The 67,732-nt window shown below is 44.8% G+C and overlaps 11 protein-coding genes across 17 annotated transcripts; 5 read left to right on the forward strand and 6 right to left on the reverse strand.

Moving 5' to 3' along the window:
- Nucleotides 1-572: 572 nt before the first annotated feature.
- On the reverse strand, nt 573-6,390 carry LOC1274805 (RNA-binding protein spenito). Of its 3 annotated transcripts, none has more exons than XM_061652268.1 (4): nt 6,267-6,387; nt 5,391-5,733; nt 2,559-5,312; nt 573-2,485 (listed from the first exon to the last, which is right to left on the reverse strand). In XM_061652268.1, exon 3 carries the CDS (start codon nt 5,153-5,155, stop codon nt 2,783-2,785), a length of 2,373 nt encoding a protein of 790 aa, XP_061508252.1. In that variant the 5' UTR covers nt 5,156-5,312; nt 5,391-5,733; nt 6,267-6,387; the 3' UTR covers nt 573-2,485; nt 2,559-2,782. The 3 variants fall into 3 exon arrangements, with proteins under 3 accessions (XP_061508252.1, XP_061508251.1, XP_314009.5); XM_061652267.1 differs by having other exon boundaries at nt 5,391-5,755; XM_314009.5 differs by lacking the exon at nt 5,391-5,733 and having other exon boundaries at nt 6,267-6,390.
- A 54-nt stretch (nt 6,391-6,444) lies between these two features.
- LOC1274806 (elongation factor Tu) lies at nt 6,445-8,336 on the forward strand. Its single transcript, XM_314010.5, has 2 exons — nt 6,445-7,148; nt 7,220-8,336. Exons 1-2 carry the CDS (start codon nt 6,815-6,817, stop codon nt 8,275-8,277), a joined length of 1,392 nt encoding a protein of 463 aa, XP_314010.5. The 5' UTR covers nt 6,445-6,814; the 3' UTR covers nt 8,278-8,336.
- LOC1274807 (S-methyl-5'-thioadenosine phosphorylase) lies at nt 8,333-9,886 on the reverse strand. Its single transcript, XM_314011.5, has 2 exons — nt 9,664-9,886; nt 8,333-9,560 (listed from the first exon to the last, which is right to left on the reverse strand). Exons 1-2 carry the CDS (start codon nt 9,679-9,681, stop codon nt 8,742-8,744), a joined length of 837 nt encoding a protein of 278 aa, XP_314011.4. The 5' UTR covers nt 9,682-9,886; the 3' UTR covers nt 8,333-8,741.
- A 212-nt stretch (nt 9,887-10,098) lies between these two features.
- Nucleotides 10,099-12,003, forward strand: LOC1274808 (probable ATP-dependent RNA helicase Dbp45A). Its single transcript, XM_314012.5, has 3 exons — nt 10,099-10,331; nt 10,389-11,456; nt 11,521-12,003. Exons 1-3 carry the CDS (start codon nt 10,256-10,258, stop codon nt 11,970-11,972), a joined length of 1,596 nt encoding a protein of 531 aa, XP_314012.3. The 5' UTR covers nt 10,099-10,255; the 3' UTR covers nt 11,973-12,003.
- A 10-nt stretch (nt 12,004-12,013) lies between these two features.
- On the reverse strand, nt 12,014-13,138 carry LOC1274809 (small ribosomal subunit protein eS24). The gene is made up of 2 exons (XM_314013.4): nt 12,984-13,138; nt 12,014-12,625 (listed from the first exon to the last, which is right to left on the reverse strand). The coding sequence occupies exon 2, from the start codon at nt 12,611-12,613 to the stop codon at nt 12,221-12,223; it is 393 nt and encodes a 130-aa protein (XP_314013.1). The 5' UTR covers nt 12,614-12,625; nt 12,984-13,138; the 3' UTR covers nt 12,014-12,220.
- Nucleotides 13,139-13,412: 274 nt separating this feature from the next.
- On the forward strand, nt 13,413-15,527 carry LOC1274810 (transmembrane protein 18). Its single transcript, XM_061652641.1, has 5 exons — nt 13,413-13,607; nt 13,715-13,815; nt 13,915-14,032; nt 14,114-14,262; nt 14,329-15,527. Exons 2-5 carry the CDS (start codon nt 13,753-13,755, stop codon nt 14,443-14,445), a joined length of 447 nt encoding a protein of 148 aa, XP_061508625.1. The 5' UTR covers nt 13,413-13,607; nt 13,715-13,752; the 3' UTR covers nt 14,446-15,527.
- LOC5667222 (protein tamozhennic) lies at nt 15,503-24,550 on the reverse strand. 4 transcript variants are annotated; one of them, XM_061652637.1, is made up of 8 exons: nt 24,168-24,550; nt 23,082-23,752; nt 21,662-21,740; nt 21,429-21,549; nt 21,167-21,346; nt 20,993-21,080; nt 20,827-20,907; nt 15,503-19,866 (listed from the first exon to the last, which is right to left on the reverse strand). In XM_061652637.1, exons 2-8 carry the CDS (start codon nt 23,200-23,202, stop codon nt 17,348-17,350), a joined length of 3,189 nt encoding a protein of 1,062 aa, XP_061508621.1. In that variant the 5' UTR covers nt 23,203-23,752; nt 24,168-24,550; the 3' UTR covers nt 15,503-17,347. The 4 variants fall into 4 exon arrangements, with proteins under 4 accessions (XP_061508621.1, XP_061508622.1, XP_001688506.2 ...); XM_061652638.1 differs by having other exon boundaries at nt 23,946-24,550; XM_001688454.2 differs by having other exon boundaries at nt 23,082-24,550.
- Nucleotides 24,551-25,136: 586 nt separating this feature from the next.
- LOC1274812 (ATP synthase subunit alpha, mitochondrial) lies at nt 25,137-28,564 on the forward strand. The gene is made up of 4 exons (XM_314018.5): nt 25,137-25,438; nt 26,194-26,430; nt 26,542-26,882; nt 27,019-28,564. The coding sequence occupies exons 1-4, from the start codon at nt 25,373-25,375 to the stop codon at nt 28,028-28,030; spliced, it is 1,656 nt and encodes a 551-aa protein (XP_314018.3). The 5' UTR covers nt 25,137-25,372; the 3' UTR covers nt 28,031-28,564.
- An 832-nt stretch (nt 28,565-29,396) lies between these two features.
- LOC3289903 (uncharacterized) lies at nt 29,397-39,650 on the reverse strand. 2 transcript variants are annotated; one of them, XM_061652636.1, is made up of 12 exons: nt 39,466-39,650; nt 38,139-39,187; nt 37,966-38,056; nt 37,733-37,883; nt 37,477-37,653; nt 37,254-37,402; nt 36,029-37,183; nt 35,820-35,922; nt 35,513-35,689; nt 35,233-35,408; nt 33,647-35,152; nt 29,397-33,559 (listed from the first exon to the last, which is right to left on the reverse strand). In XM_061652636.1, exons 1-12 carry the CDS (start codon nt 39,514-39,516, stop codon nt 32,468-32,470), a joined length of 5,877 nt encoding a protein of 1,958 aa, XP_061508620.1. In that variant the 5' UTR covers nt 39,517-39,650; the 3' UTR covers nt 29,397-32,467. The 2 variants fall into 2 exon arrangements, with proteins under 2 accessions (XP_061508620.1, XP_558523.4); XM_558523.4 differs by having other exon boundaries at nt 35,799-35,922.
- Nucleotides 39,651-40,147: 497 nt separating this feature from the next.
- LOC1274814 (U6 snRNA-associated Sm-like protein LSm2) lies at nt 40,148-40,766 on the forward strand. Its single transcript, XM_314020.4, has 3 exons — nt 40,148-40,256; nt 40,321-40,388; nt 40,516-40,766. The coding sequence occupies exons 1-3, from the start codon at nt 40,254-40,256 to the stop codon at nt 40,730-40,732; spliced, it is 288 nt and encodes a 95-aa protein (XP_314020.2). The 5' UTR covers nt 40,148-40,253; the 3' UTR covers nt 40,733-40,766.
- Nucleotides 40,767-43,156: 2,390 nt separating this feature from the next.
- Nucleotides 43,157-53,626, reverse strand: LOC3289904 (LIM homeobox transcription factor 1-beta). Its single transcript, XM_061642773.1, has 4 exons — nt 52,686-53,626; nt 45,414-45,618; nt 44,075-44,886; nt 43,157-44,004 (listed from the first exon to the last, which is right to left on the reverse strand). The coding sequence occupies exons 1-4, from the start codon at nt 52,798-52,800 to the stop codon at nt 43,661-43,663; spliced, it is 1,476 nt and encodes a 491-aa protein (XP_061498757.1). The 5' UTR covers nt 52,801-53,626; the 3' UTR covers nt 43,157-43,660.
- Between the last annotated feature and the right edge of the window lie 14,106 nt (nt 53,627-67,732).

Here is a 67,732-nt window from a genome sequence, read left to right on the forward strand (position 1 = left end):
ATATAACTAAACTGTCTTAACTGATCATCACTTTTACTATCCTAACTGAACTGTTTAGTTATATTGAGAACTATTGAGAACTTCGACACTTTAAAACATATTCAAGGGATCGTGACCAACACGATTTAGATGATGTGAGTTATCAAATCCTACCGATTATAGAAACAATTATCATACAGTATGATAGACAATGTTTCAAAACAGTATGATAGAGGATGTTAAAGATATTTTTACACCTAATTTTATATAATTTTACAAAAAAAAAACATTCCTTCTCATATCCACAGACGTGTATTATAAACGTTAAATTAAGTTAAGATTTTGCTTCAATTTAAACAGAGTAAGATCCTTCACAAACTTCATTCATCAACTTAAAAACTAGTTCACAAATAATCGTTATGCAGCGTGTTTCACTCAATTCAAGTTTAAGGGGGAACTAAAACTTCACTTACTTCATTCACAAACGACACTGTTGTAACTGTTTCACCTAACTTCATCCAAAGCATCCGCGAAACGACATATTCCTGACGATGCGTCATGTTCTATGCACCATACACACCACCCAGCACACCTTTGTTAGAATGTATGTTTATTTATGTTTATTTATAAGAGTAGCTCCCACCGTGCTTCACATGCCAATACACAACACCGGAAGTCAATCGAAATTTTATCTGCTCTCTTGTATACACATTAACTTCCATGCAAACTATTACCATCATTTTGTTCACTGCACTTCATCGTTGCCTTTTCCTTATTCTGGCATTGCTTAGTGCGCTATCATAAATGTATTGTATGTATCGATTTCCTACTTTGTTATATACTGTACTGCGTATGCAACTGTCATCTGTGTCATCTTGCTCACATATAGATTAAACAGGGCTGAGAGATATATTTTATATTCGACACCTTTTCGATGTGAATTGATGTGATCGATTATCTATATATGATGCAATTATTTCAGAATGTGTTTTTTTTTTTCATAAGTAAGCTTATCTGGGCAAAATGAACTGGATTCATTCGTTTGTTTCATATTGTTTTAAGCTTTTTAAATTCAAAGCAATGAACGCAGCTGGTCGAGTCGAAACATGAAAATCAGGAGTGACCAGAAGAAGGCATGAATATAGAGATATTAAATAATTAATAATTTACAAATAATTACTGACACTGTGAGTACTGTGATCCTGATAGCAAATCATAATTGAAAGGCCGTAAGGCAAAATGTCTTAACAAGCGAAACAAAAGTAAGCCAATGCTGCTTCACTGAATAAATAACTGAACTACAATCATTTGCTTCAGTTATTTCATAATGAAAAAAAGCTATTTTCAGAAGGTGTTTTAGAGACAAACATTGTCAAACTGCGTGAAAATGAGAATGGTTTAAAAAACAAATTCGACTGTGTCTTAAATAAAGTGTGTCTAAAATAATTGCAAACTTACTTTGCAATCAGTTGTATTTCTCCACACATATTATATCCGTTTGCATCTTGAAATGTTGTCAATCAGCCGTTAGCCGTTATCAATTTTGTTTAAACTAGTCGATTAAAATCTAGATTATGGTGTAAACACATGCAACTAAACGTTCCAGACTTAACCATCGTATCTGGAAAACTTATTCGTCCTGACCGTAAGAATGAGTGTTTATCTTTCCTAATTTATGCAGCGCGCGTCTGGTTTGATAAGATCTAAGATATTCGTACCTCAACCTTGTTGTGAATGCTTTGTAGAGTAAGAGAACGAACCAACTATTGCATCTTAGCAATCTGATCTAATATACGCCGCGAGGAAAATATAATGGATTCATGTTTTCTGCTTTCTGCACTGTGCGCCACTTCTTAAAGTAAACACTCATCATACACACATGCACAATAATTTCACGCACTTACGAATGTCTTTCAATAGTACACACGATCGCACGCATAAATAGATGGGAAGATCACGCGCGCACTTTTCCTGAACTGGGGTCGCACACATACATCGTTTGCTGAACAGCGTCAAACATCGACCATGTTACTCTACACCACTGAGACGTCACCGGTTGATACAACAGAGCAGAACGGCCATAGAGTCATCGTAACATGGTAGTGGTAGTGTTTAAAACGGCCACTTGTTGACAAATGCGTGCAATTGAAAGTGTTAGACGTTTCGATGCAGTGCTCTGGCTTAGTGATGCAGGTTATAGACGCGCTTTGTGTTCCATTTTCCCCGTTGACAGGATGGTGAGATAGGATGAGATGAAGATGTGTGTACTTACGATGATGGAACAAATTGTTTCGTTATTTTTTGTATGCCATTTCTAGACAGGGTTACTATGCACATTGAAAGAGCAAGGAGCGCAAATGGTGCATTTACGTATGTGCTCCTTGTTTTGAACTAAAAGTAAGCAAAGTTAATTGGTTAAGATACGCTTTACGTGTCGCGTAGCCAAACGGATGATGAACCCAATCGCCTCTGAAGCCTACTGATGATACCTCTCTTACGAAAGCATCTACAAAGAAAGTTTAGAAAGAACACATAAGTAAGGCACGTTGACTCAGGTGATTGAATGTCCATCTACCTACCCACAAACGCACCAGACGATCGCAATGAATAAAAGTATTCCTATCTACTTCCACAATCAAAGTAGAGTAGTCTCGTCACCGATGAATTCAGAGGTCTGCCCGTCGTTTGCGTTTTAGTCGGTAGATGATGATGGTTTATCCGACTTGCTAGTTTTACTTGCTGACTTCTTACTTTTCTTCTTCCGTACCTCTAACTCCCGATCATCGGCCTCTTCCTCCCGCTCCTAGGCAGTCCCGCCCCGCACAACCACGATCACTAGGTGATCCTCCTTAAGTCCCTCCTCCGTCAGCGTGTGGCAGGTGCGTTTAAGCAGCTCGGTGGAGAATTCACACGGCGGGAACGTGTACAGCACGCCGGTCGCTTCCGTTTCCTTGTTCAGCAGCGAAATTACCCCGGCGGCTTCCTTCTGCTTCAGGTAGGTCACCAGATTGCGCAGCGGGCGAGTCTGTACGCTTGCATCGTCCGATGACGACACGGCCGGGTTCGAGCCCGGCAGCCCGAGGAAGATGGCATGCGACGACGAGGTGGAAATTCTTTTCTGCACATCCTCCAGCTTCGGCTGATCGAGGCGCAAACGTTGCGTGATGCGCAAATGGTGCTTGCCATCCTCGTCCTTCATTAGCTCGTCGACGATATCGGCATCGCCATCGGTGAGATGGAATTTGGCCGGGAAAAGGGAACTCTTCAGGATCAGTGCGCCCTGCCAGACGGTGCTCGATTTGCGCGCCACCTCGGAAAGTGTGCGGGCCGACGTCAGCACACCATTGCGGCGTGTCGACGAGTCGGAATCCGAATCCGCCGGGCTGCGTCTGCGTGGTGAGCGCGACCGGGACCGATCGATACCGCCCGGCTCGCGTGAGCCGGACCGACGGCGTTGATCATATTCGCCCGGCTCACCACCGCCGCCGCCCGGTGGACGTCGCCACTCCTCCTCGCCACCCGGTCCGTGATGCGGCGGTCCGCCAGCTCCGGCCGGCCGGTGCCCATCGTGGTGGAAACCACCGCGGAAGCTGCCACCACCGCGTCCCCGATAGCCACTTCCACTTCCACCGCTGCCCCGACCGCGGAACGAACGGGCACCGTAGCCGCCGCCCCCATACCCAGGCGCTCCATCATCATACGGCGGCGCACCATCCGGATACTCGTACTCCGGCACGCGCCGATACTCTCCGCCACCCTCCTCGAACGGGCGCTTCGCGAACGGTGGGACCGTTCCATTGTCAGCGAAATCGATGCGAATGCGGCGATCGGGACCGCCCAAAGCGAAGCCACGCATCTCCTTTACCGCAGCGGTCGCCGCATCGATCGAATCGTACAAAATGAATGCCTGCGTGTCGCCCTTCGCGTACTCGATCTTCTTGATCGCTCCGAAACGGTCGAACTCGCGCTCGAGCTGCGTAACCGACGTCCAGGCGCCCAGCCCACCCACCCAGATGCGCGTGGTCGGCGTTGCCTTGCCGTACCCGATCTTGCACTGGAATTTGCCAATATACTGGCCGGAAAGCTCGACCTTCGCGCGGTGCGCCATGTCCAGCGTTTGGTAGCGCACGAACGCGAACGCATTGCCGGTGCCCGGAGCCGGCCGCTTAATGTCGATGTCCTCGACCAGACCGTACTTGCCGAAGATACGACGAAGCTCGTCGTCCGAGATGTTGATCTCCAAATTGCCCGCGAACAGCGTGCGTGTTGCCAGCGGATCATCTTCCGGCTGGATGTGGTGCAGGTAGTTCGGGAACTTGTCCTTCTTGTTCTCCTGCTTCTCGAACGGTGCCCGTGGTCTCGGCATGTACGGCCGGGGCATGTAGTGATGGTGTGGCGGTCCGGGATGCATGTGGGGCGGACCGTGATGGTGCATGGGCGGCCCGCGGGGCAAGTAGTCGTGGTGCATGGGCGGTCTGAAATCGGGATGATGCATCCGGCCACCCGGTGGCGGCCCGTACCCGTCGTACGGGTGATGCTCCGGCGGCCGGCGACGGTCGGGCGGCGGCACTCCCGGCGAACGCGCGTAGTAATGGCGGTCGTACTCGGGAGGCGAGGCCGAACGCGGCCGCCGGTACGATTCCGACTTGGACGACTCATACACCGGCTCCACCAGCGCCACCTTGTCGTGCAGAATGATGCGCGACTTGGCGTGCTTTGCCTCGCGGGCATCCTCCGGCGTGCGGAAGCACACGTACGCCAGCCGCTCGTCCAGGTCGTGCGAAATGCGAATGCTGAAATCGCCAAACTTCTTGTACTCGCGGTACAGCGTCTCCTTGATGAATTCTTCCGACGCTTTCGGGTGCAGGGCGCTCACGCACAGCACCTTGTAGGAGTATCTCTCGCTGCCGCCGCCGCTGCTACCGATGTCGGCACGGCTGCGCGACGAGCTGTACTCGTCACGGTGCGGGGAAGCGTAGCGAGCCCTCGGGCTTGGCGAACGGGCCACACGTCGTCGCATTCTGTCGGGGGTTACTCTTTCGTCCGAACTGTCGTCGTAGCGTCCAATACTGCTGCGTCGCTTTGATCTGGGTGGAGATTCGCGCGATGCGCTACGTTTCATGTTATGAATCTTCACAGTAATACGATCTCGCTCACTGGACCGAATGCTACTCATGAGCCGTCGTGTCGCGAATTACTTTTGCCAGTTTGGATGATTGTTTGGATGTCGCGGCAGGGATGATAACACAAGCTGAACAGTTAAAATTACGACGATACGACGAAGGGAGGCAGTGCTAGGCGCAGCTTGGATGCTCAGACGGAGAATTAATCGCCTAAAAAACAAATAAAGGAACAACCAGTCAGTTAAGTGAGGCTAAGGCGGTGAACGAAATTTAAGTTTGATGTCATACGTTGCACGATCATTGAACCTTCGGTACGGAGCAACTTCGCTTTTTTTACAACAAAGCATAAAGCCCACTAGAGTCCAACAACACAATCACTCGAATGTTCTTCCGAAATCTTCCACCGCCATTGCGGCATTTTCTCCCCTATTATTCGAAGCTACACACACACACACATTCACACGTATACACTCTTGAAATTTGCCCGCAAGACGTCACCAACACAAACACACCTCGTGGGCGCACGAGCAACTGCTTCACAAATTCATCGTCATTACAAAATGGCGTCTTTTTTCACTAGCACACCACACTCTACACCTTTCTCTCAAAAGCCAAATCTACACAAAATCAGCTAAACAAGAGCGTCAGTCCCACTGCATGAAAACAGATAAACAATGCTTAATTGTTACCAAACGTATCACACACATAATATTTAACATAAAACTACTAATTCACCAAAAACTTTGTCCGACGCACACGCGCACACATACACACATACATTGGAATATTAGCGCAGGCAAACACCAAATTATACTTCGTCCACCTTAATTGCTTTCCTTTTTTGCATTAAAATTAAACTATTTCAATGGCACAAAACCATAGCCACAAGTAGAAGTTAAAACTTTTTCCAAAAAAAAAAATCACAATTTGCCACCCCAAAAACGATTGGAACTTCCTTCATCCAATATGGAAAGGAGTGAACCAATACCAAAAAAAAAGCGGAGGCTTTCCGACTCCGTCAGTCAGCCATCTTTATTCACACGAAATCACACCAGCGTTTCACATTCACACCACAACAAAATAGCCGGCTAAAACGTCGAATTTGCAAATTATTGCATTAAAAGATACGAATAGTCTGCATCTGCTTAAACTACTTGTACTCACTCCGCGTTGGTTTGGTCGCCAGTGGGATTTATTTGAGATGCTTTTTCAATAGAACAAAATTCAGTCCACAAAGAGCACACGCCACCTTGCATCCACTCACTTCGACGGGCCAGATCGGAATGATGGAACCAGTTGGACATTTACGCAGCCGTACGTATTCGTGTTGTCACAATGACAGTTGCTTACCCGGAGCCGGCGCTACAGTTGTACAGTACCTTACAACAATTTCCTTGTCCCAGCTCAATTTTTTTAGATTTTCCATTAAAAAGCTGTGCTCAAAGTGGTATTAACATGACAAAAAATTATGACAGTGTGTTTAAAGAGCGATGAAAAGCTTTTTCTTCATTTTCATGCATGGTTTAGTTATGTCAAACGCGCTAATTGAGGGATATGTGCTCCAAGTGTGCTCCAACCTTGCGGGCCATATAGTTCCTGGGCCTTTGCTTACCAAAACATTAAAAAATGACCGACTAATTTGAGCGAAAAAAAGCGCTTATTTTGTTTCTAGTCCTAGGAAAGGGAGCATAAACTTCCAAACCTATACCAGTATGTCGTTTGTAGTGGGAAGGTTTCTGTGCCACCGTAAAGTATCTCGGTTATTTAAACAAATCATTCAATCTCCCCTGAGCCCATCAAGCATTGCATCACAGACCTTTGGTTCGGGCGGACAGCGCGGTCTTTTGAACCGAAGGCTCCTGAGCACAACGGCTGTCGGCAAAGCACAGCAGAAGGAGGAACACTGCAATGTGGGTACTATCGGCCATGTGGACCACGGCAAAACGACGCTCACCGCTGCCATCACCAAGGTGCTTTCGAAGGATGGCAACACAAGCTTCATTTCCTACGACCAGATTGATCGAGCGCCGGAGGAAAAGGCAAGAGGTTGGTAATAGCAAACCGCGGGTAGCGTAGAAGTATAGACGCACTTGATTTGCCGTTTGAATTCGTTTCAGGCATAACGATCAATGCGGCCCACATCGGGTATAAGACGAGCAAGCGACACTATGCCCACACGGACTGTCCGGGCCATGCAGATTACGTGAAGAACATGATATCCGGAGCGTCGCAGATGGACGGCGCAATACTGGTCGTGGCGGCAACCGACGGACAAATGCCGCAAACGCGCGAACATTTACTGCTGGCCCGGCAGGTTGGCGTTAGCAAAATCGTCGTGTTCATTAACAAAGCCGACCAGGTAGATAACGAAGTGCTGGAACTGGTCGAGATCGAGCTGCGGGAACTGTTGAGCGATTTTGGCTTCGACGGCGTGGAGAGCCCCATCATCGTCGGCTCGGCACTGCTCGCACTGCAGGGCGATCAGTCGGAGCTGGGCGAACCGTCGATCCGCAAGCTGCTGGACGCGATCGATTCGTACATTCCCACGCCAACGAGAGACCTGACGTCGCCGTTTTTGCTGCCGATCGATAACGCATTTACCGTCCCGGGCCGGGGTACGGTTGTGGTTGGCACGCTTGCACGTGGCACGATGAGGAAAAACGATGAAGCGGAGCTGCTGGGTTTCGACGAGGAAATGCGCACCACGATCGGTGGCATGCAGGTGTTCAAGAAGGACGTTAGCGAAGCGAAGGCGGGTGATAACATTGGGGCGCTGTTGCGTGGCGTTAAGCTCCAGTCCGTGCAGCGGGGCATGCTGCTGTGCGCTGCGGGCAGCGAGCGCGTCTCCAATCACTTCGAAGCGTCCATGTATCTGCTGGCCAAAAACGAGGGCGGTCGATCGAAACCGCTGACGTCGAAGTACATCCAGCAGCTGTTCAGCAAAACGTGGAACGTGCCTTGCCGGGTGGATCTGGTCGGGCTGGACATGCTGATGCCCGGCGATCATGGTGCGATCAAGCTAACGCTACTCAGGAAAATGGTAATGTCCAGTGGGCAGTCTTTCACTGTGCGGGAGAATGGTAAAACCGTGGCGACGGGTCTAGTAACAAAGGTGCTGAATCCCGTCAATCTGCCGCAGAAGAAGCTGATCAAGCTGGAGCTAGAAAACTGTTAGATTCGAGCCGGTGCCGAAGCAGGTAGGGTAGGAGCAAAAATAAAAGTCTGTTCAATGAATGGTGCCTTCACAAATCATTTATTATTCGAAATCTGCACAGTAGATAAGAATGCCTCGGATTGTTTGTCTGCGGCATAATGCTCAGTTGGTGTGATTTGTGCTAAAAGGGATATTATATTGCTTTTGAAAATAAACACAGCGTTCAGAGTGCGGGGGCCCACCCGCGGCTCTGTCGATCGATTACTCAATGGCAGAGAAAGATTACAATTGACTAGGCATATGATTCGCTCATCCCGTTTACATCCATCTTTGCCTGATGTTGAGGCGATCGTATCCCCGCATTTGGCCTTCTGTTGTGTCTCCGTAGACGTGCACTCGCACGTGGCTAATTAAGAAGATCGAGATAATAGTGCTATCGTCTGTCTGTGTGCGCTTATTTGGTGTTCGCTACTGAATGCGAGTATTTAGTTGGAGTGAGGCAGCATGATGCTGGTGTTGACCGTTTTCCCCAGCTCTTCGATCGTGTCCGACCAGTCGAGGGCGGCTACCTTCGGAATGGCATTGATGATCAGATCCGTCACCTTGGTAACGTTCTTCTTGAACGTTGCCAGCACGTCCGCCACATTCACGTCCTCGCCCGCCTCTCTCCAGCAGTCGTAATCGGTGGCCATGGCGATAGCGGCGTAGCACAGACCGGCCTCCTTCGCCAGCACCACCTCGGGCACCAGTGTCATGTTTACCAGATCGGCGCCCCACTGGCGGAAGAGGTTGCTTTCCGCTTTGCTCGAAAACCGTGGCCCCTCGATCGTAACCACCGTGCCCTTCTCGTGCACGCCCAGCCCAATGCCACGTGCCGTTTCGATGAGCACATCCCGCGTGCGGTTGCAGAAGGCCGGCTCCATCGGGATGTGACAGACGCCAGACAGCAGCTCGTTGCCGTCGTAGAACGTCTGCACGCGTTTCGTGGTGCGGTCGATAAAGTTGTCCGGAATCACGATATCGCCGGGATGGATCTCCTCCTTCAGCGAACCGGTCGCCGTGGACACGATCACGTGCGTGCAGCCGAGCGTCTTCAGCGCCCATATGTTTGCCCGATAGTTGACGTTCGAGGGCATTATCGAATGGTTTCGGCCATGGCGGGCCAGCAGCACGCAATCGACGCCGGCAATCTTTCCCTCGATCAGCACATCGGACGGAATGCCAAAGTGTGTGTTTACCACGCGCTCGGTGCGATTCTCGATTATCTGACTATCGTCCAGCCCGGAACCGCCGATGATGCCAATCTGTTCACACACAAACAAAAAAAAACAGAATTCACACTTACACATGGGAGCACGCACACCAGTTGCAGGAAAGGGTTCGATTTGTGGGTCCTTTGTCACCTACCTTCACCTTCGAGACCATTTTGTACTGGAATGTGGAAGCAAATGGGTTCGGAATCCAACGGCACTGCTCACTGGCTTTTCTTTCGATCCTCTTCCCGTTCGTTCTTTTATCACTGATGCTGTGCGTACCGTGCGTTCTAATCTTATCAGTTCCTGGTACTACACGTATAGATTCGTCGAGCAATTGAGCAGAATGTTCTGAAAACTGAAGTAGCAACTACACGACTACAAGGTGCAGCTTCATGACATTTAAAAAAATGAGCTTCAAAATGTTTCACTTTGACTTTTTTCCATTTGCCATAGGAGCAGAAGAATGCAGCAGTTTTATTTATATACATTTTAATATTACTGCGATATATGCTCGCTGAATGTACAGAATTTATTTAAAATATCCTTCGACAACATGCAGCTCCGTGTAGCCATGTCTGCATGTTATTCTGCATTGACATTCCATGGAAACTGTCAAGCGCTGCAGTTCCGCAATGTTTTGCTTCAACAGGCATGTGATTTTCAAACGCACTCCACAGTAAACAATAAAAGTGTGAAAAGAACAGCTCCACGACACTGCAGGGTCTGAAAAATAACCCGAAACCATGAGCCTGTGGACGGATAAGAAGTTTTCCGATCTGGGGTTAACCTACTGGATAACACGGCAAACCGAAAAGTTGGGTAAGTGAGTCGGCAAATTCTGGAAAAGCCTTGTAACGACACTAAACCATCCCACAGGACTGCGCCGGCCGACGCCGATTCAGGTAGAGTGCATCCCCCGCATTCTGCAGGGTCAGGATTGTATCGGAGCCGCCAAAACGGGATCCGGCAAAACGTTTGCCTTCGCGCTGCCGATTTTGCAGAAGCTTAGCGAGGAACCGACGGCAAACTTTGCCCTCGTGCTGACACCGACGCACGAGCTAGCGCATCAGATAGCGGAACAGTTCATCGTTGCCGGCCAGCCGATGAATGCGCGCGTGTGCGTCGTGACGGGCGGGACGGACTATCTGATTGAAAGCCAGCAGCTAGAGAAACGGCCACACATTATCGTAGCAATGCCGGGCCGGTTGGCCGACCATCTGACCGGATGCAACACGTACTCGTTCGCGGCCCTCCAGTTCCTGGTGGTGGACGAAGCGGATCGAATGCTGTGCGGCAGCTTCGATGAGGACCTGATGGTGATAAACCGTTTCCTGCCGGCCAAGCGTCAAAATCTGTTCTTTTCGGCCACCCTGAAGGATTTCCTGAAGACGTCGATCGTGTTTCCGATTGCGGACGATGTGTTCGAATGGTCCGAACAGTCACCGGTCGCTACGGTGGAAACGCTTGACCAGCGGTACCTGCTCTGTGCCGATTACGATCGAGACACCGTTATGGTCGAGGCGTTGCGCAAATACAAAGAGGACCAGGAAGACGCGAGCATCATGATCTTTACCAACTCGAAGAAAGATTGCCAAATCCTGTCCATGTCGTTGAACTCGTTCGGCTTCAGCAATGTGTGTTTGCATGGGTTTTTGCGCCAAAGGGAGCGCGTGGCGGCGCTGAACAAATTCAAATCCAAGCACGTGCGGATCATGATCGCAACGGATGTGGCTAGCCGCGGGCTCGATATACACGATGTGCAGCTGGTAGTGAACCATCGACTGCCGAAGAAACCGATCGAATACATCCACCGTGTGGGACGTACTGCGCGCGCCGGTCGCGCTGGAATGGCGATATCGATCTTACGCTTTCCGCGCGATCTGGAAGCACTGGGAGAAATTGAAGCCCTCATCAACACCAAGCTGACGGAGTACTCGGTGGATGGTAAGCGATGAGAGAACGAGCGAACAGCTGTATAATGAATAACTCCTGTAAATTTCCTTTCCAGACCGTCTCGTGCAGCGCATATTCATGCAGGTGAAGGTGGCCCGTGCCGAAGCCGAAATAAACCTAGACAACAAGGACTTTGACGAACGGAAGCACAAATATCGCCGCTTGCGCTGGATACAGGAAGGTCTCGATCCGGACGAAATGGAGGCAAAGTGGAAGGAAGACATGAAAGCTCGCGAACAGGAACGACGGGAGCGATTGCGACAGGAAAACGAAGAGCGCCGCAAAAGGGATAAGCAAACGATCGCCAGCCCGGCCGTGGTGAATGATGCTCGGTTCCAGGCGGCTGCAAGCGACAAAAAGTTTAAGAAACGGAAATTCATTCCCACGGAAAAGCTGAATGAGTTGATTGAACAACGCAAAACTGAAGCAAAGGGTGGCAAAAAAGCCCGCGCCCGTGGGAAGGGCGACAAGAAGATTGTAAAGAAGAAGGCGAAAATGGCACAATAAATACTACACACTTCACCAAACACAAAAAAAACTACACCAGGTTGTTGTATACGGTTTCTCCTTACATGGTATTGTTGCTTATATTCTCATTCCTTTTGAGCGGAATGTTTTCCAATTTTCCGCACAAGAGAAAACATATAAACTTAAAACACGGACCGCCTGAGGACACGCGGCCACCACTTCTACTGCGACAACGACCGTGGCAGCAGCAGCAGCAGCAGCGACGGCACCATCACCGTTCCGCCGTTTTACTTCTTGACGGCCTGTCCGACCTTGGCCTTCTTCGTGCCGCGCACCTTCTTCATACGGTTCTTGCGCTCCTTGCGCTGCTTGCGCGTCATCTTCTTCTTCTCGTACAGTCCGTGGCGGCCGAGACGATGCTTGGGCTCGAACTTCTTGGCGTGGTCCAGGGTGTCGTAGATGAGGGCGAAACCGGTCGACTTGCCGCCACCGAAGTTCGTGCGGAAACCGAACACGAACACGACGTCCGGCGTGGTTTTGTACATGACGGCGAGCTTCTCGCGGATCTCCTTCTTCGAGACCGAGGCGAGGCCAGGGTGGAGGACGTCGCAGACCATCTGCTTGCGGCACAGCAGCCGGTTGCTCATGTAGCGACGGGTACGAATCGTTGCAGTACTCATCTTGGGATCGTTCTACAAGCAAACAATGGAAGTAGAAGAGAGGAAAATCATTAGCGAATTACTCGTCACAGTATGAAACCAATGTCCAGCGTCACAATGCAGGGAAACGTTTACACCGTGGCGAACAGCGTTGACGGAACATCCGCTAGATGGTTTGGTGCTGACGGCGGTGCTGCGGTACCGCTACCGCCCGTATACATATTGAAGCATAACCTCACTACGCTGTTCCGTCATCGGCTGTCCGTCCCGTTCGGTGCCGTTTGGCCCGAATTTTGGCCAACACTCAATCGGATTTCGGTGCAGCTAGCTGGCCGCCTTGCTTTGCACCCATTTGCGATAGTTTTATAGATAATTGGAACATGATAAACACCTTTATTTGCAGACTAAATCCGAAGTCGCAACACGTCTCGCGAACGCACTTTAGCGAAAAGAAAGAAACATGGTAATTTGACAGCACGATTTCAGTTGGCAGCCATGTGATTGGAATGTCAACATTGCGCCCGTCTGTAGCGATCTTGTTGGACCTTCGTTCTCCGGGCAACAGATGTCGCTGCGAACGGTGCGGGAATTGTGCAAGAATAGTGGTGGTGTAATGTTTCAAAAGGTTGTGCTGTTAATTTTGGATTAAATTTGTTAATTTTTATAAAATACGGAACAAAACCAACGTTAAATTTACATGTAGCTGTATTGTTTTTATTCGTGCGCGGTGTTTCATAACAAAGCACCGAAAGCGCTATTATAAACACACAAAATTTGAAAATCACACGCTGTCAGTTGCGCCGCTGACGTTCGGAAAGGAACAACAAATAAAGCAACAACACCGCACCGTACGAAAAAAATGCAAAGAATGGGAAGTGAAAACGTAAACACATAGAACTTGCACTGCTCTTTCGTCCCATTGTTCATTGCCTTTTGCATCGAGAGAACGGCCGCAAGGAATTGTGAAGCTAGTGTTTACGAAGTTAACTTTCATTTGCCAACATTGCCCATCAAGGTTGCACACGCTTTACCTCGGAATTGGTGTCTACAAAAGCTACGAACAGTTCCTAGCCAGTAGGCAGGCAGAGTAGGCAAGATTGTAATCCTTGAAACTGGTTTTAGATCCCCGAAAGCGGTCCTGTTTCCTCGCTCCATTTGCAATGGTGGACCCAACATGGATAGAAGTCAATGAAATAAAGGGCTTTATAACGTTTCTATCGAGTGTAAGTACGCAGCGCCCAGCCATGGCCAACCTCCGTGTGGAGGGCATTGCTTTGCAGCCTTACGGTAGCACATTATTAACATAGGCATTATTTTTACAGATCGATTGGTACGATCCTTGGCTGATTGGATTGATAGCTTTTCACATCTGCATCACCTCGACGGCATTGCTGACCAGAAACTATGGCAACTTTCAGGTGTTTTTATTTTTCGTGCTTTGTAAGTGCTGCGTTACGTACCGTGTATCGATCGTGTTCGTTAAACCTTCGTGTCTGCGATTTCTCCCTCCGTTCTTTCCAGTGCTGCTAGTGTACTTTTCCGAGAGCATTAACGAGTACGCGGCCATCAATTGGAGGATTTTCTCCAAGCAACAGTACTTCGACGACAAGGGTTTATTCATATCGGTGGTGTTTTCCGTGCCAATACTTTTAAACTGCATGCTCATGGTGGTACGTTCCAGCTGCTACTGCCCGTGCCGGAGTAGGCAATACTAACCCGCTCGTGTAATCCCACAGGGAAGCTGGCTGTACCAGTCAACGCAACTGATGTCCAAGCTGAAAACTGCCCAGCTGAAGCAGCAGATCCGCCAGTCCAACAGCCGGCAGCGGCTAAAGGACGCAAAGGAGGAATGAAATCCGCGTCGTGCGTATCTCCTGTTTTTGCTTTACCAACCCTGCTCCCGCTCTCCGCCGTGTGGTGTGCCGGATTGGAACTACAGAATCTAGTGGAGGGTTTTTTTTAAATTAAATCAAAAACAAAAATCGCCGTTACATTTGTGAGCAATCATAGATCGGCGCATTGGGAGTGGGGGTGCACTAGAAGGGCACCGATTTGTTTGTAGCGTTAAAATCAAAGAGCCAAGCTCTCACAGTCTGTTAAAGTACCGGCAGTTTCAAAATGCCATCCGCTCCTGGTGCACCAACACAATCTTGCTAATAGTGTACCGCTTTGCGCACCTAATTAATACAGGGTTGTTGTTTTTTTTTGTTTAAAAAAAAAGAAAAGGCCGGTTGCTTCAGAGCTTGTGTGATTCAGTTGCAGCAGTGTTACTGTGTGCAATATCCTTCGGCATACCTCTGTGCAAGCGACACTTTTCGTAAATCATAATTAATCCTTTAGCGCGGCAATCATACCTTCCCTAGTCAGTATATATTTGTGCGTGTGTATGTGTGTGTGTGTGTGTGTGCTAGCAAAGTTAGAAAGCATTTAGAGCGGTAGAAAACGGAGGAAGAAAACGCAATGCTTTTGGTGTATGTGCCCTGCAGCTTTGGAACAATAACACAACCCCGCAACACTCCCGGTCTAAGGTTACACTACTAGTGAACGAGTAATTCCACATCCACCACCCCAACCGCACGGTAAAAACCGGAGGGTTCGAGAGATTTTTAATTCCTAACGACGCAGCAATGCAAAGTTCATCACATCTTGCCGTAATATTGTCACGCGTATCATAATCACGTTTATTTTGGGTGGCATCTCGATAGGGAAACAAGAGGATATAGTTCCATTTTTTGTTTTATGGTTTACACAATTTTGTAGATAAAGCGTAAGAGAGCGAAAGGTGAACAAGAAACCGAAAGCGATTGATAAAATTGTTGAATAAACGGAGAGAGAGAGAGTGTGTAGAGTAAAACTGGCCACTGTGCTGCAGGTGTAAAAACAAAACCACACATCAACGCCATAAACGTGTATATCTCAACAGCAAACAAAGAAATGGATCATTTTGTTTTATTAAAATCTATAATATGCGAAACAGTTTCAGTATCCTTGCATCATTCTCTCGTATGCCCTCAGCGCGCAGCGGCTGTCGTTCTAGCCCTAAAACCCTCACTTCTGCCTCACTTCTTCAAACCGTGTAATTAAGTTCTCTTGTTTTTTTTAGTGATTTGGTTGTATTAAGTTTTGGTTTACCATCCGTATCCCGCCCATCGTCTTCTAGCACGCAAACGAGCTCCGTCTGTCTTTAGTTTTAGTTTGTTTGTTTGTTTTTTTTTTTAGATATCCCATTAGTTGTGATCGTTTAGAAATTTTGCTATAAAATGTAGATAGTAGAATGCTTAGCGATGCCTATTTGCATATAGTTTTCACTTCTCCCGTGTACTGTACCTTACTTCAATTGGATAATCCCTGTCTCGTGTGCTCGGTAGGGGGTTCTTTATCTCTTATTTTGCCGCTCACGTCGCCTTTCACCTAAATCAGTAAATATCAATCCAATTTGCAGTATATTGTGTATGCCTCTTGTAACATTGATGTAAAACTAAAAAAATAGTTTAAACGTTTAATAGTGTATAACAATCGGTTTTGATGTACATTCTCTCTTTTCCCTATTCGTACGATCCGTCCATCCCTAAACCCAGAACAACCTGCACTTCATGCTGCACTCCATCATTTTCATCTCAACGCATGCTTGGTTTCGCGATAACGCGTGACTAGTATCGTTTCGGAGCGTGTGTCTGTGTGTACGTTCCAATTCATTTCGGGTGCAGGGTTCCTTTCCTCTCCTTTCCTTAGAGTCCTTTCATTATAGAAGGGTAAATTAATTCAACAGTAAATCGGGGCTCATTCCGGCTCGCACGCGCAATTCTAGTTGCGTCCACCCAAGTTTATCTCATTATCGTTTCATGATCTGTTTTTTTTATGTTTTTGCTTTAGAGTTATAGTTCCCTCTCTGCCGCCTTACAGTCAACAAACGGTGCTGTTTGGTGAGTGTGGTGTGAAGAAACCGACCGTTTGTGACATGCCCAAAACCCATGCGTACCGAAACTATGAATGCAAAAGTGCGCGATTGTCGATCCCATTTATCCAGCTTTGTTCATCAAATTGTGACTTTTTTTTCTTCTCAGTTTTGTTTTAGTTTAGTTTAGGTAGCTCTCGGCGGCAAATGGTCGGCATTTTTAATGCACAGCCGTTGGGTCGTACTGCTAACCTGTGCCGTTCCGTAACACCGTAATATTGGCCGAATACGTGCTACCGAATTTGTTTTAAAGCTTCCGTCTACGTCACATCACACCCCTCCCCTCACATGATTGGTTAAACCATTCGACCCGTTTTTTCTTTTGTTTTACATCTGCTGGCATGCTGCTTCACAAAAGGAGTTCTATGTGTGTCCGTAGTTTGAAACGCAAAATTTGAAACGACCTCAACATTTGTCCCCACCGATGTGGTTTTTCGTTGCATTCGTCCTGGGGGGAGCGGGGGGAGCAAAACAGACTGCATAAATTGCACATGCACCAGAATCTGGCTCATCCTGGTTCCTGCAAAGCTAATGCACGAATGCCAACAAGTTTGAGACATAAATATGTAAAATAATCTCCACAGTGAGCATTGTGGGACGATTCGAACTGTGAGTGGAAAATGTTTATGGCAACGTTAGAGACATTTGTAACAAATATAGTCATTAAACGGGGGAAGAACAAAGACATAGAACAAAGTCCAGCAAATGGACAGAGGATTAAAAAAAAAAGACAAAACTTCTAACAATTAGTGGGCCCATTCCGAAGTCCCTTCTTGCCGCTTCAGCAGCCCCGCAGGCGTTCAAACGCACGTTGCCGTTGTGCCATTGCTGGCGGTCGTCGTGCCATCGAGTCGAAAGTCGCGGCTCTTGGAGCACATATCACAGATGCGTTTGACATCCGGGTTCAGGTAGGTACAGAAATTGCAATTCCATTCGGCACCGGCCGGCGCTCCACTGCCCGACGGACTGCCCGAGCCGGTCGGGCTGGGGTTTATGATTGTGACCGCGCCCGTATCGAATGTGGCCGTTTTCTTCTTGCCCTGTGCGGGCGCGCCGCTATGGCTCGGGTAAGCGCTTCCGCTGCTGTTCGCGCTGTGGCTGTGGTGGTGATTGTTGACCAGTATCCCGGTGCTCGTTGAGCTATGGGTTTTGTTCGTTTCCTTCGCCGGTAGACCGGTGGACGAGGACGAGCCCGAGCCCTGGGGTGTGATTTGTTTCTTCGTCACCGAATTTCTCCGACTGCTGCCGGCGGCGGGCGGCTCACCCTTGCTCGCACCATTCTGCTCGAAACTTCCCAGCAGCAGATCGTCGTTCGTCGCGTTGTTTGAGAGCGACATTTTCGCCGCCTTCTGTACCAGCATGGTGGTGGCGGTTACCCCCGAACCGGTGGAAGGGTGGCGCTCGTGCCGTCGCCCCTCGGCCATCGGTTGCTTCGTGGAGGAAAGCCCTGCCGAAGCCTGCCGAACTATGCCGTCGACCTTGTCGGCCGCTTTCGGTTTCATCGCTTTCAGCTTTTCGTTGTGGTTGCGGCGTAGTGTCGCGCTGGAGGAAGCGTTGCCGGACTCTCTTCTGCCCGAATGATGATGATGATGATGGTCATGATGGTCGTCCGTCATCAGGTCATTACGACGCCTTCGTCGGAGGTCGTCCTCCTCCGCCGCCGTACCGATCAGATGATTATCATCGGCGTCCAGTTCGTCCGTCAGAAAGTCACCCCGCTCGCCCAAATCCTTCGAGTAGCCCTGCTTTTCCAAGTTTTGGTAGACGTAGTTCCACGTTTCGTAACACCCGATACCGTCCTGATTTTTGCTGGAGATGCGCCTGCTAACGTTACTGCTCTGTTCCTGCTCCCGCTGCAACTGCTCGTCCTCGTAGCTATCGAAATCCGACTGCCGGGAGTTGCGCGACGTCTGATGGTGCAAATAGTGATGATGGTGGTGGTGTGGCTGCTGCTGCTGCTGCTGCTGCTCCTTCTGGTTTCGCTCGGCCAGCGCTTCCGGCAGCATGTCACTCTCGTAGTCAATCAGCAGTTCGGCATTTTTGTGGTACCGGTCCAGCTTTTTGGCACATCCGCTGCCGGAGCGTAGCGTATCGGTGCCCCGGCGCATGCTAGACATCATGTCGTAATCGTCGTACCCTTTTTTCTTGCCACTCAAAATAGATGCTGCCGGCTGGGCGGGCACCAATGGCGTGCCGTAGGCGGCGGTTTGCGTAGCCGCCACCGACGACATCGGTGCGCCACCGTAGATCGACGAATCGACCGGCTGACAGTAGGAAGGCGGTGCGGCCATCATGCCATTCGGTCCACGGTAGCCGGGATAGGCCAGATTCATTGCCGGATGCCGGTACGAGCCGCAACCGTCCACCAATCCGTTCTGGTGATGTTTCAGCTGGCCCCCGCCATTCATAAACATCGGCCCGGGCCCGGGTATCCCCATCGGGAAGTTGGTGGTGCCAGCGTACTGCAACGGTGGGTAGCGTCCGCTGCCTGGAACATTGTTATAGGGATGATTGTTACTGTTGCAACTAGTTACAGCACCGGCACTGGGACCGTTCGCTACTCCGCCGGCCACACCACACGATAGCAGTCCATCGAGCGGCCCGCCCTCGTACGCTGGCTGCATGCCGGCCGCCGACGAACCGGCACCTTGCGAGCCTCCGTACGGCGTTGCGAGCGTGTAGTGGTACGGTTGATCAATGGAGTGTCGCTGCATGTACGCACTCATGCCGTACATGTTGGCGGCCGAGGCAGCAGCAGCAGCAGCTGCAGCCGCACTGTTCGCGTCCTGATAGTGATCGAGCGATTTCGAATGGGGCATCGTTCCCAGCGCTGGTGCGCAAACTTGCTGCTGCTGCTGCTGCTGCGACGCAGATGTAGTTGTCGTCGTTTGAAAATTCTGGTAACTACTATGTTGTTGTTGTTGATGATGATGATGATGATGATGATGATGCGAAGAAGGGAGATGATGGGGATGATATGCACCGCCGTACGCGTTTGCTGGCATTTGCTGCTGTGATGGTGGTGGTGGTGGCGGTACCGGCGGTGGTTGCTGCTGTTGTTGATGATGCTGTTGGCTATGAATACTACAGGGTGCACCAGCAACAGCGCTATTGTACAGCTGACTACTACCAACAACGCCACCGTTCCCACCACCATTCGCACCGCAATATGCGGTGGCGGCGGCGGCGGCGGCTGCTGCTGCGGCCGGTGGTGGAACAGGGGGAGGTTGTTGGCTTTGCACATGGAACTGATACGGGTTGCATGAATTGCAGCTACTAGCAGGCGCTAAAGCGGACGCACTATTATTGCCGTACGTGTCTGGAGAGAAGAGAGATAAAAAAATTGAAGAACATGTACGTCATACGTCACTCGAAGCGAGTAGAGAAGAGCGCTGAAGACAATGTGAAAACATAAACCGGAAATGAGGTTGTTAATGTGAATCTTATGCAGATAACAAACAAACGAACAAACACAGGATTCTGTGCGTTTCATCGTGTTGACGTTGTGCAGTTTTGGAGCGAGGAAGGAAACAAACAAACGATATAAGTAGTAGTAATAGATTAAATACGAAGACCATGCAAAATATTACTTATAATGAGAGAGTTTGTTAGGACAACCGCAACAGGCTTGTTATAGCCGATGATCAACATTTATTAAAAGTTTCTCGTAACGTACAGGAACGTCGCTTATAAAATGTAATCAATTAAAATGTTATTTCTTCATTGAAAAGACAGACATTCGTTGAAATGTGGACAAACGTACGTACAACTCAGGTAGATCATTTAGCAGCAAAGCCTCGTTAAGCTAATTGCAAACTGCCAAAGTTAATTTACTATAGAAAGTATAAGTATGATAATATTATCAATAGCTAAATTAATATTTTATAAAGGTTTTAGACGTATAGGAAACAAAGCAACACATACATTAGACAACAGCAACAACAAAAAAAAAAACAAGAATAACAACAGTGAACCTAAATGTGTATGTTGAATTACGAATAAACACACTATCGTGATGAACTTAATCTTAATCTTAGACAAGTAAAAGCTTTATGAAATCTAGTTATGGTTAGGAGTGGAAGATACATTCATATTGCGGAATGCAAATGCAAATGCAGCTGCCATAACAGCGCATTCAGGTACTGAAAACAAGATGATTCGTTAAGCAGCATGCAAGTGTAACTAGTTTCACTACGAGCTAGCTAAATATGACCATGTTAGAACAGCGATTTCTACGGCACGTGTTGCTACTAATTGACTACGGCTCGCCATAGTATACCTCTTAGCTTTGCTTGTTGTTTTTTGTGATGCTTTTCCTGTATCGACAGCGCCATTTGCTTCACCGTTTGCATTACGTCAGCTGTGAATAGGTAAAAATATAGAAAACATAAGAAATGATCTCATAATAATGTGAAATGCACGATTGGCTCTTGAGTTCTGCTTACCAGCATGATAGCTTCTGAAGTTGTAAATGTCAATCCAATCTATCGACAGTCGTAGCGGAGTAAGTTCACTGTAAATTCGTTTCATCATCTACGGTTAAGTAAAGAAAAGAGGAAAGAATTTTACTTATTATTTGATCTTGTGGTATCATTTTTTTTTCATCGCATTCTCCCAACCTGGCATTCCACGTACGCTGTAATAGCGTCCCGCGCAACGTTCATCACTTGATCGGGACAGATTGGACCGTCCAAGATGAGTGTCTTGTTCGGCATCAGCTGATAGCCCATGGCTTGAAATAGTTTTTCCGCGTTCACCAGATTGGCGGCAATTTCGTGCTGGTAAAAGCCGGAATACATCTGCATGAGGGACAAAACGGTGTTAAATATGAAACAATTTTGCTACGTTTCCCGGTAGACTTTCGGGACATTGACACAATACCTTTATCACTTTATATTCCTTTCGCCATGGTTTCACGAACAGATTGTTGGCATATTGGCTGATTGCCTCAAATCCGATCGATGCTTTGTAGGCCGAAAAATCGTCCAAATGTGCAACCGAACTGCAGCACCAGAGCAAAAAGTAGCATGGGACACCATTAATTATTAAATGCGGGACAATGAAAAGCGTTTCGATATACAGCTTCAAAATGGCTGTTGGGAGATATAACTTACCTGTCGAACGCATATCTTGTATCGTCGAGATAAAATTTCTCATTTGGTGGCACCTTCCCCAATCGTTTCTCGATCAAATCTGAAAATAAAATAGAAATGATAAAGTGTTGTTATTTGTTTTGATTATTTTATATGCCATCATGGGATAATTTTATTATACAAGATAAAAAAAACACATACGAAAAACATCATACAGGGTTTTCCAGGAGTTCTCATAGCTGTGGGACACATTATTGAGTCTTTCTTACGGGAAATGAACTTAATGTAATAGGAACTAGACTCTATAGCACCCTTGTTTGACAAATCCAATAAGAATTTCCAACGAGCCTGTCAAAAAGGGTGCCATGAAGTTCAATTTCCATCATTTGTAGTTAATTTCCTAAAAAAAGAGTCAAGCAAGTGTCTCACAACTTTGAGAACCCCTGGAAAACCTTGTAATAGTGAGAATAAAAAAAAATGTTTACATTTTACTATTCTTCGGCGACTATTCAACTATGAAGAACAAGTAAGATTCCAAACAAAACAAAGTACATTAATCTCATGTTTTTGTTTAGATGTAATGACTCATCTCGTGGGACTTACACACTTCGTTATTGGTGTTTCTTGTTCTGGGTTCATAAAAAACAATCAACAACCAATTGACCCGTGAATCATCACATTTAAATTCTCGCTATAGTCGAATGGCAGTTGCTTTCCAAGGTGGTCTAATGGCATTCCCTTAACGGGAAGAAGGTTAGCTTGTAGCAGCAGCGTTTCCCTTATCTACAGGCGAGAAGCGTGTGATTCTGCAACAGGTTTGATAAGGATAATTGCGAATTCAATCAAGGCACTGCTCTTGAGAAAGTGATTCATGCTTTATCGTGTATATAGTCAAATGATAACGCAGCAACCTCGATTCTCATAGTGCGAGACAGTTCAACCACAGTCAGTACCGCGGATTGTTATCAGTTTCTAGAAAGTAGTCCTAAAACCATGCTCTGCCATAGTCTGACACTTACTTAAAAGAGCGATCTTTGTTTCATCATCAGATCAGGCGCTTGTTCAATGTTCAAGCTTAGCAGAAAGCCCTTTCTGTTCGGACCCGCGTTTGACAGACATTTTTATATTGACCTTTAATAGCTGCTAAATTTATTCTTACGACATTTGTTTTTGCTTTGCAATAGTATTTGCCGCAATGTACACCTCGTGTCGAACGTTTCCATGATTGCATTGATAGTTCTGTAATCAGTCACATTGTCGCACCTGTGCAATAGGTGATATAATTAAAGCCCCGTGTGTTTATGAGAGAACAATTTAAATCCCCTTACGGCAACGGCTACGAGAAAACAGGTTCTCGCTTCCATTACTATTCCACCGACCCCCGCTACTCCTCCGAACTTGCTCTCTGCCGGTAACCGCTAGCAATTGAGTCATCCCTTACCTTCTAGGTCGCGCCGCAGTTCGATCTTCAGCATCGATTCCTCCGACTCGACATACTTCCAGTGATGCTCCAATATTTGCTTCCACAGCGCGTCGTGCGTTTCGCTCGCTCCATAGGCCATTGTGGTGGGTCGGTTCGGAGCTGTGTTCGTACACCAATGAGTGAACTCCAATCGGTCGGCCAGTACGATTATTGGCAATTGATTTTTCCTTCACTCGGAACGACTCGGCCCCGCGCCTGCCCTTCGTGCCTCTCGGTGCGTGCCGTTGACCCGATTGCACGACGGAACCGGAAGCAAACTGATGGAACCGTTCACGTTTGCACTTGACCCCGCGCCGCTCACCGCCCTATCATCGGGTCCCCCGTTCACCACCTGTGCCCCCTCGAACGTTTACACCGCTGCCCTTTCTATGCACATTTGGTTTCGGATGCTTTGCGTGTGTCCTTTTTGCGCGTTCAATACCTTGCACTTCACCGCACAGACACAGGCATAGCCGCGCACAAACACTAGAAGAGGTTTTGGAAGGAATCCAGCAAATTCCTGCATAACCAGCACATACCACCACCAGGCACGGGTACACTTTGGCTCATCGCTGCACACACATAGTGCACACACCTCGCGTATAATTATAGTGGGACTCGTCCGCTCGAGCCAGTAGCGCACATGACGACTAGCAATAAAAAGAAACACACACAAATTCTATTAAAAGATCTGCATAGCCAGCTCCGTCCGTCCGTCGGCGACACCAGAAGGAGGAGAGAAAAACACACACACGCACACACAATCCGTGTCTCGTCCACCAGTCGATGATGTGTCAGGTGTTTTGTTGTTGTTATTGCTTTGGCTTATCGCTCATCATTTACCATCACCAATCATGTCGATGATTAATCTCGGAAGCAGTAGAGCTGCTCGTAAGATCGCTTTTCCAACACCTATTGTCGTATTCCGTAGGTTGCTACTGCTTTCCTGCTGCGCTACTGAGCATCCTATTACTAACACGCACTTCCGCACAGCTACACCACTTCCGTGACTGATGATGCACCGATTACTTTTCCTCTTCCCCTCCACCAAATCAAAACACTAACCTTGTCCTAGATTCGGGCCTGGGACAGGGATTGCTTTTAAGCAGTAAATTATACGGAAAAACTACAGCAGGTTTGCGCGATGCACAATCTACAGCCAATTCCAAGCTTCCGCACGACAAAACCAAAGGAATTTGTGACAGATGTAATCCTGCACCGATTTCTTCGCACTTCACTGCAATTCGAGGCGCCACCGATTATTCCGCACGCACAAAAGCACACATTCCATCACATCGTTTCCGTGCCCGAAGGATTTATCGTGATGGGCTTCCGTAAATGTGCGATAGAAGCCAAGAGATTGCAAACTTCTGCACGATCCAATATTTGTGTAATTTTTTCTTTTTATTTACGTTTTTCCTCCGAAGCAGTGTGAAAGGGGAAAGGCAAACTGTGCTACTGTCAAAACTGACGGACACGTTCTGTCGGACAATTGACAGTTTCCGACACGCTGTAGGAGCTGTTCGGAAAAGATCCGACATTCGAATAATTCTCCATGACGGTTAAAATACATTGCAAATGGTTGCCTTTTGAGCTCAGCTAGAAAGTTTCGTCGTACATTTTGCGATTTTTTTTCGTTTGTATCCAGCTATTATTTTGCAGTAGAGCTAATGGGCTCCGGAAAGTATGAATTTAGATGTTGGGGTGGGATGGATTTTCGTATTGAAGGTGAGTTGTGAAATATCTTTATAATCGATAATATTTTAATACTCCTGCAAGAAATCGATATAATAGTGAGAAACTTCAACAACTTAGATGTTTTACAGAAGTTTGAACATACTTATGCGATTTTGATGAGATTTTCAATGTTGGATTACCGGCCGTCACGTTTCTTCATTTCGCCATGTTGTTTATTTTTGCCAATTTTATATCTGCTCATTACACACACATCAAGATGAAAATATAAATTATCGCAAAACTACCTGAACAAGCCATGAAATTATTAAAACAATTGAAATTCCGATCGGAGCCGGTCACCATCGCTTGTGTGAGCAGTCAACTCTCGGATGTAAACGAGACGAACCAATTTTGCCGAAAAGAACAATCTGTCGGACAGTGCAAGAAAAAGAAGACGACCTCCATTTTCACGAAGGAAGTCGCGCAGTTCGTGCGAAGAAGTTGTAGGAACCCCATTACTCAACGACGACCGTGGAACTTTAGGCGTTAGTTCAGCAGTACTCTAAATCCAGCAGCAGCCGCAAACAACAACGATGTCGATGATTTCTGCCCGTCTGGCGGCCTCGGTGGCCCGCAGCCTGCCCAGAACCGCGACCCAGGTGAGCTAAATTGACTGCAAAAATTTCATCACAGTAGCCACACACGTACCCCGGCGGCGACACAGCATCGCGTGTACTACGTGGGGACCTTATCGATTGGGTCGGGCGGATGAGAAAATGGTGACATAATCGCCGGGAGCCGTACGGTTAAAAAACGGTTTTCGAAGGCAAGTGCAAGTGCAATTGTGAAAACGGGCCAAGTTTTCGTGGTGAGCAGAAAAGCATTCCACCCACCCGTCGGTGTTGGTTATGCAACCAGGAAGATTTTCACAGTGCCGGTCGCCCAATGTTCCTTCCGTCTCCCCGGTGACGTTATGTAACCTCACTGCAACTTGGTAGGAGTGAAAATGGAAAACTAGTGTTGAATTGATAATGTGTCGAGCTGCGCCCGTACAGAATGTGCTGAATAGGATGGAAAAGAAAATTGAAGCCGACAAAAAATCTGTATGCTGTGAAATGTGTTTGCACCCAGCCGACGACCGACCCTTACGACAGCGCGAGATTTCATGATGGCGGACGCGAATTGACAGCACATGAAAAAACTAACCCCTCGAGAGAGCATGGAAAAGAAATTGAAGATTGTGTTTTGGCCGAGGTTGGAATGAATGCTGGAACGATAAATGCTACACTATTTAATGCTAATTTTATGACGAAAAACACATTTCCCAAAATACCCCACTTTTCGGTGGGCTTGCTCTTGCATCCGTTATGTAATGCTTATTTTTTGTTGTTTTGCCGGTACTCTCTTTCCTCAGGTTGCCAAGATTGCCGTTCCGGCCGTTTCGGTTGCCGCTCGCAACTTCCACGTCTCCACTGCCAACCGTGGCGCCGAGATCTCGGCCATCCTCGAGGAGCGCATCCTCGGAGCGGCCCCGAAGGCTGACCTGGAGGAAACTGGCCGTGTGCTGAGCATCGGTGACGGTATTGCCCGTGTGTACGGTCTGAAGAACATCCAGGCCGATGAGATGGTGGAGTTCTCCTCCGGCCTTAAGGTAAAATAAAGCTGGATTCAATTCCCCCCGTCCCTCCCCCCCCCCCTCGCCCCTGCTATGTGCTAGCGCAGCGCTATTAATCGTCGCACGCTCGATTACGTTTAATTCCAGGGCATGGCCCTTAACTTGGAGCCGGATAACGTCGGTGTGGTCGTGTTCGGTAACGACAAGCTGATCAAGGAAGGCGACATCGTCAAGCGTACCGGTGCCATCGTCGACGTGCCGGTCGGTGACGAAATCTTGGGCCGCGTCGTTGATGCCCTCGGTAACGCCATCGACGGCAAGGGCGAAATCAAGACGAAGCAGCGCTTCCGTGTCGGTATCAAGGCCCCGGGTATCATCCCGCGTGTGTCCGTGCGCGAACCGATGCAGACCGGTATTAAGGCCGTCGATTCGCTGGTGCCGATCGGTCGTGGTCAGCGTGAGCTGATCATTGGCGATCGTCAGACTGGGTAAGGCAAAGCAGTATGCTTTTTTTTACATTTAAGGAGCTGTATAGCAGAGAGAGAGAACTAAATCCGTCTGAATGTATGTATTTTGCTTAATATTTGTTATTTACCTCCCTTCCTCCCCCCTCCAACCCTGCAGTAAGACCGCTCTGGCCATCGATACCATCATCAACCAGAAGCGCTTCAACGACGGACAGGATGAGTCGAAGAAGCTGTACTGCATCTACGTCGCCATCGGTCAGAAGCGTTCCACCGTCGCCCAGATCGTGAAGCGTCTGACCGATTCCGGTGCGATGAACTACACCATCATCGTGTCCGCCACCGCTTCGGATGCTGCCCCGCTGCAGTACCTGGCCCCGTACTCGGGCTGCGCCATGGGTGAATACTTCCGCGACAACGGCAAGCACGCCCTGATCATCTACGACGATTTGTCGAAGCAGGCCGTGGCCTACCGTCAGATGTCGCTGCTGCTGCGTCGTCCGCCAGGTCGTGAGGCCTACCCGGGTGATGTGTTCTATCTGCATTCGCGTCTGCTGGAGCGTGCGGCCAAGATGAGCCCGACGCTCGGTGGCGGTTCGCTCACTGCCCTGCCGGTCATCGAAACCCAGGCCGGTGATGTGTCCGCTTACATTCCAACCAACGTCATCTCGATCACGGACGGACAGATCTTCTTGGAAACTGAGCTGTTCTACAAGGGTATCCGACCGGCCATTAACGTCGGTCTGTCTGTGTCGCGTGTCGGCTCTGCTGCCCAGACCAAGGCCATGAAGCAGGTCGCCGGTTCGATGAAGCTGGAGCTGGCCCAGTACCGTGAGGTGGCTGCCTTCGCCCAGTTCGGTTCGGATCTGGATGCCGCCACCCAGCAGCTGCTGAACCGTGGTGTGCGTCTGACCGAGCTGCTGAAGCAGGGCCAGTACGTGCCGATGGCCATCGAGGAGCAGGTCGCCGTCATCTACTGCGGTGTCCGTGGCTACCTGGACAAGATGGACCCGAGCAAGATCACCAAGTTCGAGCGTGAGTTCCTGGCGCACGTTAAGACGAACGAGAAGGCGCTGCTGCAGCAGATCGCCTCGGAGGGCAAGATCTCGGACGATGCCGACGCTAAGCTGAAATCCGTCGTCACCAGCTTCATGTCCACCTTCTCCGCCTAAATGGTGCTGAAGTTCCGTATAGTTCCCGGAGCATCAAATCGTTTTTTTGTTTACAAATCCCTTCTAAGAAGAGAGCGACAGAGAAAGAGGCAGGACACAGCGCGGCCTCTGGCAAAACCAACATACATACACGGTGGTGACATAAGATCTTGGCGAAATGATGTAAGCAGCTGCAATAGGGAAAGAGAGAATGAACACGCGCGCGCACTAGGCTTTGTTTTCTGCCTGCCATCATCAGTAAGTGAGCAGAAAGTTTCGTTTTATTAATAGTCGCCCATTTTACTACAAAGCCGAATGAATGTTTAGAATACACACAAGTGCGAAAGTTGGCAAAATAGAACATCCTACCACGATAAAGATCCGAGGGCGGCACGAACGCGTATTAGGGAGACACACGTAGATGGAAGAATTTAAATAAAGCGAGCGACAGTCATTTCCCAGTAGCCCCAGACAAACCGGTAATGATAATAATGCTGTGTAACCCACCCTTTGGGCTGTTTAGGACGCTGGAATGACTGAGACAAAAAAATCGAATATAGATTCTTGGTCTTTTTATTTCAAAGTTCAATGAATATCACAACTGCAGTACATGTTCTCGCATTATCCGAGACTGTTGGCTTACTTTCTTGATTTTTGGTGACTAGATGACATATCTACAGAAGGCAAAATCATGATTGTCGAGTTCATGTCACTGTTCATGGCGTTAAGATAGTTGGCCGATTGTTTCAGGTAAATTAATTTCATTTTATTTATTGTTCTGCTAAATGTGCTTCGTGGCTTTGCAAAGAACCCAATTACCAATCCTGCCCTGAGCCTAGTGTAAGTAGACGCATAGCATAGAAATGTTGAAGAAGTTAATTCCAAGATCGGTAAGGATTCCGAATTAATTCCAGAATCGGAATCGGACTGGTATAAACTCCAGAACCGATATCGATTTAGAACCAGTTCCAGGACCGTTATGGGGTCAGGGTCAGTTAAAACTTCTATGTAGGTTCAGAACAGGTCTTATTATCAGTACTACAGTGGTATGGGTTTAGATTCAGTGCTAGGGCCGGTTTACGACCGAACAGTTTCATGATTTGTATGAATTCAGGATCAGTTCCAGGACCGCTAGTACGTCTAGTATTAGTTTCTAGATCAGTAGGCGAGCAAGATCATTTACATAACTGTTATGGGTTTGGGATGAGTTCCAGCACAGGTATGGGTTTAGGATTAGTTCCAGGATCAGTAATGGTTCAGCATCAGAGTGTCTTATATCTAAAGGTCACCTGGAAATTACGAGGTATAGAATATAGAGAGGTCCTTGAACGTGTTCGATCGGTTTCGGGTGTAAGTTGTCGAAAAAAAAAACACAAACACACAATACTTTTTCGATTCGTCTTTACATTGTTTTGTTTTCTTCACAATTATTGTTTCTGGTTTTAGCATTTATTTGCAATAATAGTTTTAATGTTACAATAATAATGATAATAATAATAATAATAATAATCAATAATAAACGTGTATATAATAGATTAATAGTTATTTTAATTTGTGTATCGTTTCACTTACGTTTCACCCACCTTTCTGCCTTTCTTATCCATAGTGTGTATCCTCTATAAGTGTAATTTCCGTGTGAGAGACGGTGTAACCTGCGCTAGCACGTTCTGGCTTTCCGACACGTCTACACGTCCTTCCACCTTCCGACTCTGTGGCTGTATGTATAATATTTTTCGTTCATTAACTTTCTCCAGGCTTGCTGGAAAAATTGTCGGTGCCAGAGCTAGCTGTCTTTGTCGGTAATATCTATGCATGTATATAATTCTATTTATTGTATTATTTTTTTGTTTGTGTGTTTTTGATGAGCTGAGATAGATGCTAAACGTCGTCCTTTGCTTCGCTTACATTGCTTTGTAATAAAATAGATACCGTGTAATCTGAATGAATGAGAGAGTATTGGAGTATGAGAGTTTCGTGTTCGCTGGTCGTCTTCCATCAACACCTGCTAACGGTCAGGAAATGAGCAGCCACGCATAACCATGACAACGGAGGTGGCAGAGACAGGCTTGAATTCTTGATTTCAAAATGGCATTCTTCCAGTACGGTTTCTGCTGCTTAGTTTAGAGTGTGTGAATCGTGTTTAGTACTCTTTGCGATTGAATTTAAAACGAAAAGAGGGGGTTTGTCGTCTGCTTAATTCTTCTGTTTCTTTTTTTACAAACAAACTCTCCACTTTTCTCTTATCTGCTGTAATTTACAAGTAGTGTGGTGTTTTTTTTTTACTTCATTACTATCCTTGCTCTTGTGTGTATAGCTGTTTTGTCTTTTTGGTTTGCAGTACTTGCAACCATTTGTTAGCTTCAATGCTGAATTTATAATCTTCCTTTTCGCTTCGTTTTGTACACACAATGTGTTTTACTTTTGTTTCATTCAATTATTTCGGCGTTTTTCTGCTGTACTCGTGCCAGTTTCCCGACCGCTTTTAAAGCATTAATTATGTTTGCTTCTGCTTTCTTTGTGGTTTGTGTTGTGATAGAGCATACCCAAAACAATGAGAACTATCCTTATATCCTGCACATTGTCGTTCAGCAGGAGTATCAGCAGTGTGTGTAAGCAAACTGCACCTAACTAACGCAAATGCAGGGTTTTGCGGAGATCATCATGCCGTGTGCTGGAAGGACAAACAAAACACAATATTTCTAGTGTTTGTTGGTCAATATTTTACGGATACGGTACAGAAGGTATGGTTGTTGTTGTGTCGCTACATCGTTGCTTTACAGGATGTACAATTTACATGCTTATACATTTAAACGCTACCGTGTATCTCTGCTAAACTGTTTGCTTATTGTGGTGGTCGCTTTAGCTCGTGTATTGCCTTTTTTTCAAATAGAGGGAAGAAACGAAACGAACGAAACATATTTTACACGCGAAAGAGTTTCAGATTAAAAAAAAAACAGTCAATTTCAAGTCGAAACAAAAGCAGAATGTACTTTACTTCCGCTTGCAGAACCGGGCTAGATAAAAGCTACGCAACACATACGAAAGACTATTTACAATTGTGAGTTGCATAAGCATCTCTACGACTTAAAATGGTGGCCTGTGCCACACAAAAAAAAACAATAGATAAAATAAAACAAAAATATACTAATGGTTCTGCATTTGAGTGCAACAATCCCTTCGTAAAACAAAATACCTAAAAACAACAACTAATCCTGGACTAATAAATGTGAAGTGTGTTTATACGATCAGCTCAGCTAATTTGCACCCTAACCCTGATACAGCTCGGTCTTTTTCTTTTTTAGATTTAAATTTTATCCACTTTACAGCTCTTTTAGTAAGAGTCTAGTAGTAAGAGTCTACGCGCACCTACATTTGTCAGCTATTCGCAATCATATTGTTCATGCTTTCCTTCCTTCCTTCCTTCCTGCTTACGCTACAGAGTGCGGCCGGAGAGTTAGCAGTATTTTTTGCCGGCCACTGTTTTTGATTTGATACCCCCAAAACTTACAACTACTTAAAACAATGCGTCTATTTTCACATGTACCGCTGTGTGCGATACGCGCAGTATTGCGTATAAAGCTGGCGCCAGCATTTGTTTGCGCTGAGCCACATGCGCGCTCAGCTAAAAGCCCTTTTTCGGTTGTCCCGATTATTCCTCCTATCCTTTCCTAAGAGCTCGCTCTCATGGCTAAAGCAAACGTGTTCTACACGTTTACCGAGTGAGTGTGTGTGTGTGTTTTTTATGTCAAGGGAGCCAGTTTTGCACCTGATAGAGTTGTTCCGTTTTTTTTACTCAACGCATCGAGATTTAAATAAAATCTAAAATAAGGTGTTTTCGTCGAGAGACCGTTTCATAGCAAAAAAAAAAAACTAATTCTGTTCCTGATTAAAAAGAACACATCACTAGTGGTGCAGTAGGTGCTAAAAATTAAGCTAAAGTTTGTAATTTGCAGTTTGCAGTTTTAGATTAATGTTTGTTTACCACATTTCCCAGCACTTTGTTCTTTTTGTCCAAATTGTCGCCTTTCGTCGTATTCGGTACATGCCAAATGTAATATCGTTTCTGATGACAGCACTTAAATGTGCACACCGACCGAATTGTACGCCGTTGGGCGAGCATTAGTCGAGCGAAAAGAATGAATAAAGTTCGATGGTAGCCTCCTCTGTACGGTACACACTTAATGTAATGTAACGATACCAAACATGGACGATCGTCACGATCATTCATTAGATGATGACGCGACGAACGGTCGACCTATAAAGCATTATCGTTATAGTTAACAAGGTACAACACACCGGAACGTTTTGGGTGCAATATAAAATGGGAATGTTTGCAGTTTACAATTTGACTAAATGAGCAAACGTACGAACGTGCTAAAGGTCGGCTTAGCACTGTAATGTGTATAGGTAGACGGACACGACGATTAGGAAGAAGAGAAGAAAAAGCTACGTTCGCTATTACACGTACTGAAAGGACTGTTGCAGATAGTCGATTGATTCCGTGAAACTGTCGACAAAGGGTAGATTGTTCGGCGTTTTCGCGATATCCGTGGGCAACGCAGAAGGATTTGCACCAGCATTGGCATGATCGGCTGCGTTCTGGGAGGGATTAAAACTCATACCGGGCTGTTGGGGAGGTTGTTGTTGCTGCTGCTGCTGGCCGGGTACGCCAGCATGTGCTGGATTGTGATGTGCCATATGAGTGGGACCACCGCCAGACAAACTGCTACCACCACCACCACCACCACCACCACCGCTTCCACTGGGCACTTGCCCGGGTGGTCCGGGTGCGTGTGGATGATGTTGCATCATCTGGGGATGATGTGGTAGATGGGCGTTGTACTGTTGTTGCATTTGCTGCTGCTGCTGCTGCTGCAAGTGGTGCTGATGATGAGGATGATGCGGACTGGGAGTTTGCTGTGCCGAATGTCCATGGCTATGCTGCATCTGACCATGGCCATGAGGGATTCCCATCGAATGGCCCATCGTACCGGTATGATGAGAATGTGGTACCTGCTGATGTGCCCCGTGATGATCTGAAAAATATTGCTGCTGCTGCTGCTGTTGCTGCTGGTGTTGCTGATGATGGTGCTGGTTCACCATTTGGCCTGGCTCTACGCCCGGCAGCATCTGCGCGTGACTGTGCGATGGATGTTGCTGTTTGTGAAAATGGGTTCCTTTCGCATGCGGCTGCTGCTGTTGCTGATGTAGCTGTTGTTGGTGCTGCTGCTGCTGTTGCTGTTGATGGTGCTGATGATGTTGTACTTGCTGTGACGTTAACGCAGGCGATTGGGCAGACTGCCCTCTCGATTGTGGATGAGTATCGGAACTGGTACGTGGTGTGGAAACCATTTCATAGCCTTGCTGCTGCTGTTGTGACTGCTGTTGCTGCGTCTGCTGTTGTTCGAAGCTACTGTTGCTACTGCCCATCATTTCTAGATTGTTTAAAATGTTCCCTAGACTGTTGTAAGCACCAACAGTGCTGCCCGTATTTGCACCGCTTCCTTCGTCTTGGAATTCCATCTTCATCATGTTCGCATTCCACATGTCCTGAAAGTGCACATTACATTGTTTACAATTGGGCTCTAACACTCTCAAACAATTTACTTCAATTAAGAAACAGCAAAATTTTCTTACCTGATATCCCATCATTTCTTGGCTGTTCATATTCATCATGTGCTGTTGCTGCTGCTGCTGCTGCTGCTGCTGCTGATGGGTGTGTTGTTCTTGCACAGATTTATTTTGCAGCCCAGCAACCTGCGCATGGTGAGAATGATGAGGAAGATGTTGCTGCTGCTGTTGCTGTTGAAGCTGTGACTGTTGTGCATGCTGATGTTGTAGATGCTGCTGTGCATGATGGGGAGATTGGTGCTGCAGTTGTTGGGGTGAAAGGAAGCCAGCCGTTGTGTTACCACCACCCACTCCTGGACTTCCGGCCGAACCAGGTTCATGCATTGCGTTGTAGTATTTGTTGGCGGTAGCACTTTTCATCGTCCCGCTACCAGATGCCGCCTGCGGTTGTCCTGCCGACCCACTTATTAGGCCTGGTTCAGCATTGGTCGGAGTTCCCATCTCCATGCTCTGCCAATCGAACGCATTATTCATCTGGCCATAGCCGTAGGGAATGTTGGTTGCGTTGCCGCTTGCCGTTCCGCTGGTTCCTGGCACTGCTGTGTCGCCCATTCGGTATGCCATAGACACCGACTGTTGTTCGGGGTTAGCTGCCGATGCCGTGGCGCCGGAGCGGCCACTGTAGTGAAGCCCCGCAGAACTGCCCGGATTGCCCATTCCGATAAACTGAGCTTGAGCGGCATGGTGGTGAGCATGGGCTTGTGAATGATGTTGCACTAGCTGAGCTTGTGATTGTTGCTGTGTAGGCTGTTGCTGTTGCTGTTGCTGTTGCTGCTGTTGCTGTTGCTGTTGTTGGAGATGATGCTGATGGTGATGATGATGAGGATGATGAGGGCCGCTGGAAGCGACGACACCCGCACCAGGCGGTCCCAGCACACTGTTGTAGTTCAATCCACTAGCATCGTAAGGATTGTAAGGTATATTAGCACCACCGCTACCATTGTTAATACCACTCATTCCTGTGCTGCTGCCGGCGCTGCTCGTTCTCGACGGAGGCACCACCATCATACCGCCAGCGGATGATCGACCGTCTGTTTTCAGCCCAGCTGCAGGATTTCCCATCGCCATCATCGGGTTCGAGCCGCCCATCTGGCCCATCACATTCGGCTGCCCTCCCGCCGGCATTGTCACACCCGGCAGTGGATCCGGATGGTGCATTGCTTTCTCCATGCCTTTCAGCGCACCGGAGCCACCCGGAGCATTGGACGTTCCTGACGCCATTGTGCCCGGCAGCAGCTTGACTCCGCCAGGCATACCGATACCGGCAACGACCTTATCCGCCATTGGCTCGTGGGCTAAAACATTGCCTACAGGTACGGGAACCGTCGACAGCCCGGCCGGGTGTGCCATCTTTTTGTGCTTCGCCAGGTTTGCCGCCGTCCGGAATGCTTCCTTGCAACCATCGATCGGGCATCGGAAAGCGGCCTCCTCTTCGTGGCACAGTTTATGGCGTTTGAGCGATCGACGGGCAGCAAAGAGCTTGTTGCAAATGTTACATTTGTATTTTTTGTCCTGTTGAAAAAAAGGAAATGGTTTTAATCATGAGTGCGCCCTATCGCTTTTCAATTCCAATTTCATCCAGTTTCACCTACCATCGAATGGGCTATTTTGATATGTTCCTTTAGTGCTTCCTGCGTGAGGAAGGACGAGGCGCAGTGCTCACAGATGATGGACCGATCCGTCACCGTCTGGTGCACCAGCTGATGCTTGTCGTAGTCCTGTTTCAATATGAAAACCTTCGAGCACTGTTCACAAGCAAACCAAACGTCTGTGGAGGGATGAAGGAGAAGAAACAAAACCAAAATGAACCTTACGGACATTAGCTGCGCGTTGCAGAGTGCCGACAACGGCAGTGCCACCGGACCAACGTACCATTCTTGTGACACTTCAGCATGTGCTGGTAAACTTTTAGGTTGGAGTTGAATATTGCACTACATATTTCACACGCTATGCTTTCGGTGTGATGGTTTGTTTTGTGAATGTGCCGATCGAGCTGCGCTCCCGTAGCGAACACCAGATTGCATGTTTTACAATTTAACCGCAGCAGCTCTGAAACATAGTGAAAAAAGGGGAAAACAAAATATGAAATTTCATGCAACTGCTGTTATAACCGCAAGGGATTTTGTTTTGTTTCGTTTTTTTATAGCGATCGTCGTACTTTTGCTCGGGTGATCTTTACCATCCTTGGCCGCAAAATGGTCCTGCACATGAAGATGGTACTGTTGTGCATTTATGAAGTTGGTTTCATCGCAGTGCTCACACATAAAGTTACCCTCCGGCAGCTACACGACGGGAAATAAAATAAAACAAAAAGGAAATTATTTTGGATCAACATAATAATCCTCCCATATTGACTATGCAGGATAAATTAACGCTACCAGCACTTACAGGGAAACGCCTCGTGCCGCCCGCTAAGCTGCCACTGCCCATAAAGCTGCCCGCTGTGCTGGCCATCGGATTTGCCATTGGTCCAAGCCCGTGATGGTGTGCTGTGGGGTGTTGAAGGTTCTGATGATTCTGCAGGTGATGGTGTCCACCGTCCATAAAGCTACCCGTCGTGGCCGCCAGTGGATCCTGTAACGGTTGCATACCACCAACGACACTACCGGGAAGTGCTGCCGATCGGTGTGCCGTCGCTGTCCCTGCACCAAACTCGAGATTCTGCCACCCACCCCCGAGGTGTTGTGGTTGTTGTTGATGTTGTAGCTGTTGCTGTTGTAGCTGTAGCTGTTGTTGCTGTTGTTGTTGCTGTTGTTGTTGCTGCTGTTGTTGCTGTTGCTGTTGTTGCTGTTGTTGCTGCTGTTGTTGCTGCTGTTGTTGCTGCTGCTGTTGTTGCTGCTGTTGTTGCAGCTGCAGCGATTGCTGCTGTTTGTTCGTACCAAAGCTGATGGCAGGGTCGTTGAACGTACCGCTGCTTTGCTGTATGCCCGTAACGGAGCAGGTTAGGGCGGATGGGCGCTGGCCCGCCAGGGCGCTACTGCTAGGGGTAAGCGCGCCCGGCACGCTACCGTCACTGCCCGTCGTACCCATCGCTGCTGCCAGCGCCGGCGTCGACGTTCCTGCGGTCGTGTCAGAAAACTCGTAATTAAACGACGACAAATTGTCGCTAAAGTTGGTGCTACTGTCGCCGAGCGACTTTTCGCTGCTTCCGAGCGATTTTTTCAACGTGCTGCTGCCCATACCCTTCAGCGAATCGCACGAGCCGCCGCCCATCGTCGCAACGTCACCGTGCGTGATGAAGTCCGTGCTGGCCGAGCTGGGATCGGCCGATGAGGCAGTGGCCGTGCTTGTGCCCGCCCCAGCTGCGGCTGCCGCCGCCGCCGCCGCAGCCGCTTTCGCTTTCTGCAGTCGCTTCGACGGCGGATCGATGTGATGGGCGGTCTTCATGTGGCGGGCAAGGTGCGATTGGTTTTTGTACGATTCCTTGCAGTTTTCCACCGTACAGCGGAAGGCGCGCTCATCCGAATGGCAAAGTTTATGGCGTTTGAGAGACCGTTTGGCGGCGAACAGCTTGTTGCAGATATTGCACTCGAATTTGTTTTCCTACAAATTAAAAGCGTTGTTTAATATCCTTTTTTTCGCGATCAATCAGTACCGATGATTTGCAACTTACCGGAACGGAATGTGATAGTTTGATGTGCTCCCGTAGGGAGGGCTGCGACAGAAAGGAGGCTCCGCACTGCTCACAGGTGAAGGCTTTGTCCGTAACACTCGTTCCCTGCAGGAGCAAACTTCTCTCTAATGTAGCTTTCTGAGTAAATACTGAAAACGCGAAATGGAAACGGGATCTGTGTTAAAGGCATTTCTTTATAAATTCTTCACTTCTGCTCGCTTACCGTTGTGATGGGTGCGGCTGACGTGCTGGCTGAGCTTGATACTGTTACAAAATATTGCACCACAAATGTCGCACACCAAACCTTCCGCCTGGTGGTTGGTTTTCTGGATGTGCTTTTCGAGATATTTCTGGTTGTTAAAAACGATACCGCATGTTTTACAGCTGTACTTGTGAGTTTCTGAAATGATAGGGAGTGGAATGAAGGAGTTCACAGCGATGCACTCACTGGTGCCGAAAGCTAAACTTAGCATACTTACTTTTACAGTTTTGCTCCGCTACCCTATCCTTGCTTATAAAATGACCCTGGACGTGTATCTGATACTGTTGATTTCGCGTGAAGGTTTCCCCGCAGTGCTCACATATGTGAGGCCGGTTTTTGTGATAGATTCGATTGTGTTCAACGATTTCCTGCAAATAAGCATGGGCAACATTTTTCGACATTATTCACTCCGTTTGCTCCGGACAGTACACGTGTGAGCAATCATCATACCTCTGAGGTTACTCCTCGCTGTTTGCCACAATCGGGACAAAATCCCGGATGGTGGCTGAAGTGGATGACAAGAGATTTGCGTTTCCTATAGCTGCGGCGGGATGAGAAAAGGAACGTTTATAATAACACACACAGTCAACAATGCAATCAGCAGAATATGCACACACACACACCTTTTATCACAAAGTAAGCACTGGTACACCTGTTCCTTGTTGCGCTCGTGCGAAACCATGCTGGAATCGTTCGTGTCCAGCGTGTTGGTGTCGGACGACAGCATCAGCGAGGTGTTGTTGGTGGACGATTCCTCCTCCGAGAAGATTTCGTTCGAATTGTCTATCGAGTCGTCTTCCTTCATCAGCAGAAGGTCCTCGTCGTCCTCGTCCTTGATCTCCTCGAAGCAGTGATCGTCTGCGATCGAGTACGGTGTGTCGAAGTCGAACTCCTCCTTCTTGATGTACGTGGCAGGTGGCGAGTGGGACGAACCGCTTCCGTAGCAAATGGCGGGAAGGGAGGTGCGCACTGTGACCGTGGTTAGGGCGGGCCGTTTCCGTACAAATATTCGCTCGTTTTTGTAGATTTTCCACGCGGGAAAGATGCTTTGCTCGAACATGTTGAACAGTAGCTTAAAATCGTGATTGGCGATCATACGAACCAGCGCACGATTCATCCGCACGTTCCCCAGCCACCGATTTGCACTCCCCGCTCGCTGTCCCGCCTTGAGCAACGTTCCACCTCTGCTGCTGTACTCTGGTCCTAGCCGCACGCTGCCGGTCAGTGGTAGACCGTCGAACAGGTTGCCCCGCAGTAGCTTCCCCCGAAGGTCCCAGGGGGCTAGCGGCGGTTCGCGGGTGCGGTGCGGGTGCATCAACAACAAACCATCGCTACCGAGCGACAGATCCGTGCAGCGGACGCTGGTGCTGGTATCGATGTCGAGACAGGCCTTGCCCGCGATGTCGCCACCAAACGAGGACACGGTCGTGTGGCCGGTGGCGACCGACAGGGACGAGCCGGACGCTGGCGCGCTGCGCGTCTTCAGCAGGTTCACCACAATCACATTTTCGATATTGTTCAACTCTTTGAGTATTGCTGGTTTGTAGAGACGCTCCTGGCAATCGTTGTACAGGAACTTGACGTACAGCTTGATGGCCGAGATGAGAAACAGCAGCGCCTGGTATTTATCGTCTGACTGTAGACATTTCAGCGTTTTGATCAGCGCTTTGACCTGGTACGCGGGAAGGACGCAAGTGATGGTAGCGCGCACAGCGGCGGGGCGCATTTTCGACAGCGGAGAACATCGGGCCACAGACATATTGTGCAATGGACGCGCCAATCGTGGTAACGCACCGACGGAACACACAAAGGGAGAGAGAGAAAAACAGCGTAGCATTAGCTGGGGGGAACTGGTTGGAGTGTTGCAGACCCAATTTACGAGCCACTGAGGGCATCATCGACCCGTCTCGGGAGTGGCCAGCGGAAATGAGGCCATTCGCCAGCACCTACCTGTATCTGGAACGCATGTGCCCGTGTCCGGTGCTGCATTTTCACTTCCATTTAGGCCGGGAAATAGTAAGAAAATTAAAATTTTCTTTGATTGTTTACCAAAATCCTATTCTTTGACATATTGCTTTTCAGAGTTTTTTGCTGCTTGACTTCTTTTTTATTTGTCAATTTCTGATGCGAAGAAGCAAGGTCAGTATGTGACCAGGCTGGACCATTGTATCGCGAATTGACAGGACACGATGGAAAACGTACCTCAAATGCCAATGACAGTTTGGCGCAACGAATGGCCGTCGAAATGGGTTTTTGTGTGTTGTTATGCACAGTTTGTGTGTTAATTATTTATGAAGGAGTTTTTCTGATGGTTTGCTTATGGGAAGGAATCTTCAAAACAAATTATAAAGAAGGCGATCATTTAAAACAAAATCGGTAACAAATATTCGTATGAATCTTAACTTATCGTTTTAATGTCAATTCATATTAAACAGTTCCTATGAAAGAGGGAATTGGATAATTATTTAAAATTATTCTACAAATTGTAATTATTTTATTCATGTACTGTTTTTTCTCGCACAAATTGAATGAAATAAATTAATGAAACGTAAAAGATGGGCGAAATTTATTTGAACGATGTTAAAAATTGATTGAAAAAAAATCGATAATTGCTGTCAAACGGTACAGAAATGGACGGACCTGGCCCATGCGTTGTAATGCCATTTGCGCCAATGTCGGCAAAGTACAAAACAAAGCCTCATCGTTCGAGACTGTAGAAACTTTAATCTTTCATTAAGATGGTAAATAGAACCTTTAAATGAGGAGTAAAGGAAAAACTAACCAACCATTGTTTGACGTTTGTAGCTATTCTATTCCTTTTTCAAATCTCTCGTCGGGAAGGATGTCGTTGTCGAACTGAAAAATGACCTGAGGTAAGCATAGGCCCCAGTGCTTGCAGTGTCCATTTGCAGAGCAAGTTTGGCTTGCCGGCATATGCGAGATAATTTAGCTCTTTTATTTCGTATCCATCTTTCTGATCCCAAATGTGTATCGTTGCAGTATTTGCGGAACGCTACATTCGGTTGATCAGTATCTAAACATAAAGCTCACAGACATCAGCGTGACCGATCCGGAAAAGTATCCACATATGCTGTCGGTAAAGAATTGTTTCATCCGAGGTTCGGTCGTACGGTACGTGCAGCTACCAGGAGACGAAGTGGACACACAGCTGCTGCAAGACGCAGCTCGAAAAGAAGCTGTAACAAGCGTACGATAAGTAAAGGCAACGCGTAAAGTTGTGTAAACACGGAGTAAGTGTGCTATTTTTACGGCAAAGAGGTTGTGGAACATAGCCATGATGACACGCGTCGAATGGAAGGGAAGACTGTTAACGGAGAATTTGGGTTTTTTTTATGATCGGAAGGGGTCCATCTGCGAAATACATGTTCCCGCCTGGGAGTATGTAAAGCACAGGAGAAGTTGGAAGCAAAATTTAAGACAGACTCCATGAAGTTTTTGAACGGAAGAGCTTTACCAACCGGCTCAGGCTATTTCGTATTTAGTATTTCGGAAAACTTTTAGAGATTAAGCATTACGAATGCATGTCAAGAATCCTACACTCCTTCATTTTGAGTTGATTAAGGAGCTCAAGTGAAGCGAAAATAGACACGGACATTGCGTAAGTAGCAATTTACACGGTGATGGGATTAACACAGCATTTGGGTATCGAATCGAAACGGAATGGAAGAAATCAATCGACCTATAATGTACTATAATCAATTGGACTTCAAAGTCCCTCTTCAAATGATCTATCCTTTTTCCAAGTCCGCTATATGAACCTCTAAAGACGTCCGTTCTCGAGAACACCACGGTAGCTCATGCCGCTAATGACGCCTGTTTCCTTAGCCACGGAGGACTCTCTGTTCTTGGTTACGTTAATGTACATCAGTGCATTCAAAGTGTCTACGGATGAAAAAGACCGCTTTGAATTAACCACGTAGAATTCAGTATGATTCTTACTTCTTAGCGAAAGTATTTTCTAGATCGTTCCACATTTCCTTCACTGTGGTCTTCTCTTGTATACATCCTAAGTACTCATCTGAAATGAAACTCACCAGCAACGACTTGACCTTGGCGTCCATTTCCTCGAACTTGGCCACTTCACTAGCTTCTGTTGGAATATCCTTTACGACTGCGTCCTATACCTTCGAGGTTTCAAATACACTTCGACCCTAAACTTCCAGGTGTTGTAGCCTGTTCCGGAAAACTACGACATTCCGTGAACCGCCTTTTCTTTCTGCTTGTCTGGGCCCATAACCTAGAGACGTACGTTCTAGCTGGTGTTTTTTTACAACTAATTATTGGTACATGCTATTACAGGCTACTGCGATCTGCCTTTGCAATTTTTTAAATACGTGATTGCTAGATCTACAATAACCTCGATTAGCAGTTCGTTATACTTCAGTTAAATTCAGGTCTCGTACTACAGGTTAATCCCTTGAATGGCTTGACCAGCTTCAGGCGAGGAAAATACTTCAATACTTACTGCTCCTGGTGATTGGTTTGGAAATGCCTATTCCGGGATGTTTTTTTCTCCAGTTCATAAATTGTCTTATTCAACATGTACATCGAATTTAGCCTGATATAGAATCAGGAAGTGATACTGAAATTTTCTTGATGTTGGAGTTTACTAAAAACACCATCTCGTGCCTTCGTCTCCACACCATCTAGCCCCTTAACTTGGGCCTTCCATGACCCCTCTGTCTTTGTGGACGGCCTAAAAGTACTTTGCGGGCTGGGTCGTCCGGTTCCATGCGTATAGCAAGGCCAGCCCGACGAAGCTTGGCGAGCTTGATACGCTGCACTACAATAATACCACCGCACATCTCGTAAAGGTCGTCGTTGACCTTTGACCCGAGATAGGCGAAATCTTGGGCAAATTTTAGTCTTTACTTCGATTATTTGCAATCCGAGAGTGATGCTAAAGCTGAATTTTTTAAACCACGGAAAAAAATGTAGCCGCTTAGGGCGGTCTTACAAAAAAAACTCCTTCCTTTTAGTGTTTCATTGAATGAGAATTCCTCTATCAAGCTTGTCGCTGGATACTTCAGGAGGTTTGGAGCATTAGTGTAACCGCTCATGGTCTCTACTCGTGTTAATCCTCTACTGACAGGAAACGTTAAATCTGATGAGTTTGTTGGATCATTTGAAAGTACGGCGCTCATGCAATTATGAAAACATGGTCTCAAAGTTGTCTGGAAATGCCAACCGATTTGCTGCCACGCATTCAGGCGGGCTGGTAGTTCAACATGACGAACGAAAAAAAAAAAAATAGGAAAGAAAATGTGTGGCCGGGAATATCTCGATCATCCAAATTTGTAGAGAGGTGGAATAAGTTTAATGAACTATCTGGTCTAACTGGATGATTTAATTTGATGATAAAGTCATCGGAAATTGCAAACTGTTAGTTTACTTCGTTCTCTAAATCCTCAAACTGTATTTCATATCACTGTATGCAGAGTTGTGTAGATTACATCGGTGATACTAGTTCACAGTAGCACAACGCAATAATAGATTCGAAAATTCGTTTAAATCGGCCTATGAAAACCGTTAATTTGGGTACTTTTTGATTCTTTTTACAACGTTTAAAGCTATCGTATGTGGAGAGGGGAGGTGCTATATAGATATTTTCCAAAAGCGCCAGATGACCACGCTAAGCCTTTGAATATATATTACACACTTAAGAGCTTACCTGCAACATTTTTCAAACAAATACGTCATCGATAAGTAATACAAAGTAAACAATCAAGCAGTTTTTTTTTGAAATATTGTTTTTGTCTTTTTTTACATATTTCACAATTGCGCTGTTAGGATTCAGTTTAGCTTCATTGCGGGATGTTTAATAGCCATCGATGACTGTCATTGTGAAATGCTTCTATTTGTCTTTGAACTGAGCTTTCGGGAAGGGAAATTAAAACTCCGTAACAACAATAAATTACTAAAACCTACCAATCTCATAAAGAAAGAAATCCGTTCCGAAAGCAGCAGTTCTGTTGTCTACAAGTAGCTGACTTTGAAGTCATTCTCATTGTTAGCCTGGAAATTGTCCGATTTTTTTTTATGTTGCTTCCGATCGATTGACTAGTTTCGGTGTGCTAATTCATCTACCAACTGCTGATGCGGCAATAGAACCATCCCGCCCCAGTCACTGTTCGATCTGCGCCGAGTTGAAGTAGGAGTTTTGCATCAGGTAGAGCTTATCGATGTGCGTAATGCTGCCCGCCATGTTCGACGCCATCATCGAGCCGATCGTGTTGTTGTTGTGATTGACTAGTTGCTGTGGACCACCGCCGTGCAGCCCGGGACCGGAACAGGTGGGGCCCTGGCCTCCTCCACCACCCCCCATCACTCCGTTGCTATGCAGGTTGGGCTGTAGGTCCAGGTTTTGCAGCGACATCGTGTCGGACGTTGCCTCGTCCACGTTGTCGAAGCTTTCGTCGAGCGAAATGTCCGAACTGCACAGGCTGGCATCGGAATTGTCGGGAAAGTCTGTAATGGTAAGGCATCATTAGTATATTAGTACATACAACAAGCCTGTGAACGCTTGAGGGACACTTACCGGGCGAGTAGGGCAGGTTTGGATTCAACGGTTGGCTGGAGGAGCTGTACGAGCTGTCCAGCCCGAGATAGTGGCTGTGGTCGCTGCTCGGCGATTCCAGCTTGATTGATTTGTCCTCCTTGTCCGAATGGTTTTTCTCGCCGTCGGTCGCACCGTTGGCGTTCGCTTTGGATTTGCGCGAGATCTTCTTCATCTTGGCGCGCTGGTTCTGGAACCACACCTGCACGACTCGTACCGACAGGCCGGTGTCCTTTGCTAGCGCCTCCCTGACCTTGCGGCACGGTTTGGGCGACACGTCGAACGACGCCTTAAACTGGCGGCGCTGGGCCGAGGTGAGGATCGTGCGCGGACGCTTCGGTCCGCGTCGTCCGTCCCGCGTTCGCAGTCCGTCGTCGAGCAGGTAGTCATCGCCGTCCCCGTAGAGGTGGGCGGCCGGTGGCAGATGTGGCCCCAGTCCCGCTCCAGCACCACCGTGGTGGTGATGCATGGCGGCCGCTGCCGCTGCAGCCGCAGCTGCCGCTGCTGCGGCCGCGGAACCGTAGAAATCTTTCTCCAGATCATGCTGACAGATGAGCTTGCCGGCACGGATGGAGAACGGTTCGCCTTTCTGGAGCGGCCGGTTGCAGGTGTAGCACAGGAAGCAGTGCAGATGGTAGACGAGATGTTTCGCTCGCATCACCATCTCGCTCGGCGCGATACGTTCGCCACAGCCGTAACAGTCGCGCTGGTGTTGCTGCTGCTGACCATGCTGCTGACCATGCTGCTGGTGGTGCTGCTGGTTCTGCTGATGCACGGATGACACACCGAAAATCCTATGAAATATAGGGAGGCCAAACATATTAATTTCGTGTGGAAAGCTGCTAGCATCATACCCAGTGGGTTGGTGGGCTGTGTCATGCAGAAATAAAGGACAGGAATTTTATCACACTAACGACCTCGTCGCCGACCGAGAAACCAGTGCCACCGGATGGAATTGCTAGGGCGCTCGTGGGACACCCGTTGGGCATGGACCACCCAGGCAAGGTGACAAAAGCCCACGAATTCGTCTGTCTGTCTGAAGTTTGCCGATGAAAAAACGGGTTCTACTGGATTTCTCGTGATCCGAACAGCCGGTACAAGCGAAGAGGGACTGTTTGCTGTTGATTGAGCAAAAGCTGACAACGAGCACCGTTGATTTCTATCATTGATAGCCCAATGTGTATGTAGGATTTTGTGGGGTGTGAAACATGGCGTTCGGGGCAAACGTTTTGGCGGGACTTTTTGTTCTACAAACACCATCCATACGTAGCGTGTTCCTATACAAACTGTTCTGAACTGTCTTTTTTACGTGAAAACTTACCTATAATAATCATCCTTGCAATAGACCTTGGTGTTTTTGGTGTAGCACGTTTGGCTGAGCTGTATGCGGCATATACAGCAGAGAAGGCACTGCTCGTGCCAGAACTGGTCCGGGGAGAGCTTCATGAAGTAGCGATCCTTAATCTTCTGTCCACATCCTTCACATATTTCCTGCGTCTTTTCGCTCTTGATTGTACCGACGATATCTGCAAAACAGAAGATTCGTATTGGAGAAGTGTTAACCATCGAAGCTTTACAATTGTGCAATGAAAAGGTGTGTTTGGTGCATTGAAATATGTTTGTAGTGTATTATCACTTAAAAAACGTTTCCCACTTGCATGCACATTTGAATGATTTCCTCGCAAAAATAATTGCCTGAAATAGTATCAGGCCCAGCTTAGCTTTCCTCTGTTGACCTTTTCCACCCTTGGTTGCCTCCAGGTTAGAAATCCCGTCGGCTGCGGCGGTTGATAGGTGTTGGGTGCATGAACGGCGGAAGCGTTATGGAAACTTGCAGCCGTGGTGTCATTTTCGGAGCGGATGTGAACGCATAAGACCAGCACATAACAGGCTGTTGCATTTCTGTACTTTCGATGTCGCCCCAAGCTGGTGGGTCAGCCCCGAAATGAGCTCATATCATACAATTTTGTGAACATTCGTAGACTTTAATTAAGACTTTTTTGACAGATATGCGCCATTGTTTAATCAATTCTTTTGATTAATAAAATTACCTTGGATTTTCGTGTAGATTTCAAATTTATGATGATATTTTTAACCATCAAGTAACAAGTTGGAATCCACCTTTTTTTATTTGTAAAGATTGATTTTGACCTTGCGTGAAAGTGAACGTGAAATTTCGGGGTTTTTTTGCTACTTTAATATATAATATATTTTTAATTAAATATTAATCAGAATATCAGGCTTATCGTACACCAAAATAAAGAATATTCAATTTCCCGAATATTAAGACTGTAAAACATATTCATATAATGAATTAAATGCATTTGCTTGTGATTTCCCGCATTCTTTACGGTGCAAATAATGTTGGAATGCATTGGATGCATTGTTGGATTCAAACAAGGGAATGCATTTAATTCATTATTTTAACACGTTTTATGGTCTAAATAGTTGGGGTTTCCTTTCTTTTGGTGTACGATAAGTCATATCCTGATTAATATGTAATAATAGCTAAATAGCTTAACCTGAGCTTAACACCGTATCCTAGCTTCATTGAAACGACCGTTACGTAATTTATAGAAGACCCCTTTGAAGCCATGCTGCATGAGGTTGTTCTTCATGAAAAGCTATAGCTTAGTTACTATAAAATACTTGTAAAATTCAAACGGAATCACTGTTGTAAAGTATACGGTGGAATTTATTGTTGTCACCATTTAAAATGTTAATTTTAAATATTTTAATCATGTTTCTGTGCACTTCTTTGGCTTAGAGGATGCCAACTGTAGAAAAATATATGATAAAATCTGATACAATCATGAAATAATTATCCTATGAGTGATTGTAATTTTAATATGGAAACAATAGCGCATTACTTTTTGTTCTAAAGATTCAAAATAGTTGTACCGTTTAAATGTATCTATAAAAAATTGAATTATGGATTATAAATTGCTGAAACAACCATAAACATGATATGTTCTTTAAATACAGAACCACATGCATGTTAATCTGTGCGTTAATCGATTACAGATGACAGCTTTGCTTTAACAACAGTTTAACTTTAGTGCCCCTAAAATACATCAACATGACATGAGCATAAATAGTTGGCCAGTTGTTGGACTGGAAAGGAACATTATAATGTTGGAGCCATTGCGAAAGAAAAGCGAGGGAATACGCTCAAGTGCATAAACAAATAGTAATAGCCATACCCGAAGCCCAGCGTATACGGGGGGCTGAAGTGCAGCCATATCCAAACGGCAATAAATTGGTCACGTTTTAGTGCGGCAACCAGTCTGCTGGTTGGGGTGGTCCACCAGGGGTGAAGGGGGGGGGGGGGGATGTCAGGACGTGGGGAGCCATCATTCGAATGACCTCCGACCTTATGCTCAATCAGAAAACTTTTGCTTCGGAATGACAAATATCAACGAATGTTTGGGTTTCTGTTTTATTTTTTCCGCTTTTTAATGTACATTTCTCTCTTTGTCCTTTTGCATTTACAGCCGCTGTATCGTCCTGTACATCCTGATTTCATTGCTTGGTAGCTCCCTCTGCGTGTGTGTGTGTGTTTTGGAGCATTTATATGGGGCTTGACGATCAGTCATTTATCAACAGCTTGTAAATTATGAGTGTGCGGTAATTTTTCACCTCAAATGGTGGACGGCCAAGATGGGAGGAACGGTTTTTCTGTTATTTCAAAAAAGCGTTAAAGCAAGCAAAGGCCCACAAATGAATGGAACGTGTGGGTGCTTGTGTGGGGTAAAAGTGATCAATTTTGAATGGTGTAATAAAATATTACTAAAACGCAAGAAAAGGACGTTTGTTGCAAAGCAAGAAAGCCATTAAAATTACGTGGCAAAACAGTGAAGAAAAGATTTCCTCTGATGGATACTTATTCGAGAATGGCTCTTTACGATCAATTTCAAACTCCTAATATTATTTATTCCTTTATGTTTTATTTCGAACGGTCATACAGCCAAATTGCTTAATTGATTTGTTATCAAAAGGTTCAAAAATCGTAATAAAATGATGAAAAAATTTTATACAATTAATGTACAATTTTTAGACCAAATGTACGTGTCACGAGGTTGTTCGTAACATTCCATCGTGAACATTATTTACCGACGGCGAATATGCAAACAAGGTGGAAGGTTGTACGCGCATAAGCTGCAATATTGTGCTCCACGCTTATCAGCTGTTGGCAAACGTGGTTGTTCGGACGCTCCCTGCGCGTGAATTGATATGTTCCGCAAATTGGTCGGTGTATGGTTGGCGCTCTGTTTGCCGAGAGAAAGCAGGGGACAGAGGGCAAAAAACTGCAGGACACGAATGTACAATAACAATAAATCATGCATAAATCATACCACAACAGGCACACAACGCTACAAAAGGAAGGAAGGCAGGCGTACGATATAGTACGATAAGGTGGAAGCGCGGTATTTCCTACTCTACTTGGCTATCTTTTCTGTCTAGTTTTTGTAACAAGTGTTTTTGTTTGTATGTGTGTGTGCGATTGTATTTGACTAATCAATATCACGATCATATGTTTTGATTCCCGCGAGGGGTGTTGTATGATGATAAAATTCCTGTAATTGTTTATCTCTTTGCACCTGTAATATGTTTAATGATTAGCCTAAAAAAGGAGAAAAACATTTTGTAATGCAAAAAAACATTTTTTTGGTAACTTTTGATATTACAAACACAATTTTCTATGCTGTGATTGATTTCTACATTATTACTTGTTAGTGTGAAACTTTATGTAATATTCACGTGGTAATTGTTAAGGGTTAAGGTACGAATAATTATTAATTTAATGAAAGGATACAATTGAAAACATCTAACAAAAATTATAAAAGTGCTGATACAAAGCAATAAATAAACAATTGAAGAGCATAAATTTCTTAAGCCATATGCAGCATAGAGTAGATCCAGCGATGGTTAGGTAAGCATATTTGGCTAAAAGTAAAATATATTTGAAAAATAATCCATGTACAGTCTGTTCCCGAGATACGCGGTTTATACGTTCCCCTGGAATCCGCTTGAAGTAGCTTGAATATCAGCGTATGTCAAATTTCGCGGTTTTCGGCGATAATACAATTGATTTAATTTATTAGCAAAAAAGCAATTTATACTGCATTGGACAATTATTGAAGCAAATTGTATTGATTTCACATTTGATCTGTTTAATCTGTTTAATTTAAGATAGTGTCATAGTTTCCTTTTAGGACTTAAGGGAATTCCATCAATCTCTGTCGACACCTTTCCAAATTTACACGCGTAGACATGAGTATTAAAGCCACCTTTGAACCAACAATCGTATACAGCGCTTTAAGCACCTTCGAAAGGCTCATTTTACACAGGAACCGATAAAGCCCGGCGATATTTTTAGTCTGCCCCACTTGCCACTGCCACTACCACTGCCACAAAAGCTGCGGGGCAGCCACTCGATTGAGCGGTCACGCGAACAAATTTGGCCGAATATTGAAGTGTGTAAAGCGTACCGTCCTGCCAGTAGCCCACCAAGCGCAAAGACCATCGTCTTGAGCTGCAGCCGCGCTTGGAGTGGTGCTTCTTAACTTTAACCCAACGAACCGAGAATATCGATTACGATTCCAGCCCCATTCCATTGCCAATCTCTCCGGTGGTGGATAAAGTTTTCCGTATCGCCCACCGGGTTTCCGCTTTTCGGGGCATTTTTGGGGTTGAGTTGAGGGGGTGGGGGGGGGAAGCTAAGAGGCCGGAATCACAATCCATCCATCCATTCAGGATGTCCGATCGGACTTAGCTTTGTGGCTTTTCGAGGATAGTAAGGATTGGTTAAGTTCGGTTGAGCACTTTATTCCCAGCTGAGAGCTGAGGCCGAGCCGGTGCCGTTGGCCGTAAAAGTTAATGTTTCGCTGAAGTGTTAACTTTCTCGGCCAATGGTATTATTTTCCCCGAAATGCTCCCATTGGCAACGAGCCGTACTTTTCCCACACTCTGCGCAGCACTTCCGCAAGGCACGAAACCGAAGGCACTCGAGCGAAATGCGTCTACTTCAGTTGCGTCTTGGATGTACGGGCGAGGTAAGGTTAAGGTGGTGGCCGGTTTTGCTAATGGCCTTGTGGCGGCGTGTGCTCGTGATAGGAAATTTGGCTGAAGATCATCAAAGGAGGGCTTTAGACGGCTGAGCTCAAGGGCCGAGAGAAGGTTAAAGTGGTTGATGTCTTGCTACCAGAGCTTTACCGTGCAAACAACTCCCACCGGAACCGACCACACGGCTGTACGGCGCTGATCTGTGAAGAAAAGGAGCACGAGAGTTCCTTCTCGACCACTCGACCAACTCTGTAGAGCGGGGTGCTCGAAAAATGGCGTCCCGTAGACCAAGAGCTTGGAATTGATTAAAAGATATCCTTCCTGCTAGTAGTCTCTGTTCTCTCTCTTTTTTCTGTCTATGCTGTGCTAAGGCATCTTACTTTCACCAAATGAAAATTATCTCTTTCTCTTTCGTTACGCTTGCTTGAAGTTGTTCGCATGCGCCTTCCCCGTCGACGGTACGGGAGAAGACAATCCGAGAAGGCGGGAAGATGATGTAAACCACCTTTTTGGGGTGGAAAAGCCCGGCTAACCCGTTTTGCTGGGGAGAAGAATGAGCGGGAACATGTAAAACGAGGCTATTGGTGTTGGTTGTTGGGGAATATGATTTTTTGGTTGTTTGAAAACTTGTTAGCCTTTGCTATAGGTGCACAGGGCGGCTTTTGCATGTGGGGCTTGTGTTTACCCATGTGCCAACATTTCCGAACCTATCGATCGATCGATTGAGTTTTGTGTCAATTTCTTGTGCTGGCGTTTTGGCTTCGTTGAGTTTGGCTTTCCTTTACTAAGTGTTACTTTATTTGCCGGAACGCGGTTCTGTTTTCTTCAATTATTTAATACTAAATTATAACTGTAGTGATTTGATTGTACGCTTCTGTATCATGCCTATAGAATACAGTACTAAACTGTAAGGCTTGAGCTTTTGGTTTTAGAGCGACTTTAAACCAGAATATAAACTAAACAACAAGAAACTACCAAATCAAACAATTTTGAGTTTTTCCTAATTACACCATTTTTAGTAAAAAAGAAGATTTTTAGTAAGAAAGGTGTGTAAAATTGCAGAAGATAGCACAAAAGGAGAGTTACCTAAATTTATCTCTATTTTAATGGGCTAAAGCATCCGACAAAAGTCAAAATGTATTGCTTATTTGTTCAAAGCTGTATGACGTACAAGTGAATCGAACAAAACATTTGCAATACCTTTCCTGTTCCCTTCGTTCAGCACTGTTAACCACCCCTGAGGGTATGCAATGTGCATTTTGAAGATGTTTTTTGGTTTGGTGGTGAAAAAATCCTACACAAGGTGTATTTAAAATATCATGTATATTTCGTAAATATTATTGGTTTGCTGCCCGTCATGGGTTCAAGCCCCGTATGTAATATGTCTCCACATACGTAGGATTGACTATCCTGCTATGGGTAATACATAAGTCACTGACAGCGAAGGCTATTAGTCGCAAAGGAAGGTCAAGATCGACAATGGTTGTTGCGCTAAATAAAAATAAGATTAGTGAGAAAGGTTTGTTTTTGTCAATAATTTATCTACACTGCAATGTATAAATAGTGGAATCAATTGCATTTCGAGTACAAATTCAGCGCCTAAAACAACCCGAATTCTCATAACGCTCACAATAGATGGAACCAATTAAATAAGGTATGTCTGCACTTACTTAAAAAAATGCATTGAAACTAACTATGCAAAGATACTCCAAAAAATATTGAAAACGCAAATAAATAAATTAATTAAAATTGAGTAAATATTTAAAGCGTTTTCCTTCATCCCTGTTCCCTGTACTGGGATATTGTTTATTTATACTGTCTCCTCAGTACACTTTTTGCTCAGCTTTAGTAAGTACGTAATTATTTTTTTAAAAAATATATAAGACAAATATTACAACTAAATTTAATAAGATTTAATCCCATGATTATATAGAAAAAGGTTAAGATATTTGTATAAATTTGCTTTATTTGCTTTAATGTTATACTTTAAATGTTTCCTGCCGGCTGGCTGTTAAATGATCCTATTATTAAAAAAAGGCACATATGGTGCATTACCACTCTTAAATTTTTGAATTTTTTTTCATTATTAAAGTATGAATTTAAAAACAAAATACTATACTGTAGCCTAAATGCCTTGTGCATCGTCGAACGTGTATTCTTTCCCATCAGAATTGAACAACATACAAGAATCACCACGTAGTTCACGAAGCAGTTTTTCAAAAGGGCTTGACAAATCCTAGACCGCAAACGGACGCTTTATCAATAGTGAAGAGAAAGAAGATTCTCATTAATCATTTTCATCTTTCTTTTTGTTATATTTTTACTATTGCACGAGACATGCACGGTAAAGCTTGAACATCGGATGTTCATGTAATAGCAATCTTGACCAAATACTTAGTCTTTTGGCAAAATGCATGATGACCACTGACATTGTAACATACGGAGCATGCACCACGAAAACACGATTCAATCACGGTTCAGTCCACCCTTTCCCATTCCCTCGCAGTCGGCTGTCTGTGCCACTTACCTGCCCGTTCGTTACCGTCCAGCATGCTATTATTATCCTTTAAATTAGTGTCGGCATTTGGTGCCGCAGGAGGCAGACCGGTGTTAATGTTGAGATTATGGTAAAACTCCAGCATGTTTGCAGTTGGTCACGTGTGTGTTTGCTCACTTCAGATCGGAAGTCGTTTTCGGGTGCCTCAAATTTTCACTAGCTACCTACGATATGGTCATTGAGGTTTGCGTTTGGGCTGTTCGGAAGCTTCGACACGGAGTTGCACATAAAATTTGCACGTACACTTTTCTCACGCACGCACAAAGAAACGATTCGAAATATGAAATATTGAAACACACAATCTTGGGTTGGGCATATCTTTCATAGCACGGTGTTCACCATTTTCCGATCGATTTCGTACAATATTTTTCAACATACACGAAATCAAACACCGTATCCCGAGCTTTGGATGATGCGTACGGCGCGTGCCGGATCGATGTATTCTGGTGGCGATGTTTTCGTGGGTCACTGTTCGTACACTGCTGTCACTTCCGCGGGCGCAGACACGTCTGAACGGTGCGAACGACAAAACGCATGTGCGACCGCTTCGAACGGTGGCTGTGCATCCGTCAGTAAACTGGTCCCTTTGGCAACGCGTATGCTACCACCCCGTCCATGCTTTTTCACTCTGCGCACGTGTATGTGTGTGTCTGTGTGTGTATGTGTTGGAGAAAAAAACGCACGTTCTGTCCACTCTCATCACACTCTCCCAGCTGATGAATGGTTTAAGGGTGGAAAACAAGGGCGCCGAATTCCCGCCACCATACGTTGAAAGAAGGGGAAGGAGACGCTTGCTGTGGGTTTCGGTGTGTTTCGGTAGGGATGTGAGAAGCGTTGCCCCTTACGCTAGCGCACACAGTACACGTCGATTTCATCGATAAATCGATTCTGACTTCCGACTGTGTTCGTAGTGGTGCGGCCAAAGAAGTGCAGTGCTGGCACAAGAAGCAGTGCATTCGCTCGTTGGCTGCCGAAAGAATGGCGCATGTGCAGTGGCACGATGGTGGCGTTGCGAAGAAAAATCAGGTAAGCCGCATACCTAACCTAAAAGAAGAAAGAGAAGAAAAGCAAGACGTAGCCACGCCTGTTTTGAAGAATGGTGCAGATGTCAATAGTAAGGAAGAAAAAGAAAAATGACCCTTTGGATATCAGTAGTGAGGGGTACTGGGGTAAACATTGACCATTTAACGTGCGTAAATATGAAACCGTACTTTCGCTGCATTTGCCAGAGATTAAATTGTTAAACGTAATGCGACAGACAAAGCGCAAATGAAAGTGATGTTAGGTTCATCCATATAATAAGTCTATAAGTGATATAGCTCGTCACTTTAATTTCAATCGTTGTAACAGTGATTAAACTAAAACAAATGATTTTTAACTTAAAAAATTAATTTGATTTCTTGATGTAGAAAATTGCTATGTTTTGACTTAAGCGCAAACTGATATGGAATCGATTCAAGCTTACAATAGTTAATTAGATAGGTAATCAATCACTTGAGTGAATTGTGAATAAGTAGAAAAAATTAAGGAAAAAGCATGTTATAAATCTCATGGTAATTTAAGGACGGTCCCGTGGTGCAGTCGTCAATTCACGTGATTTAACAACATGTCTTTCGTGGGTTCAAGCACTGTATGGATCACTGATGCTGTAGCAAGGACTGACTATGCGGCTGAGTGTTACTAAATAATTCTCGAAGCCCTTCATAGGGTCGGAATGATCGCGTAAAACAATAATTACAATTTGACATGATATTGAAAAAAAATCGAACACTTGTAGCAGATTAAAAAAGACAGTTAAAATTTAAATTTATTTTTTTATTAAATAGTAAGCAAGAGGTAATGAAATGTGTTTCTAGTAGACTTTTAACATTTCAATAACAAATTCTTCAATACTCGTATGGTAAACAAAAAGATGTACCGTATTCATATTTACACACCGGAGACTATTTGTACTAAGCTATCAACGGGATAGTAAATCGTAATGGCCGGGGCGATCAACGCGGTGATGAGTTCTTGTTGGAGCTAGTGTTTGGAGCCATTGGGACAGTTTGATGTTTGTTATATTTTATTTGCTTTGAGCGCATTTAAGACGTTTTCAACTGTTATTAAAGTAAGTTAGCTAAAGTAGTATTAAATTAGTTAAAGTAGTAGTAGTTAAAAACACAAATGAAGGAAGATTTGATATTTTTTTTTATGAATAATCATTCAACACAATTTTTATTATCTTTTTTTTCTATTTTTTTCGGCGATATGCTCAGACATTGGAAAATGTATGAATATGTATAATTTTTACAAAAGAGTAATTTATATTTTGATTTAAATCATGTTTTTCTTTGTTGATACTTTGTTGATGTTTGATTTCTTTCCATATCTCTCCAGTGTACCACTTAGTGTTGGTAATATTTGTAATTTTGTAATTTTTTGATTGTTTTGGTTATTTTATATACTCTTTAATATACTTTTTTATGGTTGTTTTAGAGTGGTGGTCTTCTTTCTTTGGATCAGGTTTACTAAAACAATCTCCATAAATTGAACTATTTTTTACAAAGTTGGCCATAACATCGAGAGAAATTGTAGCCTTGCAAATGCAAAACTTGTCTACACTATTTACTAATCAGCGAAGGAAAGAAGAACAAGTAAACGGATTGTTGGACTCAAGCATTTTCTTTCTTTCATATCGCAAACCATCTTTTGGTAGCGCGCAAAACAAGATATTCCGCTCACGAAAACACCATTCCGTCCTGAATGCTGATGAGAATGGTTTTGCATTTTTATCGCGCTACGTTCGTTGCCAATATGTATGAATGTGTTTATACAGAGCCATTTTTTTGTTGTTTTGTTTTAGCAAAGCCAAGAAAGGATGATACTGGGTGGGAAGAAAAACGCAAAAAGAATACCGAAACCTGTAAAAGACGACAACGACGACGACGGCGTCAGCGACGATGGTTGACGTTTGAACAAATAAATATGGCGCCAATCCTTGAGGGAGAGCTGCCATTCTTCGCGCCACGATGATCCCGCTGTTTTTTTTTTTTGGTTGTTGTTTATGTTTGCGCCTTATCTTCCACCTTGGCGCACACGTACGCAACGGAGACGATGGGTTTTGCGTGTTGTAGCTGGCCAACGGCAGGTTACTATGGTAGCGTTGAAGAGTATCATCATCAGGCGATGGCCTCCTGGTCTTGTCAGCAGATAAGTCGTACATTTTGCTTGCTCTAGTTGTCGCTATCGTTTGTGTTCAAAGCGGGTCATTGCATTGCCAGGGTATGGTGGGAGTTTGTTGTGTCATTTCCAAATATTTAAGAACGCAAAGAATCGCTTCGTGTGGGTATGGGTATAAAACTTCAGAAGAAAACGTAAAATCTTGACCTCGTTTGTTCCAGACGCAGATTTAACCCAAAAAATTCAAAACACAAATGAAAGCAATCTGAAAAGTAAAAAAAATAGTAACGTAATATTATATCGAGTAAAAGAGGAGTGCAATCACATATATTTATTTAGTTCATTTTGTATGTAACGATCTGGAATTATTTTTAAGATTCATCGGATATTGCTCCCAAGTAATTTGACGAAAATTCACATTCAAATTATTTAAGAAACTTATTTTAAGAAATTGTGATTTGTGTTTATTATATTTATAACATTTTTCAAACGATTAATATTTTTTTACTAATCTAATCTAATCTATTTTTTAATATCTAGTCTGTTCACGCGCTGTTTATGCGTTTCTAAAGCATCTGTATAACTCGAATGCCCGTATAAGTCAAATATCCCTTTTCAACCAAAAAATTACAATTAATATTCAATATAGGACTTGCATGCACTTAATTGTTTATTTAATACAATTCGTGTAGATAGTTCTGATTTTACCAACCTTGAAACAATTAAAAAAAATGCATTTGACTATTTTTTGAAGAAATTGTACACATGAACTGTCGAATACTCATGGACTGGGTAAGTCGAGAACCGTCTGTATTTTTTTTTAAGTACGCATCTTTTTCCAGTGTTGCTGATGTATGAAAGAAGTAAATGTAAATGTATCTTTGTGAAGAAAATTTCAATTTTTAAACACAACTTTTGCTTCGATTCAGCAAAGTAAAAGATCTAACGAGAAACAAAATAATAGTTTAACAAATGCATATAACAATTTAATAACGTTGTCTGAAACGTGCCCAATGGCTCGATCTCATTGATATATTTCGGGAAGTAGTGCTTCAACTGAACACTGTACACATTTCTTTAAATGTACTATCATACGATGCAACCACTTTCTACTCCATGGAACCATCTTTGGTGCAGGATCATGTTCCTAGCTTCTTTGCTCGCAACCGTCTACTTACTTTCAATTCCAATTCCAAAATGCTTGACACCTTTCGCTCAAGATGGTGTGAATGATTTCCCGGGCTTCCTTTTTCTTCTGACCTGTTCCGTCGGACTTCCCCCGATGGTGGTGCCATTGTAATTTTTTAATAAAGCTCAACGATACGATACGGGCACGCGATACGCAATGTTCTGAAAAAAAGTAAAGTAAAGTAAAATCGTCAAGTGCTGCGATGAGAGTGTCATTTTATTTTGCACCAACATAAATGGTACCAACGCAGCGGCATCGGGGGAAGTGTGCGTGTTGGAGGTAGTGTAAAGTCAAGATACTGTTCCGCAGCGACACAATGCTCAAACGAGTCCTTTTCGGTTCGTTTCGTATCCCGTTGCTGCTGGTGCATTCCTTCGCGCATGTAGTGTTACGCGCATGTTGGTTTCGCTGCACAAACGCCACGTCTTGGCAGTGATAAGAGCATTTCAGATAGTATCACTTACAGAAGGCATAGTGGTGGGACGGAAATTGAAGGGGGAGGAGGGGGGGGGGGAATTGAAGTGAGCCCTTCAGATCGAGACGATAGGGCTATTATGAAGGTGATAAATGTTGAAGTACACATCGTTAGCACTAAGCTGAAGTGTGGAATGTCGCTTAAACGAAGCGTCGTTGGAAATGCTGAAATTTCATCCCCTTGATATTGCGCGTTTCCGAGAGGACTGTTAATATTTTCTTCAAACGAACGAAACGAAAAAAAGGCTCAACAATGCAACTCACAGTACATACAGTCCAGTGTTGTTGGGTGAATGTTAAAAATGCGCGGCGTTACGGTACAAATGGGAGGTTACGGGTACTATTTTTTAAAGCACTATAAGTAGAAACGGTGCGGTCGTACTGCTGCTTCTTAGTAAATTAACAAATAAAGTAAATGATTGGTTTCTAATCAATGGGTGAATGAGAACTCAAGGTAGAATTTGCATCATCAGATGACTATTTTCGATAACTAGAGTTTTTTTTAATATAAATAAAAAATAAATAAATGCCTCATCCAATGTTGATATAATAATGGTTCATTTCATTTCATTCTTCTGAGGGCATTCTTATTGTTGAATGATTTTTCTAAATGTATTCCACTCATTATGATCATCCTTATGGTACACCCACCTTTTGCCAACTTTCAATAGGATATTGAAGATTTAATCATTTAATTCACAAGAAAAGTGAATGGAAATCATTTGCATAACCTATAAGGCGACTGTCTATTTTAATTATCCCATTCAATAATTTGAAATTAAAACGGCCGAAGGGCAAAATGTATATGTAGAAGAGAGAAAAAAAACAGCACTGCAAAAGCAAATATTGTTTGAGATAATAATTGAAAAGTTATGCAAATCTAGCTGCGGTTTCGATTTGAGAACCCAAAAACCCCAAAAACCAAAGAAAACGTTGCATGGAATGGGAAGAAGTGTCATGTTTCTAGCAATATTGTATAAATTTTCATTAATTTACAAAAGAAAAACGTCCCAGAACTGTGTGGAGCTGGAAAGATTTTTTGACTGCCGTGATGAAAGCAAACGGGCGCCCCGGGATCGTGTGACATGGACGGGATCAGCTTTTATTTTCTGACGTATCATTCCTTCGATGTCCTTTTTTCTTCATCACTGCATACGAATGATTTCCCTCCTTTGTTGCATTAAGAAGTTTGCATTTGGGAAGGCTATCCTCCGGGTTCCTTTTGATGGGTAGTGGTGGTGGTGTTGCGTAGGAAATGGTTTGCGATTAAGTTTGCGCATTCAAACCGCAGCAACCGCTGCGCAAGCTTGTCAAATGTGTCAAACGTCTATAAATATTCATCGAGTGTCAATATTGAGGCGGGAAGCTAGCCTCCGCCTCCCAACTCTATTCATCGTCATTTTCACACGAAAGAGGGCCCTTTTCTAAGGCGATGAAATGTTAATGTTGGCTTCCTGACTTTGTTGGGTGAAGGGAGCTGTGGGTGGATTTCTTACTTTTAATTAATTTTCTTCGTATGGGGAAGACGTAAGATTTACCATTTTAGCAGATTTTTGGCATAGGACCATTTAGGCACAAGATAAGGAAGAATTGCTGATTATTCAAGGAAAGATAAAAATGCTCACGTTATTCAATTTCATGTCACTTAAATGGTTACAAAATCAGTTATTGAATCAAAACGTAGTGCTTGATTTAAAGATAACAAGTGATGCAAGTGGACGTTCTTGGAATGATGAAATAATGTGGGTACCGAACGGATTTTCATAGTTTCTCCAGCAATAAAGAGAAATAGCAAATTTTATGCTTGTTAAAAAAAGAAAATCTGAAGGAAAGAAAAAAAAAACAAAAAAAAATCTCGAAACGCTCTTATTGATGAAGTTGAGTAAAATAATTTTCATTTCGCGGTTTGCATCGTTATTCCGCGTGAAAAGTTAATCAAGAAACGATCGTCGCCTTCTGCTTCAGAAAAGGGTTACGATGTTGGAAACATTTTCTTTTGTTTCAAGTTTTTAATGAGGTTATAAAAATGAAAGAATTTCAACACAATGTCTTGCGGATTGCTTCTGGGCTGTGGTATTTCTTGCGTAAAAATCAGCTGCAGGCGATATGTTTTTTTTTGTATACTGCGCGAAGAAATTTTCGTATAATTATCTGCAGCTTTGCTTTCAATTTTCCTTTTTTTGTTGGTTGCTGAAGTGTTCAGAAAATAGCAGAAAATCTTTGTAAATTCCAACCATTTCAATAGAAGGAGTTGGCGTTTTTGTTTGCGTATCGACGTATCTTCTGGACTTTGGCTGCGCTGCTGGACCACTGCAGCACAACGGGCTGCTGCAATTGCCTCACTTGAGAGGCACCCGGGCGTCAATCAACCGTCAAGTTTGGTAACCCCTAGCAACTACGGTTCATCCCTTTCCCTCAGCTGTACGCTGGCTCACTGGCCGTTGGATAAATACGTTGTCATAAGTCGTCAAACAATCGCCACTTATGTCAGCGCAGGGGGCAACACTCGTACCGGCGTGCGTGCGTGCGCGTGGTACCTTTCCGCATCTGTACAGCTGTGTATTGGCCGTAACGGATTACGATGCTTTGGTGAAGCTTCGTACCCAGAAGTAGGAACCAGATTGATGGAACAACAAAACCACCCGACAGCGGGCGCATCCTTCAGCAGTTTTTCATTAGATTTGGGTGTATTTTTTCGAAGAAGGAGCTCTTTTACGGTCCCTCATGCGGTGGCTTCCAGCAGGAGATAAAAAGGAGTGAAGAAAACAAAAAAACGGACCAGCAAATAGAGGCCCGCAATTGATTCTGCAAAACAAACTCGAGTGGCTATTTACGCGCCCCGCAGGGTCTTCATGCTCAACCCTATGTCATTCGAATTTTATGAACTAGCAAAAAACATCCTTCGAAGCGTGAAGCTACTTCCTCGATGCAAACAATCGTGCAAGATCACCACCACAACATGCACTGGAACGGTCGTGTCCCTTACACCGCCGAGGGATCTCAAAATATGGTATTACCTCAAGTAGCTGGATCGATTACCTGGGTTTTACAGTGTACATTAATTTCCCATTTTTAACTGCCATACATGCCGATCGGGTAGGTATCTCGGCAAGCGGTTTGAAGGGTCTCGTTATTAACTTTTTTGTTCACACATTTTAATCGCCCCTGATAAGACTGCGGTGCTCAAAGCGACCCCCGGATGTGACGCTTTACGTGTGTATGTTTTTTTCCAGTTGCGGTTCAGTTTTGTCAATTAGATTGCCTGTTGTCAACCCTTTTTCAGGCACCTACTGTGGGTTTTGGTGTGCAGGGAGCGAATATATCCTAAAGCGCCGCCGGAAGTGGCCTTGAAGTGGTGGTAGGTATTTATGGTCTCAAGGACCTCCTCTGCCGATGACAAACGGATAGCTATCGATTACATTTTCAATGATCGTAGCCTACTTACATGCAGAATAGGGTTTGTAAATATGGTGTTGTTTTGTTATTCTTGTGGTTGGCTGGTGCTAATTAGCATACTGTAGTTTTGCTTTTCCATTGGTGTGCTACGCGCCTGAGGATAAATAGAGACTGTTGAAACACTTGAAAATGTTGCATTGTGTTTGGGCATAATAATAATGAATGAAGAATTGTTACCACAATGGTCCAAGATATGGCAGGTGGTCAATAATAAGTGTGAGAAGTTTAAACAACGTTAATCACCAGAACTAAATTTTAAATAACCAAAAAAAAATTGTTAAACACAAAAAAATATTTTTATTTATTTTCAAATTTGTTTAACTGGTCTGCGAATCGAAAATATTATTTAACATATTTAAAAAACATTCAAAGCTTATTTAGTGGATACCACCCCTCTAGGGCACCAATAAAAAACCTCATAACAACTTTCTACTAATGCTGTTACTTTAGTAGATAGCTTTGTTTAGGATGGATAGTTCAAAATGTTCACACGATGGCAAGAGCCTCAAAGCTTAAAATGTAATTAGTACAATTATGTATAACAGGTGCACTAATAATTGTTTGGCTTACCATAGTTTTTTGGATATTTTTTTTCTATTCAACAAATATCGATTTAAGAGTGATACACCAATTATAGCGATTTTCAACTTTTCGATAAAATTTTTGAAGTGCGATTTGTTATTTGCCTCAAAATTGTCTTTAGTTTCGGCGTCCACCTCTTCATTCGACGAAAATTTCCTCACAGCGAGCATCCTATTAATATCCAGGAGCACAGAAAATTAGTTCCCAAGAGCCAGGTCTGCATTATACGGTGGGTGAGGAAACAATTCGTAGCCCAATCCGTGTATTATGGTCACTGTTTTCACAGATTTTCTGACTCAACAACTTGTTGTTTTTGGTCAAATGTGTGCGTGCGAGCCAGCCTTTTTGTATAGAGCTTTCTCATATAAAAATATTCGTGAACGATATGAGCAAAATATTCCATTGAAATCTGATCAACTGCACTTTACGGTTGTTTTTCGTAGTTTTTTTTTTTAATATTGTTTTATATTTTCGTCGGGTCAAATCACCTTTTTTCGGGGGCGCCCTCTGTGTTCACCGTCTTAAGTGCTCATTTCACCATGTTTAACTTCACATACTAATACTTAAAGGTTGATTTTGGTAAGGTCGTGTCCGAAAACACTTTATCTAACCGAATTTTAGCTTGGACTTTATTTTATCACCACCTAAAATTTTTTTCCGTGATTTTCAAAACACAAAAGCTTCACACAAAATGTTATAACTCACGAAGTAATTGTCCGTTTGCTGTCAACTTTTGACACAAATCGTTTGAAGGTAGATACAAAAAATATGCGTAATATGCGTTTTGAACTAAGAATGGGTTTTTTGTTGCGTATTAGCTTGGCGATCGTGCCTGCCTTTATCGGATTCTTGGAATTATTGTACCTGATACCAGCCCATGCTTCCGTCCGGATAGTCAGTCTTTGCTACAAAGGGACAGATCGAATGGGAATCGCATTCGTTCAGCCTCGTAGAATTCCATTATATGCATTGTACGGTGAACATTTATTTGTAAAAATAATTGTTTTGTGATCTTGTAATTGCTCGTATTCAACATTTTAATAATACTTTTAATAACTAATAACTAATAACTAATAACTAATAACTAATAACTAATAACTAATAACTAATAACTAATAACTAATAACTAATTAATAATAAATAATAATAAAACAGTGTAATGTACGATGATCTTTCTTTACGACAAATGAGTATTGGTATGACTGTGACATGACAAACTGTGCGATGACGATTGAAGGATAATTTATTACGTTTTTTTATCTATTATCAGTTGTTTGATGTTGTTCAACAGTGAATAAATATGAGTGATGCATTGTTTAATAAATATCTCAAAGAGAGTAAAAACACTCACCTGAAAGAAAACAATAGTCTTACATACAAAGCCAACAAAGCGATTCATCAATTCGCTCCATATTGCACGGTTCAACACCTTTCGTTCAAAACAAAATCAACTACACTGTCCACCGGAACTTCAAGGACCAGCGGGAAATCGCCCTAGCAACGGAACAACGACACGAGACCACCAATGCACCCTTTTCCGGGACAGCGATTGAAAAAAAAAGAATAAAAGGGTTTAGCGCACCGGAGAAGTGCACACGCACCCGCTCTTCCCGGGGGCGATAAAATCGTAAACAAAGGCACACGGTCCCGTTTTAATTTCACACATTCCCGACTTTATTATTTAATATTCATTGATCCGGGCCGACCGAGCCGAGTACGTTCGAAAAAGGGATGGAGGAAGGCCACCGACTATTAGCGTTTGGGGGGTTTTTCGCCAGGTCAAAGAGTTCCAAAGCGCACATTGCAAGCCATGGCCATGGGCCAACGGGAACGATCAAAACTCGATCGGAACGATGAACACGAAGGGAATTTGTGTGGGTGGGTGAGGCAATTTGCTCTTCCCCTTAGTACGCCCTCTCGCACGGCCCACGGTGACACGTGACTTGACGCCGGATTTGGGCCGTAAACCGTAAACAGAGGAATTAATATCTTCTGCAACGGTAGACTACAAACAGTTTAACGGATGAACTGCATTTGCTCTCAACCCGGCAGGACGCATGGACGCGCAGGAGGGTGTCGTTCGGGATCGGTGGGAAACGGCAGTGACGTTTTATCGTCGAGGGAAAATCTTTTCGAAAACTCCCTGGGACATTCATAGAACAAGGGGAAACGATACTGTTTCAACGAAGGCCTTCCTTCTAGATAGATGGACATACTGTTGTACCTTTTTACCATTGTGTGATGGAAGCACACAACAACGAAAAAAAAAACAAAAACACAAAATGATACAAAATGGGCTCGAGATGTTTGATAGCAACCGATTAACAAACGATGACGACTTGATCACTGTTGCGTTGGTCTCCGTTTGGGGTTTGCCCGTTGGTTGCGCGAAACGAGGGACGCTTAACGCGGTGAAGCGTATTTGTTGATTTTCCTATTTTTTTGCTCTACTTCCAGCTACGCGAGCAATCTTGCACATCGAAGGAGGCTGTAAGGCGCATGGTCGGTCACGTGTGTGCCTCGGGTACCTGTCGGCACGTGGCAGGCTTGTTTTGCGTACGATCAAAGATTCTTTCTTCGCATCCAGTATCCAAGCATCGCGATACATGTGATTGTTGATAAAGGGTGGGCTTTTTTATTGCCTAAATTGGCCCGGCGAAATACCACACCTATCAAAACACTCCAACAGGAAGATAGCAGCGGCGGAACTGGAACTGGAGAACGTTGAGAAAGGGAGTTGGTAGACAATTGGTGGTGTCAGGGGTTCCTTTGATTTTTCCATCTTCCTCGTGTCGAGTCAAGTGGGTTTGATCGTAATCATTTCGCTATGGAGATACGGTTTTGGTTTTGTTAACCTAAATTTCGTTGTTTTATATTGTTTATTGAAAAATATAGCATAATAATGATTAGATCGCATGGCGAAGTGTTTTCTTTTCATTGTTTATGTGCTGTGTGAGATAACAACAACCTTGTAAAACACTTTAATTTTAATTATTGTTGCCGCGTTGTTATACCGTGTGGTTCAACATTAATTTCATATGTGGTATGTGATTTAATAAGTTTGATATTTTTTACTGTACCCATTCTAGACACTATTATCATGTAACGTGGTCGAGCGCTCGCGAAGCTGCAATGGCTTTTAATCAAAGGTGGAAACGTCAGCCATAATGATGATGATGATGATGATTTGCATGGTGAATATTCTTTAGCCCTGTTGATCGAACAGGACAGGTTGAGATTGATATTGGTTTCATGTATACTGAAATATTGCTATAGCTTTCGGGTCTAATTTCCTCAGTATATGTAATTACATTTTCGCACATCATCAGAAGTTTTCTATTTCATGTGAAGAGTGCTCACCACTCAATTTACTAAACATCCTGCCATGAATTTAGGAAACAGGAGGTAGCAAGTCTTGTGCGGTTTATTAATACGTCTTACCTAAGGTGTAAAGTATTGTTGATCACTTCGGATTTTCATAAGAAATTTATTAGTTATTTCACAATGATCATACCATAGAGGTATATACGCAACAGTCCTGTCATTATATTAAGAAGATAAAACTTACTTACTTGTCGGCTAGAACAGGCGTACCTTATATGGATACAACGAACCGTTACATGATCACTTTGATTTTAATTTAACGACCAACGCATTTAAAGAATTTTTTTTATTAATCTTCAATTTTGGCGACACTGGATCTAGGGAGATGTTACGGGAGTCATAGCCTCAAGAGTGTAAGACACATATGTTGGTAAATAAATAGAAAATAAGTAAATTAAAGGGTTAAATTTAGTTAAATAGATTTCATTTTTTTAAATATGCAAGCGCTTAACATATTATTAAAATCAGCATTTTAATGTTGATTAAGCGTTTAGTGATTTTTTGTTGTTGATTGAAAATTGTACGTTATTCATTATCACTATAAAGCAAGCAACAAAATAATGAGTAAACAAAAAATAAATTCTGATCCTTATCGAGCCTGATTACAATATCAACATAAATAGAATTTCCTCGATGATAATTCAAAACTTCTCTCCAGGTTAAACCAGGGATCTTCAAACTGATTCACATTGATACTGATGTGACACACAAGAGAGTACGGGTTACGAGGGCTACATTTGTCTCGAGAATGGCATATACGATGCTCATGTGTTGAGCAAAGACAAATAAAAAGATGAAATCGATTACAGTTGTTGCGGTTTAACAAAACATTTTTTTGTTATTAATCTTCTAAACAAAAGTAAAAAAATACACAAACATACATTTTTAGTGCCATAATAAAATCAGTAATAAGACATACTATGATACAAGATAATTCTAGTAACATCGTTCTTTGAAATTGATTAATTTATAGCCACTAATAACCTTCACCAGCCTCTGAATCTTCGAATTAACAAGCCCGCGCGAAGGTGAATAATAATATCCTGTTCATTCATTATTTGCTCCGTGCGAACTTTTCACTATCACTGCTACGGTCCGGACGCATTTTCCCATCACCTTCACTCAACGACGAGCCCCAGTTAGCAACAGTTTTATTGAGTTAGGGTCAGGGCGCACGGTTCGATTCCTTCCCGCTGGTGAGGTCACGTGCCAGTAAGCACTGTTGCGCGGGGATAACATCCTAATCTTCGGAGTGTGCTGATGACTTTATAATATTTTTCACGTTACCATTGTCAGCCGGGCCCGGCACACACAGCACAGACACAGGCACCGGCAGCTCGTGAACCCACACACGGAGAGGCGGTTTTATTGAATATTAATAGCTGGCAGGCGTGCCCCCGCTGGAAGGGATCACCGTGTAGTACCGCATTCGCCGGAAATTTCCCCTTTCCGGTCCGGGAACCGACCGCGTGCAGGTTGTTTGTTGTGCGACACTAGGTACTACGTTTTGGTGGCTGTGCGCCATCTTCGAATGGAACGATTGAAAGAAGAATTGTCACCACGACTACTTTGCAGAAATCATTCTCTCGTGACGCGAACGGAGGAACCGCTCTACGGCAAGGGGCCGGTGCGAGGAGGACCGTGCGGCACACTTTGTGGATCGGCGATTAAAGAAGCGCATCAAATGGCACACAATGACGGGCGTATTTATACTCCCATTTGTGGCCAGAGCGTTAAATGCTACGTTAATCCATCGGTGGTTCGTTTAACCGTTTGGCGGACGGAGAAATAGCGTATCCTTTTCAGGTCGCCGAGCAGCGTAAATTTGCCAGCAGAATCCACCAAACCCAGTCGTATAAATCTACGATGGGAACTTATTAAATATTTATGGTTCCCGGGTGTGTGTATCCATCAACCTCGAAGGTTCGGTAGCGGCGATAAAAACTGGGAGGATTAAATTAGGTTAAATTAGACATCAACCTACCCTAAGCGGCGCGTGAGCCGCGGCTTCAGTCTCGATCGGTCGGTCGGTCGGTGCGATTTATGAGCATTTACTCTGTGCAACGCTCTCTATCAATAGAGAGAGAGAGAGCTTGCGGCTCCTGTGGTTTGGGAAGGAAAATTAATGTGAAAAATATTAAAATCACTTACACGCGACTTGACGATGGCACCGGGGCATGTGAATTCCGCGTACCGCTCGAAGTCGAAGATGGTGATAAAGATGGTTATGATGCTCATTTGATGTTTTATATTGGATATATGTGGCCATATTCCGCGAATACGATATGTGTGATAAAAACATGCGCGGTCGCATTTGATGAGCGCGTTTGAAGCCCTTAATAATCATGCGGTTCATGGGGGAACTTGCCACTAGCTTTATGGTTCAGAAAATGAAATAGAAACACATAAATCAAAGCACACGATATAGCTTAATGAAATTCTGAAGATTAGAATGAGTGGTTTGAGCTAGAATGTGGCGTGTGGGTTTTAAGTTCTGTGCCTCTGTACTGTATTGCAATGGTTTAGTTCAGATCCCGTCACAACTGGTTAAGATGTAAGACTTCTTTTGAAAATACGTTATGTAATGATCTTATTTTGTAATAATAATAAGTAAGGAATTAATAGACCCTTTGAAATAAGGAATTAATAAGTAAGGAATTAATAGACCAAAATATCTGTTCTTTGCTATTGTTTATCCTTATATCTTCTTCATCTTATTTGGCAGACTATAACTTATTGGTTAACTCATAGCAGGATAGTCAGTCCTGCC

This window comes from Anopheles gambiae, chromosome 2, assembly GCF_943734735.2.
Source record: "Anopheles gambiae chromosome 2, idAnoGambNW_F1_1, whole genome shotgun sequence".
Classification (NCBI taxonomy): Eukaryota; Metazoa; Arthropoda; class Insecta; order Diptera; family Culicidae; genus Anopheles; species Anopheles gambiae.

Coding starts and splice junctions, on each gene's coding strand:
- LOC1274805 (XM_314009.5), bottom strand. CDS start 5,155: ATGAGTAGCATTCGGTCCAGTGAGCGAGATCGTATTACTGTGAAGATT.
- LOC3289903 (XM_558523.4), bottom strand. CDS start 39,516: ATGGAAGTGAAAATGCAGCACCGGACACGGGCACATGCGTTCCAGATA. Junction 38,057..38,138: donor TGCTTACTTTGTGATAAAAG/GTGTGTGTGTGT, acceptor ATCCCGCCGCAG/CTATAGGAAACGCAAATCTC. Junction 37,184..37,253: donor AACTATCACATTCCGTTCCG/GTAAGTTGCAAA, acceptor TTTAATTTGTAG/GAAAACAAATTCGAGTGCAA.
- LOC1274810 (XM_061652641.1), top strand. CDS start 13,753: ATGGTGGACCCAACATGGATAGAAGTCAATGAAATAAAGGGCTTTATA. Junction 13,816..13,914: donor TTATAACGTTTCTATCGAGT/GTAAGTACGCAG, acceptor TTATTTTTACAG/ATCGATTGGTACGATCCTTG. Junction 14,263..14,328: donor TAAACTGCATGCTCATGGTG/GTACGTTCCAGC, acceptor GTAATCCCACAG/GGAAGCTGGCTGTACCAGTC.
- LOC1274806 (XM_314010.5), top strand. CDS start 6,815: ATGTCGTTTGTAGTGGGAAGGTTTCTGTGCCACCGTAAAGTATCTCGG. Junction 7,149..7,219: donor GCCGGAGGAAAAGGCAAGAG/GTTGGTAATAGC, acceptor AATTCGTTTCAG/GCATAACGATCAATGCGGCC.
- LOC1274814 (XM_314020.4), top strand. Junction 40,389..40,515: donor GAACTGAAAAATGACCTGAG/GTAAGCATAGGC, acceptor GTATCGTTGCAG/TATTTGCGGAACGCTACATT.
- LOC5667222 (XM_061652637.1), bottom strand. CDS start 23,202: ATGGCCTATGGAGCGAGCGAAACGCACGACGCGCTGTGGAAGCAAATA. Junction 20,908..20,992: donor CTTCAGAAGCTATCATGCTG/GTAAGCAGAACT, acceptor ACCTATTCACAG/CTGACGTAATGCAAACGGTG. Junction 19,867..20,826: donor ACAACAAGCAAAGCTAAGAG/GTATACTATGGC, acceptor TCTTCTCTCCAG/ACACGTACGGCAATAATAGT.
- LOC3289904 (XM_061642773.1), bottom strand. CDS start 52,800: ATGCTGGAGTTTTACCATAATCTCAACATTAACACCGGTCTGCCTCCT. Junction 45,619..52,685: donor GGACGGTAACGAACGGGCAG/GTAAGTGGCACA, acceptor TCTGTTTTGCAG/ATATCGTCGGTACAATCAAG. Junction 44,005..44,074: donor AAACCTGCCCTACTCGCCCG/GTAAGTGTCCCT, acceptor TTACCATTACAG/ACTTTCCCGACAATTCCGAT.
- LOC1274812 (XM_314018.5), top strand. CDS start 25,373: ATGTCGATGATTTCTGCCCGTCTGGCGGCCTCGGTGGCCCGCAGCCTG. Junction 25,439..26,193: donor TGCCCAGAACCGCGACCCAG/GTGAGCTAAATT, acceptor CTCTTTCCTCAG/GTTGCCAAGATTGCCGTTCC. Junction 26,883..27,018: donor ATTGGCGATCGTCAGACTGG/GTAAGGCAAAGC, acceptor CCAACCCTGCAG/TAAGACCGCTCTGGCCATCG.
- LOC1274808 (XM_314012.5), top strand. CDS start 10,256: ATGAGCCTGTGGACGGATAAGAAGTTTTCCGATCTGGGGTTAACCTAC. Junction 10,332..10,388: donor ACGGCAAACCGAAAAGTTGG/GTAAGTGAGTCG, acceptor ACCATCCCACAG/GACTGCGCCGGCCGACGCCG. Junction 11,457..11,520: donor GACGGAGTACTCGGTGGATG/GTAAGCGATGAG, acceptor TTTCCTTTCCAG/ACCGTCTCGTGCAGCGCATA.
- LOC1274809 (XM_314013.4), bottom strand. CDS start 12,613: ATGAGTACTGCAACGATTCGTACCCGTCGCTACATGAGCAACCGGCTG.